Source organism: Juglans microcarpa x Juglans regia, chromosome 7S (genome assembly GCF_004785595.1).
Source record: "Juglans microcarpa x Juglans regia isolate MS1-56 chromosome 7S, Jm3101_v1.0, whole genome shotgun sequence".
NCBI classification, from domain to species: domain Eukaryota; kingdom Viridiplantae; phylum Streptophyta; class Magnoliopsida; order Fagales; family Juglandaceae; genus Juglans; species Juglans microcarpa x Juglans regia.
In genome coordinates, this window is record NC_054607.1 from 8,700,429 (window position 1) to 8,772,517 (window position 72,089).

At 35.1% G+C, this 72,089-nt stretch overlaps 5 protein-coding genes, 1 long non-coding RNA gene and 3 pseudogenes across 6 annotated transcripts in view; all 9 read right to left on the reverse strand.

Annotated features, from left to right (window-relative positions):
- Positions 1 to 2,469: 2,469 nt before the first annotated feature.
- LOC121240780 lies at positions 2,470 to 5,743 on the reverse strand (annotated as a pseudogene).
- A 7,910-nt stretch (positions 5,744 to 13,653) lies between these two features.
- On the reverse strand, positions 13,654 to 22,305 carry LOC121240696 (annotated as a pseudogene).
- Positions 22,306 to 26,926: 4,621 nt separating this feature from the next.
- On the reverse strand, positions 26,927 to 27,955 carry LOC121240697 (disease resistance protein RPV1-like). The gene has a single exon (XM_041138201.1). It carries the CDS (start codon positions 27,877 to 27,879, stop codon positions 26,938 to 26,940), a length of 942 nt encoding a protein of 313 aa, XP_040994135.1. The 5' UTR covers positions 27,880 to 27,955; the 3' UTR covers positions 26,927 to 26,937.
- A 19-nt stretch (positions 27,956 to 27,974) lies between these two features.
- Positions 27,975 to 31,400, reverse strand: LOC121240781 (disease resistance protein RPV1-like). The gene is made up of 3 exons (XM_041138316.1): positions 30,619 to 31,400; positions 28,680 to 29,781; positions 27,975 to 28,322 (listed from the first exon to the last, which is right to left on the reverse strand). The coding sequence occupies exons 1-3, from the start codon at positions 31,125 to 31,127 to the stop codon at positions 27,975 to 27,977; spliced, it is 1,959 nt and encodes a 652-aa protein (XP_040994250.1). The 5' UTR covers positions 31,128 to 31,400.
- Positions 31,401 to 37,670: 6,270 nt separating this feature from the next.
- On the reverse strand, positions 37,671 to 39,786 carry LOC121240782 (disease resistance protein RPV1-like). Its single transcript, XM_041138317.1, has 4 exons — positions 39,592 to 39,786; positions 39,330 to 39,464; positions 38,562 to 39,206; positions 37,671 to 38,429 (listed from the first exon to the last, which is right to left on the reverse strand). The coding sequence occupies exons 1-4, from the start codon at positions 39,784 to 39,786 to the stop codon at positions 37,671 to 37,673; spliced, it is 1,734 nt and encodes a 577-aa protein (XP_040994251.1).
- A 392-nt stretch (positions 39,787 to 40,178) lies between these two features.
- LOC121240783 (disease resistance protein RUN1-like) lies at positions 40,179 to 41,680 on the reverse strand. Its single transcript, XM_041138318.1, has one exon. It carries the CDS (start codon positions 41,211 to 41,213, stop codon positions 40,179 to 40,181), a length of 1,035 nt encoding a protein of 344 aa, XP_040994252.1. The 5' UTR covers positions 41,214 to 41,680.
- Positions 41,548 to 43,164, reverse strand: LOC121240785 (annotated as a pseudogene).
- Positions 43,165 to 46,793: 3,629 nt separating this feature from the next.
- On the reverse strand, positions 46,794 to 50,692 carry LOC121240698 (mitogen-activated protein kinase homolog NTF6-like). Its single transcript, XM_041138202.1, has 6 exons — positions 50,322 to 50,692; positions 49,309 to 49,438; positions 48,892 to 49,029; positions 47,972 to 48,304; positions 47,583 to 47,766; positions 46,794 to 47,482 (listed from the first exon to the last, which is right to left on the reverse strand). Exons 1-6 carry the CDS (start codon positions 50,474 to 50,476, stop codon positions 47,307 to 47,309), a joined length of 1,116 nt encoding a protein of 371 aa, XP_040994136.1. The 5' UTR covers positions 50,477 to 50,692; the 3' UTR covers positions 46,794 to 47,306.
- Positions 50,693 to 70,542: 19,850 nt separating this feature from the next.
- The window catches only part of LOC121240699, a 4,517-nt gene continuing 2,970 nt past the window's right edge, over positions 70,543 to 72,089 (reverse strand). The window contains exon 3 of the long non-coding RNA XR_005935589.1: positions 70,543 to 70,825. This is a non-coding gene — a long non-coding RNA (uncharacterized LOC121240699). The remainder of the gene's footprint in view (positions 70,826 to 72,089) is intronic.

Here is a 72,089-nt window from a genome sequence, read left to right on the forward strand (position 1 = left end):
ACTGACCCGATTGGTTTTATAAATAATCTCAACTCATCTCATATCAACATTCAAGCATCATTTAAAAACAAATTAACACTTTGTAATTTCAAATTTTTAACTTTTTCATCTAATCATTATCTAATCATTACAACTTTCTCAAACTTTCAAACGAAACATAAAAAACAATTCAACTTTTTTAAATCTCAAAAATAAAAATTATATTAAAAAATGATATTCTAACAATATTTTAATTTTATAATATTTTTATTTAACATTTTCTCTCTTCTTTTCCAAAATCTTATAAACCATCTAACTTAAACTATTTCACTACTATTCACAAACTATCTTACTACCATCTACTGGTCTCATGTAATTGCTAAAATTTTATTCTTCTATCTTCTACTTCTCGCCAATCTTAAAATACCTATTTTAGAACGACATTTCATTCTGCGACGTATGGAAAAGGTGCCATAGAATTTAAGTCAGTTTCCATTAAAATGATCAAAGATGGCCAACATTGCAAAAGGGAAGAGCAATGAAAGGGAAACATGTTCTCAGTTACCTTCTTATCCATAAGCACTCATTTCAAATAAATTTGTAAATACCCAATAAAAAATCAGTATTTGTAGAAAGCAAAAAAGAGTTAAGACCACGTGAACGAGAAATTTAGTTTATATACGGTGATAAAAAAAAACACACACACACCCCAAGCAATACCTTATTCTTCTAGGCACCATTGTTCCTTAAGTTGCACCTATATTTGAGAGAGAAATAATACTTTTCATCCGACATTTTTAAGTGATTATCCATTAATACGATAAACGTTCGAAATCACTTAAAATGTGTCACGTCAACAAATTGGACTAGAAATAACAAAATCTAGGAGATAAGAATTACTCTATATTTGTTGAATAGAACTGCACAGATACCTCATCATCTGTCGTGGTATCACGTTAAGGGACTTTACCATCTATAGCAACATGGCCTTCAAACACCACACCATCTATATCAGCATCATCTTCAAAGACCTCATCATGCGTGGCAACATGGCCTTCAAAGACCACACCATTTGTAGCAACATCCCCTTCAAAGATCTCATCCTTTGTACTAATATGATCATTTTCACAGACCTTACTATCAATAGAAAAACCTGATTCAGAGACCTCATCAACTACAAAAGCATCATCCTCAGATACCCTATCAGTAATAGCATCAGAATAGATATATTGGATATCACTTGCATTTTTGTCCATTTTGTTTGGGGCATCAACCAAGACATGAACTCCACACTTCTTCACCTCAGCAAATGCCCCTAAATCAAAGGAAAACTCGATTTCGTCTCCACTTACTAGCTCCATTATCTTGATAGAATTAGCAAGCATCACAAACTTGTTTCTTAAAATAGACCATTGGAATAGAAACAAATTATCTAAATAGCTCACATGCAGGGAACTTGGTGCAGCTGGAAGAATAACCTGTTGGTAGCCTTTGGTTTTATTGTGAACTGCCATCTTGATTCGAGGCCACTCGATACAGTTATCTTCTAACCACCACATATGGGACGTTTCTGTGCATGTATAAACCGCACAAATATATAATATACGAAAATCACCCTCTGAAAGCGAAGGTACATGAAACGATATGGAAGATCCCATTTCCTTATTGCTGAACCAATTTGGAATCTCACTAGTAGGGAAGATAATCAAACGGTTACAAGGAGCATAGTTGGTCCGTGTACACTGTATCAAACAAAAAAGGGTTCAAAGAATTGTTAAGAGAGAGAGAGAGAGAGAGAGAGAGAGAGAGAGAACCTGAAGAACACTCTCGCTAAAATCAGATGACAGATTGTCGCACCCAACCAAATCAACTTGTATGTTAGATTCCAAGTTTAAGCCTTGAATATCAACCAGGTTGCAGCACCCACCAAGGTAAAGTACAGCTAACTCAGAACTCGAGGAAAATGAGATTATTTCCAATGATGAGCAGCCCCAAGCAGATAATGTCTGTATACTTGCAGGGAGTCCCGAAATCAAGTAAAGAGACTTATTTTGTTGTAAGAACAGAGATTTTAATTTAGAAAGGCCATTGATGCTTTCTGGTAGTATACGAAAATTGTTTTCTGATAAATCCAAGCCTTGGAGGCAAGAGAATCCCCCAAGGTCAAGGGGAATCTTATCTTCCGACAAATTACAGTCCCTAAGAGCTAGTTTTCCCAAAGTGCCAAATCCAGAAACAGAAGCTTGTGACAAAGTTCTGGGATTCAAACTTCTTGGTGATAACCATGAAAAGAAACGTGATAGCCAAGATCCTGAGAATTTTTCTTTGCATTCAGATAAGGATAAGCCTTTCCAATTCATCAAAAAAATCAAGGACGACAGGAGTTGCTTAATGGCAGTTCCTCCTATAAAAAGCTCTTTCAAAGCAATCATATTCCCTAAATTCTCTGGTAACTTTTCAAGCTGTAAGCAGCCAGACAAGTTAAGAGTTTTAAGAGATTCTAATTTTGAAATGCTTTTTGGGAGATTCCTAAGGTTCTTGCATCCTTTCAAATTCAACAAAACAAGCCCTTCAAGATATCGTACAGAGTCATGAAGCTCAATCAAGTTTATGCAACCTTCCAGAACTAGTATCTCTAGATGTGGGACTTGTGAGAAGCATGGTGATTTGCAGAGATTTTTGGAATAGCTCAGATTAAGGACTTTCAACTTGTTGAATACCTGGATTATGCATATAACAACTGAGATTTTTGGAATAGCCAAGACTTTTGGTATGCGAACAAAAAGATTTAGTGCTTCCGATTACTAACATCAAAAGAGGAATATAAGGTACAGTAAAATTCGTTACCCTGTTCTCCTTCCAGACTTCTTTAAAATTACTATGCTGCAAGTCAAGCACAACAAGGTTCCCTAGACGAAAGTTTTGTGGTAGAATTTTCAATGGGCAGTTATGCCAACATAGCCATCTTAGCTCTTTGGAAAGAAGCTCAAAGCGTCCTGTGAGATGCACATTATTGATCTGGAGCAACCTCAAATTCTTCATCTTTGCAAATGCATCAGTTTTTAGATGTATGTCCGCAAGTGAGGGTGGATTTAGCATGAGACCCTCCACTACATCAGATCCCTAGCAAAATATGAAGTTAGATTAGCAACATATTCCTCCTCTTTCTTAGGCTAGAACATACTTGAATTGGAGTAGGCCTAGATATTCTGTTCATAACTTAACAGTCAAACACTTGAGAGATTTAGATATGAATAGAAATGTTTAAAACGTGATTGAATCATTTTTAATATTGTAAGATGAGCTTTCAACTAACTCTAGAGATGTTTTGGATTAAATGACATATAGTTAAAATATGTTCACACAATTATACATGAAAGCTGACAAGATAGAACTCTTATGCAATCCAAGAGATCATTTATTTCACGTCTCAATATATATGTGCACATGGATATGCATAAATATAAATGTCTTACCATATGCTCACTGTGTAGTACATTTAATGCGTCCTCGTAAAACCACAACCTACTACGTCTTCCTGGATCTTTACGTGGACTTTTGCGAACAATCTCCCTTCCTATATCTCGAATCAAATCGTGCATCCTCAGCTTACCATGGAGATCTATTATTACAACAGACCTCCGAGCAAGATTACTAATACCAATATCAGGAAAAAAACCACACCCATGGAGAATTTTGGCAACATATTTGGCATCCATCCCTATAAAGAAGCATGCAATATCAAGGAATATGTTCATTGTTGCCTTATCTAATGAATCAAAGCTTACTTGAAGTACTTTTTGAATATCACGGTCAGGCATTTTTTGTAATTCTTCCACTGTGCTTTTCCATTCGATAATGCTTTTTTCCATGAGAAAAGAACCCAAAACTTTAAGAGCTAATGGATGCCCTCTAGTATACTTCACTACACTAATGGACAGCTCATGGTAATCTTCCATTGGATGGGGCATCTTGAAGGCATGCCAACTAAAAACTTCAAGAGAGTCTGTGCAAGTCAATTCTTCCACTTTATATTTTTCATAGTTTCCTAATTGCTTTAGCAAATCTTCATCTTTAGTCGTTGCAATGATTCTACTTCCAAGACCAAACCAGTCAGTGTTTCCAGCTAATGCGTTTAGTTGATCCATGTGATCCACGTCATCAAGAATAACAAGAACTTTTTTCTCAGCAAGGCAATCCTTAATCAAACAGATTCCTCTATCAACATTTTCAAATGGCAAATCTCTGTTTTTCAAGATATCAATAAGAAGGTTTTTTTGTAACTTGACTAAACCATCAGACTGTCTTGACGTTTCTTTAATGTCTCGGAGAAAACTACTTCCTTCAAATCCATCACTTACTTGGTTATAAACAGCTTTTGCTATGACTGTTTTACCTATTCCACTCATCCCATGGATGCTAACAATGCGAATATCATTTTTTTCCAGATGTAGTAAGGCTTTCATCTCCACAACACGAGAATCTAATCCTATCGGGTGTTTGGCCACATTCAAGCGGTTAGGTTGTAATCGATGCAAAATTTCTTTGATGATCTTATCGACGCACTTTGCTTCATACCTGCAGATTACAATTCAAATGGAAAATAAGACAGTAAGTCATTCTAAGCAATTACGTTATCAAAGTTATTGAGAATATAAATTATATTTATTTCTATATAAGTTCTTGTCATACATCACACATGGCAGACCGAGCAAACTCATCACACTTGCTAAGATTTTGCAGTATGTAAAGTTTACAATTGGAGATACAGACACATAGATCGACGCCTATATCTGAGATTCAGCAAACAAGTCCTACACAGTGAACATAAAGAAAAGGGAGAATTAAAGGAAATAGAATCTTAGGGACTTGATGGGGCTTTCTTGTTTTTGTTTGCTTGTTTTTCTTAGGGACATGAAATTGTCGCGTCAAAAACAAGTCTTTTGAAGCACCATTTCAACATTCCTTTTAGCTGTGTTTGTAGGTATGTATGTACGTACGTATACATACATACACAACACGCGCGCACACACACATCTACATATACATATATATATATATATATATATATGCATATATGAGAATATTTCAGAATTCTTGGATTATAAGGTATGTGTCCGTCCAAACAGCACAAGCACGACCAAACTAAGCCCAACATGAAGCATGCTGTAATAATTTGAAATTGTTTTTGTAGATGAAAATTTTGATTAATTTTGAATGCTTATATGATTTAGATTAAAAAAATAGTATAGTACCCGTTGGAAACATTCTCGAGATCCCAGCCGGAACAGTTTGCAGCTTCAGTTAGAGCTGCTCTCCACCTTTTTACCCTCATCATGTCCTTCTGAAACCGCTCTTCATGCCGCGCAAATGATTCGGCAAAAGTTCCAGTCTGGTTTCGAACATCTGTCGGGCTCACATGATAAAATACAGGAAACAAAGTGTGACGTTTCGTATTCTTGCAACGCACAATTTCTGCAAGCTCTTCAAGACACCTCTTAGAAGAAGCATACCCTTGGGAAAAGACAACAATGGAAATCCTTGATCCACGGATCGCATTGAGTAGTTTGGTAGAGATGTTCTCCCCTCTTCGAAGCGTGTCGTCATCTCGGAAGGCATCAATTCCGACTCTCACCAAAGCGGAGTAGAGGTGATCGACGAAACTCTTGCGAGTGTCTTCACCTCTGAAACTCAGGAAGATGTCATAATCCCACTCATGATTTGAACTGTGTTCCACAGATGATGGAAGGGTTGGAGTAACCATGGAAACGGAGGTGTTTCTTGGGATTGAGATTGAATAGAATGGAAAAGAGACAAAACTTGTGAGTTAACAAACGGGATATAGAGAGGTTCTCACTTCTCAGAATCAGAGAAAGAGAGAACGAAGAGCTTAGAAAGAGACAGACGTTGTCTGCAATCTTTTGATTTTTGAAGCCTTCGTGCGTTGACAATTTCCTAGTGGTGCTCAGTCAATTGCAGTGCTGAGCGAGGAGGGCATGTTGCAATATCGATCCTAGCCGTCCATTTCTGGTCAACGAAGTGGCTACCATGAAAGCTTACCTTCCCCGACAGTCACAGCTTCGTTATATAAATTCAAAATAATGCAAATTGCGTTATCATGTGTAGTTTTGGTTTTCTCCCTTTCACACACATCCACACCCATCCAGTGTTTGTCTATACTCCAAAGTTGAGGGATTTTGAAGCCATCTAAATTAAGTGCTTTAGGATGCAGATCGAGGAGATTTTCAAATCCACATGCCGAAGCTTTCTTTTTGTGTGGGTATCCGGAAGGACGTTCAAGCAATCAAAGCGAGGAATTCTGGGCATCAGCTCGTCGCTGCAGCACACCTACGTGCTGTGTTTTTTTTTTTTTTTTTTTTTTTTTAGAAATGTTATATCACATTTTACTGTATATTGCACTCTCTACACATCTCACGTAATTTTTTTTTTTTTTAACTCAACACATTAAGTGTGCCGGGGCTTCTTCACACAGTAGAGTGTGAAGAAGATTTATTCTTTTTATTTACATTCAATCCAATAGAGTGTGCTGCGGCTGCAATGCACAATAGACTGCAATATATATCTTTTATATCTAGTAAGAGAAAATATAAATATCAGCCTACTGTGCATAACAACCGCCGAACACTCAATGTATTGGGTGAAAAAAAAAAAGAAATTTACCTGTGGTGTGCTGCGGCTTCCGGCTGATGCACAGCACAGCTCATCTAGTAATCTACCAGCATTCTTCGAGTGCCGGTACCAAAGAACCTCGTTCTCCGGTCAGATAGAATGGCGGCGGCCATTCTCGGTAACTGAGCATGCATGCAGCAGGTGTGAGAAGAAGATTTTTTTCATGAATTTGTCGGATGGAAAATAATTTAACCACAATATTTTTCAAAACAGTTCGTACATTATGTTTTAAATAAGGGAATATTTTTATATATTTTAGAGCTGTGCTGCACATCAACAGGAAGCCGCAGCACACCACACGGTTTTTTTTTTTTTTTTCACACAATCCATTAAGTGTGCGGCGGCTTCAACAAACAGTAGGCTGCAATATATATTTTCTCTATATTTTATCCTCATCTTATAATATTTTTATAAAATATATTCTAAAAATATCATTATTTGTGAAAACATTAAAAAATTTTAATTAGAATTTTTTTTTATAAAATTAAATAGGTGAAGCTCCCAGCGTGTTTAATCTCTTTTTACACCCACCATTAAAGAACTGACACATAGGCGTTTCAGCATAATCGAGTTTATATCTGCATGCAGATGATTATTTTTTATTTTATGTTATCTCTTCCCCTTCCCCCCCCTTCCCCTCCTCCCACCGGCCACCCCCGTCGCTCTCCTCTCTCTCTAAGCAAATAATCTCTTATTTGAAACCCCCCCTCTCCGCCCCCCCCCTCGGCGGGCAACCTAGATTTGTGGACGCCGAGAGATCAAATCTTCAAGGTCTTCAAGAGATTTGTTGCCATCGTTGAGAGCTATTAGGCATTGTTTGTCTTTCTTCTTCATCTGTAGCTATATGTGTATGGTGCATCATTCTATAGCTTCTGAGAAAATGTGGGAGGGATTTCTGTTTGGCTGCTGAGAAAATGTGGGATCGATTTCTGTTTGAGTGAGTTTAGTCTATAGTTTTTGGGTAGTCCTTTCAAACTTTATTCTTCACTAAACCCCACGGTTTCCTGCAATACCAGACTATAGCATTAATTTTTAAAGAACAGAGTATTATTTCTCCTTCAAGTTTAAGAAGGTGTTTCTCGACTCAAAATTTTTAAAAAATTGCATTTACTCTTATCAGAACCGTGATCTTTTCCATAACAGAAAAGGAAAAGAAAAAAACAATAACAGAAAACTTACTCAATTTGGCGATGTCAGAAAACATGAAACCAGCATAAGGAAAATTGAAGATTATCCTGTCGAACACTTTCAAATTAAGGAGAGGGTTTAGGATCATAGTATGTGCATTAACATCATGCAAAGTAGTGCATCTCCTACATTTTGGTCCATCGGGTGCCACGTTACCATATCACCCGACCGACCTTGATCTCCTATGGTTAGAGATACGGGTGTCACATTAATCACTATATTTTGGTAAGTGATATGGTAAGACAAGTGATAAATAGATTCTTTGAAAAAGTATTTTTAGTATTTCATTGGTTACTTTTGTTAAATCGCCATTTGTTCTAAAATTTTAAGCGGGGAAGAAGTCTATTTTATTATTTATTTTATATCTTGACACTTTCTTTATGTGTGGGCCGAACTCTCCCTGAATGTGTAGGCTCAACTCGTGGAATATTTAATTAAATTAGATATAGTATAGAGTCGGGATTTGAATGCAAGACATCTGCTCTGATATCATTTAAATTAATCATTTATCCCAAAAATTTAAACTGATAAGAATATGTAGATTTTATTATTTATTTTATATCTTAACATTCAAATTTTCCAAATCATTTTCTATGATTTTGGAGGAAAAACAAATGGCTTTATCATGAAACAAAATTTATCCAGTTCAAAACTCACCATGAATTCTCAACCCCCTGTGGGGCCTGCCTTTTACATTCTACAAGGGACACATTTTAACAATGATAGTGCCTATTAAGAAACTTTAGAGTGGTTGAAAAGTAGTACTAGTAAAAACATATGAAGTTTCTGTTGAAGATGTAATGCCCCAATGGAAGGCCCAAACCACATATTCTATACTCCAAAATGATTAATCAGTGATACAATTGGAACCCCATTGAAACCTTATAAAGAGCAAGAATTTCTCATTCTCAAGCAATGTGGGATCCCATACACCACCTACCTTATCCATATCATATGGGGTATCACAATCTACCCCCTTAAATTCTCGACATTCTCGTCGGGCCTATCCATTGTAGGTGGCACGGCTCAAGTCCCACATTTCTGATTGAATAGGCTCTGATACCATTTGTAATGCCCCAATAGAAGGCCCAAACCACATGGTCTATACTCCAAAAAGACTAGTCAGTAATATAATTGGAGCCCCATTAAAACCTTATAAAGAGCAAGAACTTCTCATTCCCAAGCAATGTGGGATCCCATACACCACCTACCTTATCTATATCATATGGGGGTATCATAGAAGAAGTTTGAGCAAATACACTAATGTGAAAAAATAAATGTGACTTCATAGAAAATGAAGTGGCATCTTGTAAAAAATCACATTCTACCAGGAACATATTTTAACAATGATCCTGCCTATTAAGAAACTTTAGAGCGGTTGAAAAGTAATATTTGTACAAACATATGAAGTTTATGTTGAAGAAGTTTGAGGGGAACAGTAATTTCAAAACATAAATGTGACTTTATAGAGAATTGAGCGGCAACTTGTAAAAAATACAACTCTTGACTTGTGACTTTTTAATTAGTAATTATTAGTTTAAAGGACATAATGTTTCACTCGAAGACGAAGAGGCATGCAACCCAATGTATAGGTGCTTTACACCCGAAAGGGATGGCACTAGGGATGGCACTGGCAGGAGTCTCCAAATAGACTCTTTAGTTGTTTTGAAGCAATGTGCCTCTTCAGCCCAACATAAGCCTTGATCTGCCCAGGCATTATGCCTCTTCGACCTACACACAAGCCTTGGTCTGCCCAAGCATTGTGCCTTTTCAGTCGGGCTGTGCAGATAGGCCTTGGGCTTAGGCCCATGGGCAGGGCCTTGTGTCCATTGGTTCGGATTGGGCTATGCGCCCCTTGGGCCTCTAAGCCTATCTCATGCTTGTTCAAAGTGTAGCCATGTAGTGTCGAGCTCATCCCCTTTTCTATGAAATGACACACCCTTACAACTAAGCCAATGCATATCTCCTTGTGGTAGTGATTCACGAAAAAAATAATAATCCACATTCAATAAATCTATATATTTAATATCACAATCTACGATAAATATAATAGTTTCTTCCAAACATGCATCAGGAATCAGGGTATTACAAAGCAATGGAATGGTCCAAGTACTGTACCTATTTAAAAATTGTTTAACTTCTTTCTATTAGTAAAATCGGATTACAATGTACAAGCCACAACCATAAAAGAAATAAGACTCAGAGAACATAGCCTTCTTTTATGCTTACAACCAGTGTTTTAAATTCCGTATCGTACTGGTTGGTACGACCGATATTTACCATGCAAGGGTAGTGACCGGTATAGGAAAGGTATGTGTTCCATACCAGGTCAAATACTGACCGTACCAGTGAGTTTCGGTCAATATCGGCTTATTTTTGGTGTACCGGCCTGTTTCGATGTACCAGTCGAAATTCTTATTTTTTTTTTTTATAATTTTCACTCAAATTCTCACATCTGAATACTATTTTCTTAACTCTTTTAAATCCCCTTCTCTTAGGGGTGTTCATCCGGGTTCCAACCCGGGAAACTGGGTATACCCAGACCGGAACCCGAGATTCAAATCCGGGCCGGAACCCGGACCGGATTGGTCCGGTTCAGACCAGGGCCGAAACCCGGATGGATCCGAATTTTTGAAACTTGGGTTCCGGGTTATACCCGGGTTTTTTTTTTTACACTGAAGGTTCATACCCGAATAACTCTTTTTCAAGTCAAAACCTATATTTTATTAATTTTATTTCAAGAAAAATCTGTTTGAAAGCACAATTCTTTTTATGCAAAAGCCTATATTTATTTAAAAAAATTCAAACCATAATAATTTTTTTATATAAAAGCCTTTATTTTATTAAAAAAAATTCTAAGAAGTCAAATTGGAAAGCATAATATTTGTGTTCTAAATCCTAAATGCATAAATTCATCGATGCATACATCACAATGCAATCCACTACATATTACATTATTCGTTATTTATACATTACATTACAAAATATAAAATTACAATATATGAATTACAAAATCAGTAGCATGTCCATCAATGATTTAATCTCCACACCAAATAGCAAACTTCAAGTAATTGGACTGAAAGAGATCCCGCAAAAAACAAAAAGTTTTGAACAAGGATTATATATATTTTTTTGATAAGTAAACAAGGATTATATATACAAGGATTAAAACAAATTCCACTTACTAAATTAAAGATTAAGATGAGAACAAAATCAGCTTTACTCGATGCTTCTATACAAAGATAAAAACTGCGAGTTAATGACATCATACCCTTAAAATGAAAGCTTAATTATGAGAAATCATTGGAAATTTCTTATTGAAAGCAACAAAACCTGACTGAAGAGCTAATAGAAAAATCTAGGCATTACCTAATTTACCAAATCAGTGAAAAGATCAATCCAAGTCATGTTCATCATGTGATCCAAAATCTCACAAAATAAAATGAAAATGACAAATCTGAAAATGTGGCTACAAATATATTTATTTCTTGTTGTGCTACCACTATGACTTTTAAAACACACACACACACACACACACACACACACACACACACATACATATATATATATATATATATATTACTCCATGCTTAAGAAATTGTTAATAAACTTTATATATCAAAACCAAAAGTCAAAGAAATATGAAGATAATCAAAGTTGAGGGGAAGCACATGAAGTGGTAGGAGATCCAGACTTGATCAGTACTCAGTTCCATTGAATTACAAGCATAAAGGTGTAACTTTGGCCAACTACAACATGTATGTTCAACTATTACCTAGAATCCAAGCATAACATTTTTTTTCTCCAAATACACCCACACTAACAAATATTTTGTAGAGTTTTCATTCAAATATTTTATATCACTATTTTGGAGGTTTACCATTATCTTGAATTCTCATGTTAGACCTTATGAAGCCCATTAAAAAACAGACAAGTTTAGAAACTTTCAAACAACCATATCCAATGGTCATCTTTATTCAAAACTATATATGTTTTACACTGGACAGAAGTCATACTTCTGAAACATACTCAACATATTTCTGAAGCCAACCCACCTTTCAATGGCCTTAAAACTTCTTGGATTCGATACCCACGGCTCTAGCATTTTGCCTCTAAACAGATTTGTTATTTATTTTTCTTTTTATGTACATGGCAACAAACCCAATCTTCAAGTGCGTAGAAAATTTTATTTATTTTTCCTTTGTTCAACTAAACAGATCTAACCCATAAAAATACTCCTCAAACATTCAAACCTTCTCATCAAAACAAACCCAAAATCAACAAACAGAGAACAAAAGATACAGGGAGAAGAAAACATACCCACGGATGAAGACGACGGCACGAGGATCTAACCCATAAAAATACTCCTCAAACATTCAAACATTCTCATCAAAACAAACTCAAAATCAACAAACAAAGAACAAAAACGTAAACCCGCAAAAACTTCAAAAAAAAAATCCATGTTTAACAAAAGAGAGCAGATCTAGAAAAATAACGGCATATACTCTATACTCACATAAGATTTGTCCAAAGGCATTGCTCATAGATCGAGAGACTCAGATAGAGAGAGAGAGTTACCGAAGTGAGAGAGAGAAGAGAGACTTAACGATCGGAAGTCCGGCCAGCGGCGACGACGAGAGAGAGAGAGGCGGTGGCAAAACTTGAAGGAGAAGGCTAGGGTTTCAAACTTTCATAGCTCAGGGGGAGAGAGAGAGAGAGGGGAGAAGTGAGATACGATTCAACTTGATTGGGGGGGGGGGCTTAGTTAGGCCTTTTTTTTTTTTTTTTTTTTTTTTTAGTATAACCGGGTACCGGATTTTAGTTCGAATTTTATACCGTAACCAGCCCGGGTCGGGCCGGTTACGAGTGATGCAGGTTCCGACCCGGATTGTAGGCCGGAACCCGTAACCGGAACCCTGTTATCCGGGTTCCGGACCTGGTCGGAAAAAAATCCGGCCCGGATGAACAGTCTTACCTTATCTCGAGGACTAAAAATCAAATCCTTACTCCCCTTTTCGTGATGAAGATGAACAATTATTTTTTGAAGTAGTTAGATTGAGAACTTAGAAGTATTATTGAGTTTTATAAATATGTGTTTTAACTTTTTAAGACTTGCATTGATGTTATTTTGAAATATAATTTATATATATATAATTTATTTATTATATATAGACTATCCTGAAACGATATCGATACTGAAATATTTCATTCCAGTATCTTAGCCGAAACGCAGAAATGGCCACCGAAACGATATTCAAAACTTTCCTTACAACCCCACAGTGACTACTGATTTCCGAAAAGACTGAATCTAGGAACATCCCAATACACCATCTCAAGACATGGAGATCGTTGTATAGACTTCTATTATACATACCAATCTTAAGTGGCTGCAGCCAATCCACCATCTCAAGACATAGAGGGAGAAGCTATCTCCCTAAATGCTTTGCTTATACTTAAGTTTATTAAGACCTCGTTTGTTTTTGCATATGAGATAAGATAATATGAGATGAGTTGAGATTAAAGTTAAAAGTTAAATAAAATTTTGTTAGAATATAGTTTTTTAATATTATTTTTGTTTTGAGATTTGAAAAAATTGAATTGTTTATTTTATTTTATGTGGAAATTTGAAAAAGTTGTAATGATTTGATAAGATGGGATGAAATGTGTTGAGAGTAGTTGTGAATACAAACGATAAACTTAATACCGGTCACTACCTCGAAAGTGATAATGACCGATATTTACCAAGGATAGTTATTGGGCTTACTCCAGCAAGTCATCTGGATTGAAGTTCAGAGACTATAGCTCCTTTATATCTTCCTCATCCAAGGATGTCTGCTCAAAACTAAAGTTGAAAGGAGAAGGGTAAGTGGGCTCCTCATTTATCTCATGAAGACTGGACAAGTATGGGTGATTCAGTGCTTCCTCAACTTCACAATTACTACCAAAGGGAAAAGTTTATAACCCCATCAATAAAGTGATTGAGAAGAGTGAAATTGGATTTTATTCAATTAATGTTTGGGGGGATACCAATTATGCGTTTGCATGGACAAAAAATTAGCATTTTCTCTACAAGATCAATTGTCAGTGGGGACACATTCGGAAACTTCTTTGTAAACGGTTGCTTTAGAAAAAGAGGGAGCTGCTTCACATACTTTCGAGCATTATCACTTAAGAATTCAAAATTTGAATCATCCAGTGAACTTAATGGTTTGTTTCAGTAATAATTAAAAAATATATAAAAATAACCATAAGATTGATAGTTTACCCACTAACGATATGCAACTTGTCCTGACATCATTTTCAATTATGCCCAAAGTATATAACTGTAATCTATTTATACATTCTTTTTATTAGCATTGGATGTTAGAGAACAAAGTCTCAACTAAAACCGAGGGTGCACAAGACAGCCTGTTTATACATAACTGCAACCAACTCAAGAATATCACATCAAATGAATCTAAAGATGGACAAAGAGTTAAAGGAAAAGTCCAAGTACCTCAATTATAAGCTCCAGCTGTTGAACATAGTCTTTGTTATGTGCTTCCTTCAATTCACCCACATAACCTCACACACAAACCCACAATCAAGAACAACAACAAGAACACAGAACAAGAAAATGAGATGGAAACCCAATAATCCGCTTCTTGATTCTTGGAAGAGACTTTCGAGGAACCTCTAGAATGAATTTCGATAACTAAGAGCTGAACAAGAGTCCTTACAATGAATTCAGACTTTATAGTACTAAGCTACAACTAAAAATGCAGTCGTTTTATTACACAAAACACCCACAACATAACATTAAACTCTTTGTGCACATCAGCTTCTTTCAACTCAAAACGCACCGCTTCACTAATTTCCAAACTGCCTCGTTTTGAGTTTCATTACGTTAATACCGTTGATTGCCATAAAGCGCATCGCTTCATTTACTCTTCAGAACACATCGTTTTATTCACTTCACCAAGACAATACTCAACTTCTCTTCAACCCTTTACATTCCTTCCCCCTTTAAGGTCCTTGACCCCAAGGCCTTAAAAACTTTCCCTCCTCTAAAGGATCTTGCCCACAAGGTGTGGATACAAGTCACACAACTTCCATAGCAGCACCCAGGTACTGTCTTCAACAGCTGCCCCTAACCACTTCACCAACACATCAATTGCAGCATGAATCCTTACCTTTTTCATTCTTCTTACTAGAATCACTTTAGGTTCAGGTTGAACTTGTCCCTGTGAGTGGAGAGTCAATGTAGGCAGTGGTATGACATTTTGGCACAACTTATTCTTCAAAGATGACACATGAAATACATGATACCTTTTTTAAGAGGGAGACAAATTCAACTTATAAGCAACAATCCCACTTTTTTCAAGGGTTTCAAAATGTCCAAAAAACTTTAGAGCAAGTTTCAAATTGTGGCGCATGAAAACCGTGTTTTGTCTATATGGCTGGAGTCTAAGAAACACCTATTCCCTAACTTGAAATTCCCTCTCAATTCCTTTTCTATCAGCAAATAGTTCTGTCCTTTGCTAAGACCTTTGCAAATTTTCCCTCAGCATCACCTACAATTGTTCCCTTGACCCGAGTTGTTGATCCGCTACAGGATTAGCAAATGTACCTGCAACATAAGAAGCTAACTTGGGAGGAAGATAGCCATAAAGGGCCTCAAAAGGAGAGACTCTAATTGAATAATAACAAGTGGTATTATAACACTATTCTGCCAATGGAATCTACACACTCCATTCTTTAGGCTTGTCACTAGTGTAGCACCTCAAATAACCCTCCACAGTTTTATTCAATGCCTCAATTTGCCCATCTGATTGTGGGTGATAGGCAGAATTAAAGTTTAGTGAAGTCCCTTGTAGCTTAAACAACTCTCTCCAAAACTTCTTGAAAAAATGGGGTCCCTATCCGATACAATGAATTTGAGAATTTCATCTAATTTAAAAACCTTAGAGAAAAAGACTTGTGCTATCTTACTTGCTGTATAGGGATGTGCAAGAAGGAAAAAAATGTCCAAATTTAGTGAATATATCAACTGCTGTAAGGATCACAGTAAATCCACTCGAAGGAGGCAACCCTTTAATAAAATCCATGGAAATGACTAACCAGGGTGAATAGGGAATTAGCAATGGCTGCAAGAATCCAACTAAATGAACAATTTCATGTTTACAAGTCTGGCACACCTCACATTCTTTGACTAATGCATTTTTTGTGCATTCATTCCCAAAAGAAATCAATTTTGGCTTTGTGCAATATTTTGGGAGAGCCCACATGCCCAGTTTGTGGACTATGATGAATGAGATGCAACACCTTTGTCTTGAATGGTGAGTTTGGAACCACTACAAGCTTTCATTTTCTCAATAACAAACCATGTTGTAAGGTAAAGTGCTTAGGACCCTCCAGACCCTGCTGTAACTTCTCATAAATGGCACTAATTGTAGGACTTAGTTGATAACTTTGCTTCAACTCTTCGATCCAAATAGGAGTTGGGAAAGTGATTAAGGCTAAAAGTAGCTGGCTCTTCTTCATACTTCCTTGAAATGGCATCTGTCACTTTATTTTCCTTCTCTCTTTTATAGTCAATGGTGAAATCGTAGCCCATTAATTTGGTTAACCACTTCTTTTGAGCTTCTGTGCCAACTCTCTACTGATCAGTCTTCACTTTAAAAACTCTACCCAACAGATAAGGCCTCTATTTACTTATAGCAGAAACAATAGCCAATAACTCTTTTTCATAAGTCGACAACAACAGTGCCTTACACTTCAAAGCTTTATTGTAAAAAGCAATAAGTTGGCTCTTCAACTTTGAGAAAATCTTTGCCCAAAATAATTCATCAAGTAGCTCATCAATAACAGATATGAGAAACTCGTCCTTGATGGTTACTTGCACAATAGTCTACACACATTCTCCATTATCTATCATATTTTTTAACAAGAAGCACTGGTGAAGAAAAAGTGCTTTAGCTGGGCCTGACCACTCCATATTTCAACAAATCTATAACAATATTCTCTATTTCAGTCTTCTGGTAGTGAGTGTATCTGTAAGGCCTCATTTATACTGGGCCAGTTCCCTCCTTAAGTGGAATTTGATGATCAAAGATCTGGTTGGAAGTAACCCCACAGGTCCTACAAAAACCTCCTTGAATTTCTCCAACAAATCAGCCACTTCCCTTACCTGATTTCTAGGTTCCTCTCCTTGCTCCCCACCCACCAACTGTAAAAAGCAACATTGTTATCTTACCAAAGAAGACTCAAACTACCCTATCCATTCTGGATCTTGAACCCAGTAGACATCAATCCATGCAAGGTGACTTTGGAATGCCCAACTACAAAACTCATTGACATCGCGTTGAAATCCCAATTAATAGGACCCTGTGGTTTTAACCGCCGAACTCCCAAGACAATATCACAGCCTCCCAAGGTCAGAACATGAAAAGGAGTTATGAACCTTGAACCATGAATTTTTATAAATTCTTCACAGCTGCCCTTGCTAAACAATCTGTCACCATTATCCCACTCTCACTTGTAACTTTGAGTCATCTTGAACCTGTAACTTTGCTACTTGTACCACTAACGAATCTAGGAAGTTATGTTTACTCCCTAAATCCACTAAGATTTCAACTACACAACTCCATATCCTTCCAAGTAATTTCATTGCATTATTATTAGAACAGCCTGAGATTGCATGGATGGATATTTCTAGCCCCTTCTTCCTCTGCTACTGACTCTTCCTTCCTAACAACAACTTCTTTCATGAATTCCTCAACCTCTGAACCCTCATTAACAGGTTCTTCTACTTATAATAGTATACTTTTGGGTTCTTACACACATGTGCAGGATTCCATTTTTCATCACAATGGTAGCATATACCCTTCTTTAATTTTTCATCCATTTGTAAAGAAAAAACTTTCTTGACTAGTATGAGAGGTTTCTGCACCCTACTCACTTCAACAGTTGAGTCATTGTGTACTACACTACCCATCCATTTCCTCTTAGCAGCTAGTAGGTACTTTGCTTAGATCTTTGCCAATCCAAATACAACATTGATATTAATAGGATTGAGCATTCAAATTAGTAATTGAATCTCATCCTTTAAACCACACAAAAAGTAGCTCAATTTATGCCTCTCAGACAATCCCTTTAGCCTATTAGACAAGGCCTCAAACTAAGCTTTATACACAGCTATAGATGATGACTGCTTGAGGCATATCAAAGCCTCCATTGGGTCATCATAAGCCGTTCGCCGAAACCTATCTTGTAATGCCTTTACAAATGAATCATAGCCATTAAAAACACCACAATCAATGGCATCTTGATACCATATGAGAGCCTCACCCTCCATATGATAGGATGGCATTAGAAGGTTTTGACTCAAGGGAGTTTGATGATAATATCAGAGTATTGATTAGCTTTAAAAATCCATGTATCTGAATTATTCCCATCAAAATGGGGAAAATCTAATCTCACTCAACGCAATACAGATACCCCTTTTTCATTCATACTGAATCTATTATCATGAAACCCCCCCCCCCCCAAGTGAAACCACTTGATGATTTTCTACCATGTTTTTTAATCATATCAGTGAGAATATCTAACCTTTAAGTAATACCATGTATATTATTGTGATGTTCATCCAATTGCCTTTGTAGAACTTCCTGATTCTTTTGACTCCCTTCTCGATGCAAGTTCAACATAGCGAAACATGTACCTTCTGCCATTGTAGGATCGACAGCTCTGATGCCAATTGTTACGTGCTTACTTCAATTCACCCACTAAACCTCACCCACAAATCTACAATCGAGTACAACAACAAGAACACGAACAAGAAAATGAGATGGAAATCCAAGAATCCACTTCTTGACTTTTGGAAGAGGCTTTAGAGGAACCTCCAACCTCTAGAATGAATTTTGATTACTAAGATTTTGAACAAGAGTCCTTACACTGAATTCAGGCTTTATAGTACTAAGCTACAAGTAAAAATGCAGTCGTTTTATTACACAAAACACCCACAACGTAACATAAAACTCTTCCTGCACATCAGTTTCTTTTAACTCAAAACGTGCCGCTTCACTAATCCCGAAACACCCCATTTTGAGTTTCATTCAGTTAATACTGTTGCTTGCCATAAAACACATGGCTTCACTTACTCTTCAGAACACACTGTTTATTCACTTCACCACGACAATACTCAGCTTCTCTTTAACCCCTTACATTTACAGGAAATAGTGGCCCTCTTCTGATTATCTTCAAAAAAATACATCCAACTAATCAAATATCAATGGCTCGGCTACTGTGTATTCTTTTCAGTTAAGTAGCAATTCTGGGACTTGGTACCATCGAGTTACAACATATTATGTCATGATATCTGTCTCTGAGGTAGTTCTTGTAATACCAAAGTCACAAATCACGAGGTCACAGTTCGTATTGAGAAGTAGGTTGCTTGGCATCAAATCTTGATGCAAAACGTTTGCAGAATGTACGTACTTCAATACCCTCAACAGTTGATACAGAAAATGCTACAAAAGCATTTAAAGAATATGCTTTTTAATCCATATAATTAGCATCAATAGTTGAACAATTTTACTGGATCTAACAAGTTTCCACAATGCATTTGAGTTAGCTTTTCTAGGCCTCACCCCCTCTCCCTTCAATCATGATATGTGGGTAGGTGAGAAAAAGATAGAGACAAAGACATAGAGAGTTTAACAGATAAATGAATTAATGATTCTTCATCATCTTTTACGACATATTTTTCCTCACCAATCTTGACGTGTGGGTGTGGGAGGGAGGCAGAGAGAGAGAGAGAGAGAGAGAGAGATAAATTAATTACTCGTTCCTCATCCTTTTTCATAACAACATTTTCCTCATCACTCCAGTGAAATTGTAAATTAATTATTTGAAGACTTAGCCCCCTGTTTGGATAGTGAGATGAGATGAAATATTTTAGATAAAAGTTAAAAGTTGAATAAAATATTGTTAGAATATTATTTTTAAAATGTTGAATTGAGATTTGAAAATGTTGAATTATTTTGTGTAAGAATTTGAGAAAGTTGTAATGATGAGATGAGATGAGATGGTTTCTCAATCCAAAATGCAACTATTTAGATACTGGTCTCAATTCTTTTAGCACAGTCACGAAAATTACAGGTCAATGGATAATATTATCTTTTAAAGGGATAAGCAAATGCATGATATGTTCCAACTAGTTGACAATAACATCAACATTGGTCAAGCTCTCCAGACTTATACCTATAGGTATCAATAGGAAATTAGGAATAACATATACTCAACTAGAATAGCAAACAAAAGAAAAGCAAGAAACCTAAATGAAAAGCAAATTCTCATCCTTTGTGCCCCCGTGAGTTTACGACAAATAAAGAGTTAGCTTGCTTAATATACAAGTCTCTTCTGAAAATATGTTTCCATATGTTTTTTTTTTTAAAAACTCCAAAATATTATTAAAAACTCTCACTTATAGTGGAGGAAAACCCCAATGCTAGGCAAACCAAGAAAATCCAACCAAAGCAAACCTCAAATATGTAGGGGCAAATCATCGGAGCCCACATATGTACAATTTTTCCCCTCCTCACCTTGCCTTGTTAGAAAATTTGCAACCTTATTACCTTCTCTAATTTGGTGCGATATCTTGTAATTAGGACCATGAAGAGCCATAAGCAATTCCTCCCAAAAATTTCATAAATACCAAACCGAACAATACTTAGTAAGAAGCCACAATAGAACCAAGCCCAATCACTCTCAATCTCAACTTGAGTAATTCACATCTCCTTACAAAGTTTCAACCCACAAGTAAGGGCCCTTAGCTCCGCCTCATTATTAGTACCAAAGCCAAACTTGGAAGAGAAAGCCACTACCACTCTCCCAAAATCATTCCTAATTACACCCGCACCACCACTGTTCCCAGAATTACCTCGGCAAGAGCCATCAAAATTCAGTTTCGCCTAGCCCTTCTTCGGTCTCTTCCAGGAAATTAGACGTAGACTTCTTACCACTGGGTTAATAACAGGCAAATCTAATGCAGCCAACAACTCCTCATCCGCATGATTTAATCTCTGAACTTTGGCAATCGAATCCGAGACTTGTCTTAGCCAAAACCGAATCAACAACCATATCAAATCTACAGACTCATCTTTCCCCTCCATAGGTGCTCTACATCGGTGTAACCACAATCTCCACGTGATCAAGCAAGGCAGCAAACCAATAAGCTGCCCAAATTGTGATGAATGCCTGGCACAGCAATGCCAATGCTAAACTTTTGGCCACCAAAGATTTACGTTTATGCAATTGAAGCCCAACACTTGCGTAGCCCTCCTCCAAACAATATGAGCAACCTCTCTCGAACATAGGACATGATCTAAAGTCTCCACCTTTTTTCTAACACGACAGTTACATGCAGAGGCAAAAGAAATGCCCAGTTTTTGAATAGCATTATCCATTGGCAGACAACCAAACCGCGCCTTCCACATGGATAAAGAAATTTTTCTTAGTAGAAACTTATGCCAAATCCAGCTCATCCCATCCACTCTTGGACTCTTAACATGGATCAACTCCCAAGTTGAAGCCATAGAACAACTACCATCCCGTGTAGGCTTCCAAATCACCATATATGCCCCCTCTTGGCCACTAATAACCTCTAAGACCACCTCCCTAGCCCGAGAAGATCCAACCAACTTCTCAAGTTTAGTGACGTCCCAATGGGTTTCTATCCAGCAATTACGCACCAAAATTTGTGGAGTAGAAACATCCACACCTAAATCAATACCCACACCACTGGCAAATGTCCCATCTGTTTCCATATATTAGCACACATAATGCATAAAAAGCAAGCCCTTGAGCATGATTAAATACTAAGAAGAACCATTAGTTCGCAATATGCAAAAGGGAACTACTTACCTGACAGTGATCATCTATCAAAGTCGGGCTAGATCGTATAATCTGATTGAGGTAAGTATCCATTAACTCATATACAATATACACATCATTAAACTTTTCTTCTCTAGTGGCCTTATGATTTCCTTAATATTGATAGTTTTCACAATGAAACAATGCAGTGGGTTTGTTCTTACTTGCAGCAAAAGAAAGTATATGGGGGGTTGCAAATATCCTCTGCGGCACTCCATTCAGCCAACTTTGCAATTACAAATCATAACATTGTGTTGTACACCAAATTAAACCCATGTGAAATAAATATAACAAAATAGCCTTGAGATATATTGTTGTAACATGCTATGATTGGTACTGTAAACTTTGCGTGAAGAAGTGACAGTAGACGATATATATGTGACCAAAAAAACAAAAAACTCATGTGACTACATCCTCATAGTCCATGTGGCAAAGGAGATTGATCTCTCGAAGTGTCCTTTTGGCATCAATCACGCAACCAAATGCATTTCCAATTTTCTTGGTTGCAAGCTCTTCTTTGGTCTCATAATTCATTGCACAACTGCAAACCCCTAATTATAACAAGTAAAATTCAGAGATAGTAAGAAACATTACCAATGGTTTATAAACATCTAACTGATCACTGAAATGTGTACAAGCATGAAATAAGTAAGCTTCTAATATTTTAGCAAAATACTCAAAATCACACCATATCATTGTCACTGGAATCACGTTGAAAAGGATTTAAAAGTACCTTTCATGCATAACCTCGTGAACAATGAGTAGAATGTTCCAATGGAACATATCTAATATATGTGATATTAATATGGAACAATATGCATAACCTTGGACTTTTGTTGAGGGCTGGCTCAAGAGCTATATCAATATGGGATATAGTGATCAAGAAGATAGAACGTAGATTGGCAAGATGGAAGCGGTTGTACTTGTCGAAAGGTGGAAGAATTACCTTAATCAAGAGCACTTTTCTAACTTACCCACATATTTGTTGTCTCTTTTCCCAATTCCAGCTAGTGTGGTAGCCCAGATTGGAAAATTTCACTGTGATTTCTTATGGAGTGGTGTGGGAGATGAATTCAAATTTCATCTAATCAGTTGGGAAAAGGTATGCACTCCAATCTCCTCTACTGGATTGAGAATTAGAAATATGAGAATTTTCAATCGGGTCTTACTTGAGAAATGGTTGTGGAGATATAATTATGGAACCGGAGGCCCTATGGAAGTTGGTAGTTGATTGCAAATATGGTAGTTTGTAGAAGGGCTGGTGTACTAGAGAGTTGAGTGGGGCATATGGAGTGGGAGTTTGGAAGCACATTAGACGAGGGTGGGGGGTTTTTATTCGCCATACCAAACTGACGTTGGAAGCGGGCTCTAAAATTAAATTTTGGAGTGACATATGGTGTGGAAATAATGCCCTAAATGACTCATTTTCTTCAGTTTTTTGGATTACATGTGCTTAAGAAGCTTTAGTAGCGGATCCCCATTGTGTTATCAGGAGATCAAGTCCAATGGAACATCACTTTCAGTAGGCGGCACAAGATTGAGAAGTTGGCAGCTTTGAGGACTTTTTTAGCCTATTGTATTCTGCGAAGCTGAGTAGCAACGAGTTGATATGTTGTGGTGGGTACCGACAGGTAAGTGTACATTCTCGATTCGATCCTTCTACAAGTCCCTCACACACTTGCCAAAGAATCAGTTTCCATGGCGAAGGATTTGGCAAAATAAGGCACCTCCCAAGGCGACAGTTTTTACTTGGACAGTGTCCCTGTGTAAGATTTTGACAACAAATAACCTGAGGAAGCGAATGGTTATTATACTAGATTGGTGCTACATGTATAAGAAATCCAGCGAGATAGTGGATCACCTCTTACTACATTTTGAAATTGCTAGAGCACTGTGGAATGGAGTGTTTGGCTGAGTAGAATTAGTTTGTGCAATGCCTACCACAATGGTTGAGTTTTTGGCCAGCTGGACACATCTAGGAGGTATTCCATAAATTAAAGTTGTATAGAAGATGATACATATTTGTATTATGTGGTGCATGTCACAGGAGCGAAACCACCAGACGTTTGATGGCAAGGAGGGTTCATTAGCGGAACTTAGATCTTTATTTTTTAGAACTATATCCCTATGGGTTATAGCTGTAGACTTTAATGGATTTGATTTTCATGACTTACTTATTTCTATTGCTATGACCTAAATATATCTTATCTCTTGTATATCATCTTGTGTACTTGGATCATGTCTATCATCATTAATATTAGGGGTGATATCCGCATAGTACGGGGCGGGGGTACCCTCCCTCGCACCCCGACCTGCACCATGCGGTGGTTGGGGGTTTTTCCCCCGCCCCCCGCCTAGCCCACCATATTGTGTTTAAAAAAAATTTGGTCTAAAAATATTTTTTTAGACACGAATTATAATATAATTTAAATAATAAATTAAAATTATAAATATAAAAAAAACTTAAACTCATTAGAGTTAGATTTTGGATTGATTTGGTCTCCTGGAACAACCTTTATATAGAAGGTCAAGGCAATACAATAGTCATCCTTAAGGAATGTGGGACTTAGTAGCTCTTATATAGAGGTTGGCCTATGAGGTCAAGGCAATCCAATGACTTGAATATAATTTTAAGTCTTTAATAAATTGTATATATCTATATACAATATATTTATTTATATATATAAATAAAATATATATATATATGTGGAGCGGGGGAGAGGGGCGGGGTGGGGCGGGGCCCCGCATCCAGCCCCGCTAGGCCCTCTCTATGTAGGGTGGGGGACCACGCTTCCACATGGGCAGAGCGGGGTAACCCGCCCCCGCATGGGCAGAGTGAAGTAGCCTGCCCGCCCATGTGGGGGCGGGGCGGAAGCGGGGCCGGCCCGCCCCCACTGTCCACCCCTAATTGATACAATCGTTTACTTATTAAAATATATATATATATATATATATGATTCTACCAACATTCATGGTTTTTATTTACAAACGTATTGAAATTGAAATAATTTAGTGCAATTCAACTAGAGGGAAAACGAAGGGAAGACGATTGAGCTTTAAAACTGACATTTATCATCGTCCAATTAAATACGATCACGTCGATCTTTTATGACAACAAACATCAACGGAAACTCTGCTCAAAAATGAAAGGGAACTATAAATAACAGGCAGATTTTGTTTTAATCTCAACTTTATCTATTTAATAGGTAGCATAGAAAAGTCTTTTTCTTTAAAAAAAATAAAAAAACAACCCCACTCTTGACCAAACCAGTTATTTGTTGTTCACACAAATTATTCCTTAACTTGATTACCATCCAAATTCCATCATAAATAATACAGAAGGCTCCCATAATACAACTTGGAAGCCAAATTTCTTAAAATCTAATACAAATACTTAAGCGTAGTTTGGATAGTGAATTAAAATAAAAATTAAAAGTTAAATAAAATATTATTATAATATTATTTTTTAATATTATTATTGGTTTGGATAATTTTTCATATTTATTATATTTTATTTAAAAATTTGAAAAAGTTATAATGATGTGATGAGATGAGATAAAACACTTCTTATATTAAAACAGGGCTAGAGAGAATTTTGGTTTTAAAGTGTGAGTGATTTAGGTGTATTAAACATAAGGTTAGTAGATTTCTATGTCTCCATCGTAGACGTGGACTATTTAATTCAGACGTGGACTGTTTAAAGCGAATCACTTAAATATTGAGTAATGCTAGATATAAGTCTCAAATAGACAAGTTTCATACAAGTTTTTTGTAAAAAAAATGGATCCCACTAATAAAGAATCTTTTTTTTATACTTTTTTAAGGTGGAGTTCACTTTTTACAATGGCTAACATGTGGCTTGTCTATTTGGGGCTTGTACAAATCAATTCTCCTTAAATATTAGAATCTCTATGTAATTGCTAAAATGTATTCTTCTATCTTCTACTTCTCGCCAATCATAAAATATCTAGTTTAGAAAGACTTGTTACATTCTGCAACTCAAGGAAAAAAGTGCCTTAGAACCTAAGCCAGTTCCCACTACAGATCATCGATGTCCTCCATTGAATACAATGAGTACATGTTGTGAAGTAAATGAATAGACAAGATCAATTACAATGAATACAAAAGTTAATCTTCATTTATTTTTTAACATGGCACGCCTAATAAAGCTTAATTATATTACACTATAAAAACAAAACAAAAAGCATTATTCTATTTATTTGAGAGGATTGTAAATATGTCACATCAATAGGTATGACTAAAAATGGCAAAATCTAGGATAAGAACTAGCATTACTCTCTTTATTTGAGAGGATTGTAACCTCGACTTGCTGATGGGATCACTTACATTTGTCGTATAGAACCTCGATACCTCATCATCTGTGGTGGTATTACGTTAAGGGACCTTACCATCTATAGCAACATGGCCTTCAAAGACCCCACCATCTATAGCAGCATCAGCTTCAAAGACCTCATTGTGCGTAGCAACATGGCCTTCAAAGACCACACCATCTGTACTAATATCATTTTCACAAACCATACTACCAATAGAAAAACCTGATTTAGAGACCTCATCAACTACAAAAGCAACATCTTCAGATACCGTATCAGTAACAGATTCAGAACAGATATATTGGATATCACTTGCATTTTTGTCGATTATGTTGGGGGCATCAACCAAGACATGAACTCCACACTTCTTCACCTCAACAAATTTCCCTAAATCAAAGGAAAACTTGATTTCGTCTCCCCTTGCTAGCTCCATTATTTTGAAAGAATTACCAAGGATCACAAACTTGTTTCTTAAAATAGACCATCGGAATAGAAACAAATTATCTGAATAGTTCACAGGCAGGAGACTTGGTGCAGCAGGAAGAATAACCTGTTGGTAGCCATTGGTTTTATTGTGAACTGCCATCTTGATTCGAGGCCACTTACAGTTATCTTCTAACCACCACATATGGGACCTTTCTGTCAATGTATAAACAGCACAAATATATAATATACGAAAATCACCCTCTAAAAGCGAAGGTACATGAAACGATATAGAAGATCCCATTTCCTGATTGCTGAACCAATTGGGAATCTCACTAGTAGGGAAGATAATCAAACGGTTACAAGGAGCGTAGTTGGTCCGCGTACACTGTATCAAACAAACAAAAAAGGTTCAGAGAATTGTTGAGAGAGAGAGAGAGAGATAGAGAGAACGATAGAGAGTGAGAGAGAGAGAGAGAGAGAGAACCTGAAGAACACTCTCACTAAAATCAGACGACAGATTGTCGCACCCAACCAAATCAACTTTTATGTTAGATTCCAAGTTTAAGCCTTGAATATCAACCAGGTTGTAGCATTCACGAAGGTAAAGTACAGCTAACTCAGAACTCGAGGAAAATGAGAGTGTTTCCAATGATGAGCAGCCCGATGCAGATAATGTCTCTATTTTTGCAGGGAGTCCCGAAATCGAGTAAAGAGACTTGTTCTGTTGTAAGTGCAGAGATTGTAATTTAGAAAGGCCACTGATGCTATCTGGTAGGATACGAAAATTGTTTTCTGATAAATCCAAGCCTTGGAGGGAAGAGAATCCCCCAAGATCAAGGGGAATCTTATCTTCCGACAAATTACAGTCCCTAAGAGCTAGTTTTCCCAAAGTGCCAAATCCAGAAACAGAAGCTCGTAGCAAAGTTCTACGATTCAAACTTCTTGGTGATAACTGTGATGAGAAACGTGATAGCCAAGATCCTGAGAACTTTTCTTCGCATTCAGATAAGGATAAGCCTTTCCAATTCATCAAAAAAATCAAGGACGATGGGAGTTGCTTAATGGCAGTTCCTCCTATAAACAGCTCTTTTAAAGCAATCATATTCCCCAAATTCTCTGGTAACTTTTCAAGCTGTAAGCAGCCAGACAAGTTAAGAGTTTTAAGAGATTCTAATTTAGAAATGCCTTTTGGGAGATTCCTAAGGTTCTTGCATCCTTTCAAATTCAACAAAACAAGCCCTTCAAGATATCTTACAGAGTCATGAAGCTCAATCAAGTTTATGCATCCTTCCAGAACTAGTATCTCTAGATGTGGGACTTGTGAGAAGCATGGTGATTTGCAGAGATTCATGGAAAAGCTGAGATTAAGGACTTTCAACTTGTTGAATACCTGGATTATGTATATAACAACTGAGATTTTTGGAATAGCCAAGACTTAGGTGTGTGTTAACAAAAAGGTTTAGTGCTTCCGATTACTAACATCAAAAGAGGAATATAAGGTACAGAAAAATTCGTTACCCTGTTCTCCTTCCAGACTTCTTTAAAATTACTATGCTGCAAGTCAAGCACAACAAGGTTCTCTAGATGAAAGTTTTGCGGTAGAATTTTCAATGGGCAGTTATGCCAACATAGCCATCTTAGCTCTTTGGAAAGAAGCTCAAAGCTTCCTGTGAGATGCACATTATTGATCTGGAGCAACCTCAAATTCTTCATCTTTGCAAATGCATCGGTTTTCAGATGTATGTCTGCAAGTGAGGGTGGATTTAGCACGAGACCCTCCACTACTTCAGATCCCTAGCAAAGTATGAAGTTAGATTAGCAACATATTCCTCCTCTTTCTAAGGCAAGAACATACTTGAATTGGAGTAGGCCTAGATATTCTCTTCATAACTTAACAGTCAAACACTTGAGAGATTTAGATATCAAAAGAAATGTTTAAAACGAAATTGAATAATTTTTAATATTGTAAGATGAGCTTTCAACTAACTCTAGAGAAATTTTGGATTAAATGACATATAGTTAAAATATGTTCACACAATGATGCATGGAAGCTGACAAGATAGAACTCTCATGCAAGCCAAGAGATAATTTATATATATCAAGTCTCTATATATATGTGCACATGGTTATGCATAAAAATAAATGTCTTACCATATATTCACTGTGTAGTACATTTAACACGTCCTCGTAAAACCACAACCTACTACGTCTTCCTGGATCTATAGGTGAACTTTGGCAAACAATCTCCCTTCCTATATCTCGAATCAAATCATGCATCCTCAGCTTACCATGGAGATCTATTATTACAACAGACCTCTGAACAAGATTATTAATACGAATATCCGGAGAAAAACCACAACCATGGAGAATTTTGGCAACATATTCTATATCCATCCCTATAAAGAAGCATGCAATATCAAGGAATATGTCCATTGTTTCCTCATCTAATGAATCAATGCTTACTTGAAGTACTTTCTGAATATTATGGTCAGGCATTTTTTGTAATTTTTCCACTGTGCTTTTCCATTCAATAATGCTTCTTCCCATGAGAAAAGAACCCAAAACTTTAAGAGCTAATGGATGCCCTCCAGTATACTTCACTACACTAATGGACAGCTCATGATAATCTTCCATTGGATGGGGCATTTTGAAGGCATGCCAGCTAAAAAGTTCAAGAGAGTCTGTGCAAGTCAATTCTTCCACTTTATATTTTTCATAGTTTCCTAATTGCATTAGCAAATCTTTATCTTTAGTCGTTGCAATGATTCTACTCCCAGCACCAAACCAGCTAGTGTTTCCGGCTAATGCCTCTAGTTGATCCACGTGATCAATGTCATCAAGAACAAGAAGAACTTTTTTCCTAGCAAGGAGTTTCTTAATCCAATAGATTCCTGCATCAACATTTTCAAATGGCCAATCTTTGTTTTTCGTGATATCACTAAGAAGATTTTTTTGTAACTTGACTAAACCATTAAACGGATTTGAAGTTTCTTTAATGTCTTTGAGAAAACTACTTCCTTCAAATCCATCACTTACTTGGTTATAAACAGCATTTGCTAAGACTGTTTTACCTATTCCACTCATCCCATGGATGCTAACAATGCGAACATCATTATTTTCCAGATGTAATAAGGCTTTCATCTCCACAACACGAAAATCTATTCCTATCGGGTGTTTGGCCGCATTCAAGTGATTAGGGTGTAATTGATGCATAATTTTTTTACTGATCATATCGATGAACTTTCCTTCATACCTGCAGATTAAAATTCAAATGGAAAAGAAGACAGTAAGTCATTCTAAGCAATTAAGTTATCAAAGTTATTGAGAATATAAATTATATTTATTTCTGTATAAGTTCTTGTCATACATCACACATGGCAGACGGACCAAACTCATCACTCTTGCTAAGATTTTGCAGCATGTAAAGTTTACAATTGGAGATACAGACACATAGATCGACGCCTATATCTGTGATTCAGCAAACAAGTCCTACCTAGTGAACATAAAGAAAAGGGAGAATTAAAGGAAATAGAGTCTCAGGGACTTGATGGGGCTTTCTTGTTTTTGTTTGCTTGTTGTTAAGATGAAGAACAAAAAATTTCATTAAGATGGTAAAAAATAAAGGGGGTAGATATATGTCTTTGGTTGAATGGTCTCTCCATTATGAAATTGTTGTCAAACAAGTCTTTTGAAGAACCATTTCAACATTCCTTTTAGCTCGTGCACTCATAATTGATAAAAAAGTGTGTGCATGTATATAAATATGTGTATGTATGTATGTATATATGTATGTACATACACATATATACGTGCACATACATACATACACAACACACGCGCGCACACATATATACATATATATATATATATATATATATATATATACACACACACACACACACATATGCATATATAAGAATATTTCAGAATTCTTGGATTATAAGGTATGTGTCCGTCCAAAGAGCACAAACACGACCAAACTAAGCCCAACATGAAGCATGCTGTAATAATTTGAAATTGTTTTTGTAGATGAAAATATAGATTAATTTTGAATGCTTATATGATTTAGATTAAAAAAATAGTATAATACCCGTTGGAAACACTCTCGAGATCCCAGCCGGAACAGTTTGCAGCTTCAGTTAGAGCTGCTCTCCACCTTTTTACCCTCATCATGTCCTCCCGAAACCGCTCTTCATGCCGCGCAAATGATTCGGCAAAAGTTCCAGTCTGGTTTCGAACATCTGAAGGGCTCACATGATAAAATACAGGAAAAAGAGTAAGGCTCTTCGTATTCTTGCAATGCACAATTTCTGCAAGCTCTTCAAGACACCACTTAGAAGAAGCATAGCCTTGGGAAAGGACAACAATGGAAATCCTTGATCCACGGATCGCATTGAGTAGTTCGGTAGAGATGTTTTCCCCTCTTCGAAGCGCGTCGTCATCTCGGAAGGTTTTAATTCCGGCTCTCACCAAAGCGGAGTAGAGGTGATCGACGAGACTCTTGCGAGTGTCTTCACCTCTGAAACTCAGGAAGATGTCATAAGCCCACTGATCAATAGAACTGCGTTCCAAAGATGATGGATTGGTTGGAGTAACCATGGAAACGAAGGTGTTTCTTGGGATTGAGATTGATTGGACTGGAAAAGAGACAAAACTTGTGAGTTAACAAACGGGATATAGAGAGGTTCTTACTTCTCAGAATCAGAAAAAGAGAGAACGAAGAGCTTAGAGAGAGAGAGAGAGGTTGTCTGCAATCTTTTTATTTTTGAAGCCTTCGTGCGTTGACAATTTTCTAGTGGTGCTCAGTCAATTGCAATGCTGAGCGAGGAGGGCATGTTGCATCGATCCAAGCCGTCCATTTTTCGTCAACGAAGTGGCTACCATGGCAGCTTACCTTCCCCGACAGACACAGCTCGTTACATAAATTCAAAATAATGCAAATTGCGTTATCCTTTGTAATTCTGTTTTTCTCGGTTTCACACACATTCACACCCGTCCAGTGTTTGTCTATACTCCAAAGTGAATGGATTTTGAAGCCATCTAAATTACGTGCTTTAGGATGCAGATCGAGGAGATTTTCTAATCCACATTCCAAAGCTCTCTTTTTGGGTGGGTATCCAGAAGGAAGTTCAAGCAATCAAAAGCATATCTACCAGCATTCTTTTTGTGCCAGTACGTGCGAACCTCGTTCTCCATCCATATGGAGGGCATTTTAGTAGAATAATGACGTTCTTATTATAACTAGTTTACAAAAATCTCAATACATTTAAGAAAAATGATATTTGCTATTTTAGAGTGAAGTGTCAAGCATTTTTTTTAATAAATTTGGGATTTATATAAAAAAAAAAAAATTATTTTTTAATAATAGACCATTTTTTTTTTTAAGATACATCTTAAGATTGTATCTTGTGCAGCATACATTTAAATTAAGATTTGAAAAGAATTTATAGAAAATTTCATAAATATTTTAGTGACAAACAGATTTCATAAAAGTAAAGTTATACATTGATATGATTTGATATGATACGTTAAATTATAAAATTATATTTAAATAGATCTAATGTATTATATAAAGTTGCATTAATTTATAAATTTAATTTTATAAAATATGTTTATGAATATAACACTTCTAAAAAATATATGGAACCCTATCATCTTCCCTCGTCAATGGTCAAGGATTTCTTAATGTTGTTATCTATCTTAAAGTACACATCCATTTACATGGTCTTAATAATAAAATTACGTTTACAATATAACATTTTCAAAGAAAAATCTTCTAGAAAAATAATAAATAAATAGGAATGTCACTTCACCAATATACTATAAGATATTAGCAATGCTACACAACCTCCCAACCTCCACACATCACGTTTTTAAAAACTTTTAATAATTTTTTTAAAATTTTTTTTTGAATTTATTCTTTTTAAAATAATTTAATTTTTTTATTCATTATTCATATATTAAAATTTGATGAAAGAAAAAAATATTAAAGATTAAAAAATATATAATGTGTGGAGGTTGGGAAGGTTGTGTAGATTTTTTCATAAGATATACCCTTATCTATTTACTTAAAAATAAATACATTTATTACACATGAGGACAATAAATTACCAATGTCAACTTTATCCATTTGATTAAAAAAAATGCTAATGGACTTAAACATCTAATCATAATGGTATGGTATGCATGATGGTTTAATGGATAGAGGATCTACATTCTCAACTAATGAGAAGGGGTATATAGGCCATCAAATCTTGAGATGCATATTTGGCGTGCACATGTATCTAACAATAATAATTCAGTACAAGCATTCACATATTAAAAAAATAATAATAATTTGTGCAAATATACTACAAGCTACATCTTATCCATTCACATAAAAATAAATACATATATTACATATGAGGACAACAAATTATCAATGTCAACTTTATCCATTTTATTAAAAAATATACTAATAGATTCAAACATCTAATCATAATGGTATGCATAATGGTTCGACAGATAAAATATCTACATTCTCAAGTAAGGAGAAGGGATATACAGGCCATCAAATCTTGGGACGTATATTCGACATGTACATGCATCTAACAATAACAATTCAATATAAACATCCACATATTTTTTAAAAAATAAAATAATTTGTACAAATGTCAAAACACAAAATTTCGTCGTCCTAATGTGCATGTGTCCATATCGTGGGAAAAAAAGGCACAGGAGGTGCAAGGGTGGATCACATTCAGCAAGTCCAAGAGTGGGTATATGTACTTATGTAGCTTATAAAAACAAAAGGAAGTGGGGTCGTCGACTTCTGGCTCTGGCTACAGCATCCGCTTCAAGTTAGAGGTGTCAAATCGTGTTAACGGATCGTATTCTTGTCGTGTCAAGATATGTATATTACACTTAATGGGTCAACATGAACACGACCCGTTAAGGATTTCGTATCAAAATTCCAAATCCACAACACGGTAAGATAATGGATTGACACGATACGATCCGTTATGACCTGTTAATGAATATGAAATAAATTCACACGACGCGACACGACACGATCCTTTCCGTTTCAACCCGATTACATCCCAAATATAATAAACAAAACATACAATGTAAATATATTAATGTTATAATTCCAAATATAATAAAAAATTAAAAACACAAATCTAAAGAAGTTTAGAACTTCAAGAAGGAAGTGGAGCGTCCTCCTTGCCCTTTAGGTCTAAGGGTATAAAGGTAAATATAATTTTCTTAACGGGTCATAACGGGTTGACCCGTTAGTGACTCCTTAAGCAATCGTGTCTTAAGGGGCAATCCGTTTTGACCCGAACCCGTTAAGGTTAAACTCTAACCCGCTTTTATTGTATCATGTTCGTATTGAATTAACGAGTCGTGTCACATATTATCACCCTTACTTCAAGCTCTGTCTCACAATGGTAGTTTGCCCTCTTGTTGGGCCATAGGTTTAGCAAGAGCCACAAAATGAGTAGAGAAACCAAAGCCTGAGAAGTTCTCATAGCTACTCGAGAGAGAAGGGGGAAGGTTTTTTTTTTTTTTTTTTTTGGGCAAGATAAACATTATATTAAAACTAAAATATAGTACAAATCCTGACAGAAAGGGCTCCAACAAATACCCCAAACTCCCAAGGAGTGTGGCGTAGTGGTCAGATAGGACTTTAGGGCAAGTCCTATTACTCGAACATTCTCGATTTGAGTAGCCATTACGTACATTTAATTTGTCATTACTCTCAGAGTTATAGATTAAAAGAGTTTAATTTGTCATTCAATTATTTGAGGTGCACTTATTATAAATTTTGGCCACTATATTTTAAGATGAGTAATGATACACACAATATTTTTCATAATACATAATATAAAATAAGGGTAGTTTTATAAAATTATATTACTTTTATATGTTATTTTATAATAATATCTCTCGTTTTAAAATATAATTATGAAATATGTTGTAAAAAATATTACATATTCATCATTTTTCTTCTGTCGAGTTTTTAGTATCTTTAAAGCAAAGGGAGTCATCCCATTTATCAAATCTATGTGAATGCAAGTGGCACCACTGTATTGTTTTGCTTACAGGTGTGAGTCATTCCTTGATTATTTCCATGGTAAAGTTCTCTTCATGGTTTGAGGATTACGTTTACCTAATCATTGAAGTTCACATCTTTTGGTTTGATATCTTTCACACAAATCTCCCCCAATTAGTTTTCCATGATTTTGGAGGGAAAACAAATGGCTTCCTCATGAAACAGCATTTTTCCGGTTCAAAACTCTCACCATGAATTCTCAACCTCCTATTGGACCTAGCTTTTAGATTCTAGATGGAAACAATGATACTGGAACACACCACACCTCTTTTAATTTATTTTTTCTTTTTTTTCATAACAAGTATGTTGTCAATAGATTATGAATAGAACAATTCAATTAATTGTGCAGGAATAAAATAAGAAAACTTTATGATGTGTGGTGTGAAATGCTGAGTAGCATATCTCAAAGTTTCTTTAGATCGGTTGGAAAGTAGTATTTGTAAAAACATATGAAGTTTCTTCGCCTCAGGGATTCAGGGTATTACAAAGCAATTGAATGGTCTCAAGTACTGTACCTATTTTAAAATTGTTTAACTCCTTTCTATTAGTAAAATTGGATTACAACGTACAAGCCACATCCATAAAAGAAATAAGGCTCAGAGAACATAGCCTTCTTTTATGCATACCAACCTTCAGTGACTACTGGATTCCCGAAAAGACTGAATCCGGCAACTTCCCAATACACCATCTCATGACATGGAGATGGTTGTACTTCTTCCATGCATACCAATTTTAAGTGGTTATTGCCAATTCACCGACTTGGAAAGAGGGAAGAAGGGAATGCAAAGAAACTGCCAATCCATCATCTCAAGATATGGAGGGAGAAGCTCTCCCTAAATGCTCTGCTTAGACTGAAGTTTATTACATGCAATATATATATTCTCAATCCAAACCAAAATCTCAATCTTTTAATTTGAACTTTGGCGAACCAAACTAGGGGAAAAAGGATAGGTATTGGCGAGCTTACTCCTGCAAGTCATCTGGATTGAAGTTCAAAGACTCCCTCCATATGAGCTCCTTTATATCTTCCTCGTCCAAAGATGTCTGCAAAACTAAAGTTGAAAGCAGAAGGGCAAGTGGGCTCCTCATTTATCTCATGAAGATTGGACAGGTATGGGTGATTTAGTGCTTCCTCAACTTCACATTTACCACAAAATGGAAAAGTTTATATCCTCATCAGCAAAGCAATAAAGAAGAATTAAATTGGATTTTATTGAAGTAGTGTTAGGGGGAATACCAGTTATGCGTTTGTATGGATCAAAGACTAGCATTTGCTCTGCAAGATCTACTGCCAGTGGGGACACATTCGGAAACTTCTTTGTAAACGGTTGCTTTGGAAAATGAGGGAGCTGCTTCACATACATTTGAGCATTATCACTTCTTAAAAATCCAAGATCTGAATCATCCGGTGAACCTAATAGCTGTTTTGGCAATGGTTAAAAAATAGGAAAATTTTATATACCACATTATTGTTGAGGAATAATCCCACATTGACTGTGGACAAAGTCTTGGGCATGTTTATAAGCAATGAGCAATCCTCTCTTGTACAACCGGTTTTATGAGATGAGTTAGGCCCATGAATTTCTTCAATTACCATCCCCTTTTTATTCTACTATGTAAGATGTGACACATTTATCACCATTTGATAATCTTTTATTGTATGATTCTTTATCATTCAATAGTGATAAATGTGTTACATTTTACATAGTGACATGAAAGTATGATAGAAATATGATGTATACCATTACTCTAAAAAACATATAAAGATAACCATATAAAAAATATATACAAAACCCCGACTCTTGATCTAATTTGATTACCATCCAAATTCTATAACAAATAATACAAAGGCTTCCATAATACAAAATGGAAGGTAAATTTCTCAAAATACAAGTACTTACAGAGAATTTTGGCGTTAAAGTGTGAGTGATTTAGGTGTATTAAACTTATGGTTAGTAGATTTCTCTATCTCCACCCTAGACATGGACAGTTCTAATCGGGCCACTTAAGACTCTGTTTGGTTTCACAAATTATCTTAACTCATCTCATATCAACATTCAAGCATCATTCAAATACAAATTAACACTTTGTAATTTTAAATTTTTAACTTTTTCATCTAATAATTACCTAATCATTACAATTTTCTCAAACTTACAAACAAAATACAAAAAATAATTCAACTTTTTTAAATCCAAAAAAAATAATAATTATGTTAAAAAATTATATTTTAAAAATATTTTAATTTTGTAATAGTTTTATAACATTTTCTCTCTCCTTTTCCAAAATCTTATAAAGCATCTAACTCAAACTATTTCACTACTATTCACAAACCATCTCACTACTATCTACTACTCTCATGTAATTGCTAAAATTTATTCTTCTATCTTATACTTCTCGCCAATCTTAAAATACCTATTTTAGAACGACATATTCCATTCTGCAACGTATGGAAAAGGTGCCTTAAAATGATCATAGATCGCCAACATTGCAGAAGGGAAGAGCAATAAAAGGGCAACATGTTCAATGGGGAAATTGTTTGTTACCTTCTTACCCGTAAGCACTCATTTCAAATAAATTTGTAAATTAGCATTAATCGAGGACTTGGGAAAAAGAAATAATAATTATTTGATTCTCTCAGCATATGATTTTGTAAATCCCCAAAAATCAGTATTTGTAGAAAGGAAAAAAAGCTAAGACCACCTGAACGAGAAATTTAGTTTATATGCAGTGATAATACATATTGTAAAGTAAATGAATGCAAGATCAATTACAATGAATATATTACACTATACAAGGAGAAAAAAAAAAAAACCACCAAGCAATACCTTATTCTTCTAGGCACCATTGTCCCCTAAGTTGCACGAATACTTGAGAGAGAAATAATGCTTTTCATCCGAGATTTTTTTACTCCTAGATATACCGGCTGGTGTGTTATAATTTAAGTGATTGATACAATAATATGATAAACATTCGAAATCACTTAAAATGTGTCACGTCAACTAGTTTGACTAGAAATAACAAAATCTAGGATAAGAACCAGCATTACTCTATTTGAGAGAATTGTAACCTGGACTAGTGATGTGATCACTTAGATTTGTCGAATAGAACTGCACAGATACCTCATCATCTGTGGTGGTATCACGTTGAGGGACTTTACCACCTGTAGCAACATGGCCTTCAAAGACCACACCATTTGTAGCAACATCCCTTTCAAAGATCTCATCCTTTGTACTAATATGATCAACTTCACTGACCTTACTATCAATAGAAAAACCTGATTCAGAGACCTCATCAACTACAAAAGCATCATCCTCAGATACCCTATCAGCAACAGCATCAGAACAGATATATTGGATATCACTTGCATTTTTGTCCATTATGTTTGGGGCATCAACCAAGACATGAACTCCACACTTCTTCACCTCAGCAAATGCCCCTAAATCAAAGGAAAACTCGATTTCGTCTCCACTTACTAGCTCCATTATCTTGAAAGAGTTACCAAGCATCACAAACTTGTTTCTTAAAATAGACCACCGGAATAGAAACAAATTATCTGAATAGCTCCAACGCAAGGGACTTGGTGCAGCTGGAAGAATAACCTGTTGGTAACCTTTGGTTTTATTGTGAACTGCCATCTTGATTCGAGGCCATTCGATACAGTTATCTTCTAACCACGGCATATGAAATGTTTCTATGCATGTATAAACAGCACAAATATATAATATACGAAAATCACCCTTTGAAAGCAAAGGTACATGAAACGATATGGAAGATCCCATTTCCTGATTGCTGAACCAATTTGGAATCTCACAAGTAGGGAAGAAAATCAAACGGTTACAAGGAGTATAATTGGTCCGTGTACACTGTATCAAACAAAGAAAGGGTTTAGAGAATTGTTGAGAGAGAGAGAGAGAGAGAGAGAGAGAGAGAGAGAGAACCTGAAGAACACTCTCGCTAAAATCAGATGACAAATTGTTGCACCCAACCAAATCAACTTGTATGTTAGATTCTAAGTTTAAGCCTTGAATATCAACCAGGTTGCGACAGTCACCGAGGGAAAGTACAACTAACTCAGAACTCGAGGAAAATGAGAGTGTTTCCAATGATGAGCAGCCCATTGCAAATAGGGTCTCCATATTTGCAGGGAGTCCTGAAATCGAGTAAAGAGATTTGCATTGAGCTAAATACAGATTTTGTAATTTAGAAAGGCCACTGATGCTATCGGGTAGGATACGAAAATTGTTTTCTGATAAATCCAAGTCTTTGAGGGAAGAGAATGCCCCAAGATCAAGGGGAATCTTATCTTCAGACAAATTGCAATCCCCAAGAATTAGTTTTCCCAAAGTGCCAAATCCACAAACAGAAGCTCGTAGCAAAGTTATGGGATTCAAACTTCTTGGTGATATCCACGATAAGAAACGTGATAGCCAAGATTCTGAGAATTCTTTGTATTCAGATAAGGATAAGCCTTTCCAATTTATCAAAAAACTCAAGGACGATGGGAGTTGCTTAATGGCAGTTCCTCCTATAAATACCTCTTTCAAAGCCATCATATTCCCCAAATTCTCTGGTAACTTTTCAATCTGTATACAGCCAGACAAGTTAAGAGTTTCAAGAGATTCTAATTTAGAAATGCTTTTTGGGAGATTCCTTAGGTTCTTGCATCCTTTTAAATTCAACAAAACAAGCCCTTCAAGATATCTTACAGAGTCATGAAGCTCAAACAAGTTAATGCAACCTTCCAGAACTAGCATCTCTAGATGTGGGACTTGTGAGAAGCATGGTGATTTGTAGAGATTTTTGGAATAGCTGAGATTAAGGACTTTCAACTTGTTGAATACCTGGATTATGCATATAACAACTGAGATTTTTGGAATAGCCAAGACTTTTGGTATGCGAACAAAAAGATTTAGTGCTTCCGATTACTAACACCAAAAGAGGAATATAAGGTACAGTAAAATTCGTTACCCTGTTCTCCTTCCACACTTCTTTAAAATTACTATGCTGCAAGTCAAGCACAACAAGGTTCTCTAGATGAAAGTTTTGCGGTAGAATTTTCAATTGGCAGTTATGCCAACATAGCCATCTTAGCTCTTTGGAAAGAAGCTCAAAGCGTCCCGTGAGATGACAATTGTTGATCTGGAGCAACCTCAAATTCTTCATCTTTGCAAATGCATCGGTTTTTAGATGTATGTCCGCAAGTGAGGGTGGATTTAGCACGAGACCCTCCACTACTTCAGATCCCTGGCAAAATATGAAGTTAGATTAGCAACATATTCCTCCTCTTTCTAAGGCTAGAACATACTCAAATTGGAGTGGGCCTAGATTTTCTGTTCTTAACTTAACAAACAAAGACTTGAGAGATTTAGATATGAATAGAATTGCTTAAAACGTGATTGAATACTTCTTAATATTGTCAGATGAGCTTTCAACTAACTGATCTATAGAAGTTTTGGATTGAATTACATATGGTTAAAATATGTTCACACAATGATGCATGAAAGTCGACAAGATAGAACTCTTATGCAAGCCAAGAGATCATTTATATCATGCCTCTATATATATGTGCACATGGTTATGCATAAATGTAAATCTCTTACCTTATGTTCACTGTTTAGTACATTTAACACATCCTCATGAAACCACAACCTACTACGTCTTCCTAGATCTTTACATGAACTTTCGCGAACAATTTCCCTTCCAATATCTCGAATCAAATCATGCATCCTCAGCTTATTATGGCAATCTATTATCACAACAGACCTTCGAGCAAGATTACTAATACCAATATCAGGAAAAAAACCACAACCATGGAGAATTTTGGCAACATATTCTGCGTCCATCCCTATAAAGAAGCATGCAATATCAAGGAATATGTCCATTGTTGTCTCATCTAAAGAATCAAAGCTTACTCGAAGTATTTTTCGAATGTGAGGGTCAGGCATTTTTTGTAATTTTTCCACTGTGCTTTTCCATTCGGTAATGCTTCTTCCCAAGAGAAAAGAACCCAAAACTTCAAGAGCTAATGGATGCCCTCCAGTATACTTCACTACACTAATCGAAAGCTCATGGTAATCTTCCATTGCATGGGGCATCTTGAAGGCATGCCAGCTAAAAAGTTCAAGAGAGTCTGTACAAGCCAATTCTTCCACTTTATATTTTTCATAGTTTCCTAATTGCTTTAGCAAATGTTCATCTTTAGTTGTTGCAATGATTCTACTTCCAGCACCGAACCAGTCAGTGTTTCCAGCTAATGCATGTAGTTGATCCACGTCATCCACGTCATCAAGAACAATAAGAACTTTTTTCCTAGCTAGGAGTTTCTTAATCCAATAGATTCCTCTATCAACATTTTCGAATGGCCAATCTCTGTTTTTCAAGATATCAATAAGAAGAATTTTTTGTAACTTGACTAAACCATCAGACTGTCTTGAGGTTTCTTTAATGTCTTGGAGAAAAGTACTTCCTTCAAATCCATCACTTACTTCGTTATAAACAGCTTTTGCTATGACTGTTTTACCTATTCCACTCATCCCATGGATGCTAACAATGCGAACATCATTTTTTTCCAGATGTAATAAGGCTTTCATCTCCACAACACGAAAATCTATTCCTATCAGGTGTTTGGCCACATTCAAGTGATTAGGGTGTAATTGATGCAAAATTTCTTTGATGATCTTATCGATGAACTTTGCTTCATACCTGCATATTACAATTCGAATGGGAAATAAGACAATAAATCATTCTAAGCAATTAAGTTATCAAAGTTATTGAGAATATAAATTATTTTTATTTCTGTACAGGTTCTTGCCATACATCACAAATTGCAGACCGACCAAACTCATCACACTTGCTAAGATTTTGTAGCATGTAAAGTTTACAATTGGAGATACAGACACATAGATCGACGCCTATATTTGTGATTCAGCAAACAAGTCCTACCCTGTGAACATAAAGAAAAGGGAGAATTAAAGGAAATAGAATCTTAGGGACTTGATATGGCTTTCTTGTTTTTGTTTGCTTGTTGTTAAGATGAACAATAAATTTCTTTAAGATGGTAAACAATAAAGGGGGTGGGTAGATATATGTCTTTGGTTGAATGGTGTCTCCATTATGAAATTGTTGTGTCAAAAACAAGTCTTTTGTAGCACCATTTCAACATTCCTTTTAGCTCGTGCCCTCATTATTGAAAAAAAAAGTGTGCATGTATATAAATATGTATATGCATGTATGTATGTATTTATGTATATACATATATATATATACGTGCACATACATACATACACAACACACGCGCGCGCACATATATACATATATATATATATATATATATATACACACACACATATATATATAATATACATGCATATATAAGAATATTTATCAGAATTCTTGGATTATAAGGTATGTGTCCGTCCAAACAGCACAAACACGACCAAACTAAGCCCAACATGAAGCATGCTGTAATAATTTGAAATTGTTTTTGTAGATGAAAATATAGATTAATTTTGAATGCTTTTATGATTTAGATTAAAAAAATAGTACAATACCCGTTGGAAACACTCTCGAGATCCCAGCCGGAACAGTTTGCAGCTTCAGTTAGAGCTGCCCTCCACCTTTCTACCCTCGTCATGTCCTCCTGAAACCGCTCTTCATGCCGCGCAAATGATTCGGCAAAAGTTCCAGTCTGGTTTCGAACTTCTGTAGGACTCACATGATAAAATACAGGGAAAAGAGTATGGCTTTTCGTGTTCTTGCAATGCACAATTTCTGCAAGCTCGTCAAGACACATTTAGAAGAAGCATAGCCTTGGGAAAAGACAACAATGGAAATCCTTGATCCACGGATCGCATTGAGTAGTTCGGTAGAGATGTTTTCCCCTCTTCGAAGCGCGTCGTCATCTCGGAATGTATCAATTCCGACTTTCACCAAAGCGGAGTAGAGGTGATCGACGAAACTCTTGCGAGTGTCTTCACCACTGAAACTCAGGAAGATGTCATAATCCCACTGATCATCAGAACTGCGTTCCAAAGATGATGGAAGGGTTGGAGTAACCATGGAAACGAAGGTGTTTCTTGGGATTGAGATTGATTGGACTGGAAAAGAGACAAAACTTGTGAGTTAACAAACGGGATATAGGGAGGTTCTCACTTCTCAGAATCAGAGAAAGAGAGAACGAAGAGCTTAGAGAGAGAGAGAGAGAGAGAGAGAGAGATTGTCTGCAATCTTTTGATTTTTTAAGCCTTCGTGCGTTGACAATTTCCTAGTGGTGCTCAGTCAATTGCAATGCTGAGCGAGGAGGGCATGTTGTATCGATCCTAGCCGTCCATTTTTCGTCAACGAAGTGGCTGCCATGGCAGCTTACCTTCCCCGACAGACACAGCTCGTTATATAAATTCAAAATAATGCAAATTGCGTTATCCTTTGTAATTCTGTTTTTCTCGGTTTCACACACATTCACACCCGTCCAGTGTTTGTCTATACTCCAAAGTGAATGGATTTTGAAGCCATCTAAATTACGTGCTTTAGGATGCATATCGAGGAGATTTTGAAGCAATCTAAATTATTTTTTAATATTATTATTTAGTATTTAAAAAAGTTAAATTTTTTTTTATATTTTATGTAAAAATTTATAAAAATTATAATAATAATAAAGAATGAAATGAAATGAAGTAAAAGTATTTCTCAATTCAAATTGAGCCGATAAAGAGATTTCATAAAAAGTTACACTTTGATATAATATATTAAATTGTAAAATTACATTTAAATAGATCTAACGTATTATATAAAATCATATTAATTTATAAATTTATTTTTATAAAATCTTAATATGACATATCTAAAAAATAAATATGGAATCTTATCATCTTCCCTCGTCAATGGTCAAGGATTCGTTAACGTAGTTATCTATCTTTGATTAGCTGACCAAGTATGTTCATTTTTTTTCCATTGACTCGTCGCTATTCTACAGAAGATCGATGTGGTTTACGTTGAAGTGAAAATTACTCTTCAGGCCTGGATTAGAGTGGAGTACTTTTTCAAAGAGCGTCTTAATGACCGCTAGTTTTTTTTTTTTCTAATATTTTTTAAATATATTAAATATTTTTAAAAAAAATTAAAAAAATATACTAATACATTTAAAATCACTTGCTTAATCATTAAATTAAAAAATATATATCAAACAGTATATTTGAGCGATTCAACTTGCAGGGCATTTTTCAAAACCATACCTATCATTTTATTTAATTAATATAATTTTTTAAAATTTTTAAATAAAATACAATAAAATAATTTAATCTTTTCCTGACAAGTACTTTTAAATTGGTACCTTCGTTAAGACTCTGTCAATTTCCTGACAAAATACTCAAACGTGGCCGTTGACTGAATATTAATTTTTTTTTATACTTGATCGTCAATATTTATTTTTTTATTGTTTTTTTTAAATGCATAATCAGCATGCCACATCAACATAAACAGCCAAGTGATTTTAAAAATAGTAAAAAATCTTAAACATAAATTAAAGCTGTTGTTAATTCTCCCTTAACAATAATTTGATAAGGAGCAGGTAGGGGTGTAAAAAAAATTTAAAAATCGGTAAGTTTGGTCCGGTACTCATTTCTATTTAGATTACTAATTCAAATCAAATCGGATCATACGTATATATATTATTTTTAATTTTTATATTATATATAAAATATTTTTAGATAAATTTTTATATTATATATAATTCTTAATGTTATATTATATATATTATATGCTAAATTATTAATTAATATAACATGAAATTTTAGAATCTTATTATAACATTTAATTATTATATAACATAAATTAATCTTATATTTTTTAATATAAGATATGAATTTTGATATAACATGACTTTTAATTTTAAGACATAAAATTAATATGACATAAAATGTGGGATAGAAGTCAATCACTTGTTAAAGTTTTGTTGGAGTAGGATTTTATTTATCCTTAAAATCGGACCAGATAGGATCGAAAGTGAAAAAATCAGAAGTTTCGATTTCAATAAATAACTTATTCTTAAATTTCTAAAATCGGTATATAACAATTTAATTATAAAAATGTCCAAAATCGAACCGACCCAAAGTGGAAACTCCATAAACTTGTAAGAGGTAATTCAAATTACACAAACGCTTAAAAAACTATTGTTAGAGCTACGGATGCCACATTAATCACTATATTTTGGCAAGTGTTAAACTGATGGGAAGATAAGTGGTAAATAGATAAAAATTTTAGTATTTCATCATTCCATTGTAATATAAATTGAATAATTAAATTTTTTGAACTTTTTAAAATAAATGATCATTTAAACTGATAAAAATAGATAAATTTTTAATTAAAAATTACTAAATATACAAAAAAAAAAAAATCTTGCAAAAGTTAATTCATAAATTAGCTTGTATTAATGTGATAAGTCAAATCTTTTTTATAACAAAAATTGTTTTACAATCAATTTTCTTAAATCCTATTTCTAAACCAAGTATTTCTCTTTTTTTTTTTAATTATTTAATTTAAATTCTACCTGTCCACAACCAAAACATAGTGCTAATATTTGGCTTTGGTAGAGTTTTGGTATTACACAAGCTATCCACACCCATCTCCTCATTGAATAATTTACACAAGCTCCTCAAGGCACCACTTGGAAGAAGTATGGCTTTGAGAAAAAGTCATTGCTTTGCGAATCGAATTGAGTAGTTTGGTAGATATGTTGGGCCACAGGTTTAGCAGAAGCTACAAATGAGTAAAGAAACCAAAGCCAGAGGTTCCCAGAGCTACAGGAGAGAGAGAGAGAGAGAGAGAGAGAGAGAGAGAGAGAGGTGGGGAGGGTTTTTTTTTTTTTTTTTTTTTTTTTTTTTTTATGGGCAAGATAAACATTATATTGAAACTGAAATATAATACAAACCCAGAGAGAGGGGGGACTCCAACAAATACCCCAAACAAGATAATACATAGCAATAAAATAAAAACAAAGTGAGAAATGGATACAAGAAGCTGATCCATGTTTTCTGGCTTGGTGCCAAGAAATAGTCACCACTCAGGGTGAGGTGATTTTTTGTCATTGGGTTGTTGTTGAGTAGTAAAATCTCTATTGAGGTAAATGCTGTGGAACACCAAACCAAAGTTTTCGGGGATGAGAACAAAGATGGCGAAGGAGCTAGGCGACAACGTGGTTTGCGCCGACAGTGGTGGCACGTGAGGACACGAGTTAGTCAAAAAATAGATATGACCGAATGGGAAGGTGGAGTGTGAATCGAAAACCTCTTAGGATGACACGTGTTATAGTGTTCCAATTATCATAGCAAATCATGTCATTTGTGAATTTACTATTGTAAGATCTATTTGTAGATAAATCATGTCTATATTTTTTTATTAGCATCAAGTGTGCGAGAACAACGTCCCAACTAATCTCGAGAATGCATAGATTTTTGCCAAGAAACTTCCTGCAAGTACAATTCAGATAATTCAAAGAGAAAAATCCCTTAAATGGCCTACAGAGGTTGTTCCAGTGGATCATTTTCCTTTACGATTACTGATATGACATACTTCAATACCAACAATGCGTTTGATACGTAAACAACCAGACTTGCAAATTCAAACGGATTTTTCTTTCCATAGCTACTAGCGCCTATTTCTATTAGAGTTTGTAGCATCTTTAAAACAAACGAAGCCATCCCATTTATCAAATCTATGTGCATGCAGGTGGCACCACTGTATTTTTTTGCTTACAGGTATGAGTCATTCACTGATTATTTCCATGGTAAAGCTCTCTTCATGGTTTGAGAACTGCGTTTACCTATTCATTGAAGTTCACAAATTTTGGTTTCATATCTTTCACACAAATCTCCCCCAATTAGTTTTCTATGATTTTGGAGGGAAAACAAATGGCTTCCTCATGAAACAATTCTCAACCCGTCTATTGGGCCTAGCTTTTACATTCTAGAGGGAGATAATTCAACAATGATACTGCAACACACCACACCACACCTCTTTTAATTTTTTTTACAAGTATGTTGTGTATGAATGATGAATAGAACAATTCAATTAGTTGTACATGAATAAAATAAGAAAAATCTTTAAAAAAAATTAAAATATGTATGATATGTGGTGTGAGATATTGAGTAGCATCACCCAAAGTTTCTTTAGAGCGGTTGGAAAGTAGTATCTGTAAAAACAAATGAAGTTTCTTCCAGACAGGCATCAGGGATTCAGGGTATTACAAAGCAATTGAATGGTTTCAAGTCCTGTACCTATCTTCAAATTGTTTAACTCCTATTAGTAAAATTGGATTACAATGTACAAGCCACAGCCATAAAAGAAATAAGGCTCAGAGAACATAACTTTCTTTTATCCATACCAACCTTCAGTGACTACTGGATTCCAGCAACTTCCCAATACACCATCTCATGACATGGAGATGGTTGTACTTCTTCCATGCATACCAATCTTAAATGGTTACTGCCAATTCACCGACTTGGAAAGGGGGAAGAAGGGAATGCAAACAAACTGCCAATCCACCATCTCAAGATATGGAGGGAGAAGCTCTCCCTAAATGCTCTGCTTAGACTGAAGTTTATTACATGTAATATATGTATTCTCACTCCAAAACAAAATCTCAATCTATTAATTTGAACTACGGGGAAAAAGGATAGGTAATGGCGAGCTTACTCCAGCAAGTCATCTGGATTGAAGTTCAGAGACTCCCTCCATATGAGCTCCTTTATATCTTCCTCGTCCAAGGATGTCTGCTCAAAACTAAAGTTGAAAGGAGAAGGGCAAGGGGGCTCCTCATTTATCTCATGAAGACTGGACATGAATGGGTGATTTAGTGCTTCCTCAACTTCACATTTACCACACAAAGGAAAAGTTTATATCCTCGTCAGCAAAGCGACAAAGAAGAATTAAATTGGATTTTATTGAAGTAGTGTTTGGGGGAATACCAGTTATGCGTTTGCATGGATCAAAGACTAGCATTTTCTCTGCAAGATCTATTGCCAGAGGGGACACATTCGGAAACTTATTTGTAAACGGTTGCTTTGGAAAATGAGGGAGCTGCTTCACATACTTTCGAGCATTATCACTTCTTAAAAATCCAAGATCTGAATCATCTGGTGAACCTAATAGCTGTTTCGGCGATGATTAAAAAATATATAAACACAACCATAAGATTGATAATTCACAAACGATATGCAACTTGTCCTGACATCACTTGAAATTATGCTCAAAGTATATAACTGCAACAAATTTATACATAACTGCAACCTATTTAAGAATATCACATCTATTGGATCTAAAGATGGACAAAGAGTTCAAGGGAAAGTCCAAGTACCTCAGTTATAAGCCCTAACTGCTGAACATAGTCTTTACCAGGAAATAGTGGCTCCCTTCTGATTATCTCCAGAAAAATACAGCCAACTGACCAAATATCAATGGCGGCTGTGTATTCTGAACAGTTAAGTAGCAATTCAGGGGCTCGGTACCATCGAGTTACAACATATTCTGTCATGAAATCTGTCTCTGAGGTAGTTCTTGCGAGCCCAAAGTCACAAATCTTGAGGTCACAGTTCGCATTGAGAAGCAGGTTGCTTGGCTTCAAATCTCGGTGCAAAACGTTTGCAGAATGTATGTACTTCAATCCCCTCAGCAGTTGATACAGAAAATACTGCAAAAGAATTTAAAGAAGCTGCTTTTTAATCCATATCATTGGCATCTCTATTTAAACCAGTTTTACTGGATCTAACAAGTTTCCCCAATGCAATTGAGGTAGTTTTTCCAGGCCTCCCCCCCCCCTTCCCCCCCCCCCCCCCCCCCCCCCTTCCCTCCTTCAATTGTGATATGTGGGTCGGTGAAGAAGAGATAAAGAGACAGAGAGAGTTTATCAGATTTATGAATTAATCATTAATGCCTCAAGATGCATTTTTTTCCTAATCACAACTAGTTGACAATAACATCAACATTGGTCACTTCAGACCTATACCTCTTGGTATCAATATAAAATTAGGAATAGCAAACACTCAACTAGAATAGCAAACAAAAGAAAAGTCAGAAACCTAAATGAAAAGCAAATTCTCATCCTTTGTGCCCGTGAGTTTACCACAAATACAGAGTCAGCTTGCTTAATATACAAGACTCTTCTTAAAATATGTTTCCACATATTAGAATACATAATGCATAAAAAACAAGCCCTAGAGCATGATTAGATACTTCGAAGAACCACTAGTCCACAATATGCAAAAGGGAACTGCTTACCTGACAGTGATCATCTGTCAAAGCCTGGCTAGATCGTATAATCTGATTGAGATCAGTATCCATTAATTCATATACAATATACACATCATTAAACTTTTCCTTCTCTGGTGGCCTTATGATGTCCTTAATCTTGATAATCTGCACAATGAAACAATGCAGAGGGTTAGTTCTTACTCAGAGCAAAAAAAGTAAATGAGGGTTTGCACATATCCTCTGCGGCACTCCATTTTGCAGACTTTGCAATTACATATCATAACATTGTGTTGTGCACAAAATTAAACTCATGTGAAATAAATATAACAAAATAGCTGTGAGAAACATTGTTGTAACACGCTATGATTGGTACTGTAAACTTTATATGAAGAAGTGACAGCAGACAATATGTGACCATAAACAACAAAAAATTCATGTGACTACATTCTCATGGTCCATGTGGCAAAGGAGTTTGATCTCTCGAAGTGTCCTTTTGGCATCAATCCTGTTGTCGAATGCATTTCCAATTTTCTTGATTGCAACCTCTTCTTTGGTCTCAGAATTTATGGCACAGCTGCAATAAGAAAATGGCAACCACCCCCAATTATAACAAGTACAATTCAGAGATGGTAAGAAACATTACCAATGGTTACAAACATCTAACTGATCGCTGAAAGGTGCACAAGCATGAAATAAGTACACTTCTCATATTAGCTAAATACTCAGAATCACACCATATCATTGTCACTGGAATCACGCTGAAGAGGATTTGAATGTACAATTTATGTATACCCTCATGAACAGCAAGTAGAATGATCCACTGGAACAACATCCAGATATATTATATGTGATTCTACCAACATTCATGGATATTCATTACAATGGTATTGAAATTGAAATAATTTAGTGCAATTCAACAAGGGGGGAAACGAAGGGAAGAAGCCAGTGTTGAGCTTTAAAACTGACATTTATCATCGTCCAATTAAATACAATCAAGTTGATCTCTTCCAACAACCCAACAACATACATCAACGAAAACTCTGCTCAGAAATGCAAGGGAACTATAAATAACAGACAGATTTTGTTTTACTCTTAAATTTATCTTTTTAATTGGTAGCATGAAAAGTAAACACCCACTCTTGACCTAACTAACTTATAAAAAACTCTTGACCTAACTAGTTAATTCTTGTTCACTTAAATTCATCCTTAATTTGATTACCATCCAAACAAAGAACAAGGAGCTAAAGGATTGAAATTATACTTTGTTCCCCATTCCTCTATTTTCGTTTCATTTTGTTTTTTTGTTTTCACATAAAAGACGTAAGTAAGAAGCTCAAGAAAACACAACAAAAAATAAAAGTTATATCCAGAATCAAAACAGATATCCATCCCCACCAGCAAAGCGATAGAGATTCTTCTACACGAGGAAAAGCCCGAAAAGGAGAGCGGAATACTACCAAACGATGCCGTATGCGCCGCGACCGACGGGATGTATAGGAGGGACGTATTTGGCGGAGACCTCAAAGAGGTTTCCCAGAATGTTGTACTGCAAGTATCTGCCTCCGTACGTTGGAACCCCTTTGGCTTCAGTCTCCATAGATTCATTCTCCATCTTTCTCTCTGGTTGAAGAAATGAAAAAGGGAAAGCTTTGTCGCACTCTTTCACTGTCTGCCTCACAAAAACACTGACACGCAGAGGAATGAGAGTATAAAGCTTTCAAAGAGAAGGGGTGGAAGAAAAGTAAGCAGTGGGGGGGGAAAGGTGGGAGGGGAAATTTGCGAGTAGGGACACAGCAGTGGGCCATTTGGCAATTGCCTTTGAATTTCAAATTTGAATGTCAATTCTCGCCTAGAGTAATAATATGCGTTCAAATTCCACGCAGAGTGGATTTTGGCCAAAAAGTTATTGGGACTCGGTAGAAACGTTCAAAGCATGTGCTTCGAATCCCAAGTCCCAACCAAAAATTCAAGGTCAATATTTCTACAAATGGGTTTTCCACAAAGTTTTCCACCTAGACACTAGAAAGTACGAGAAATATTAGGATGGATTTGATGCTGAGGTATTTTTAGATGATTTAAGTTTATCTATGAATAATAATGTTTTATAAATTTTATTGAGATATATTTGAATATATGAAATATGTTGATATAGATTTAACTTTTCTTACGATAAGTTGAAAAAAATAATAGGTCACATCAATAATCGGTTTGAAATGAGTTGAAATCACTTTAACAATCAAACGTAGCCTTAGACTCTCTTAAAATTTTTATTTATTTTTTTATTGTGGATCTGACTTTCTTTTCAAAAGAATGTGCAAAACTTGCATATACTAGTACTATATTTAGCATTACTCTTGTAACTAGGCTCATGTTTGTATATTTTTTTAATGGGCTACAACGTCTATTTCATGACTAATGATTCAGCTATAACATTTTTATAATTGTTTTACACTCAGTATAACACTTTATCAAAAACATAAATTCCAACTAGGGTCAAACATATAATATATACCTTAGATTCTATTTAGCAATTCCAACTTTGAATTTTAGGATTCCACAAGGTGACCATAAATATCATTCAATAAACTTAATTTCGACTTTAAGGTTTCAAAATGAATTTCTTGTATTTCAACAACAACATGTGAGATAACTAGTCTTTATTTTCATTAAGGGTAAATAGATTAGAAGCTTTGTCTCCAAGGACAAAACTGTCTAACCATTACTTTTTATGTCTTGTCTCAATCGCATCACAAACTCACTTAATCATATAAGCCATATTTAGACTCTAACGAAATCTCAACCTCTAACTCTCATGAGCAACCGGAAACACCAAATAGTATGAGCATCTTAATTCAAAATATAGATTATTTGGTACCCTTCACCTCATTGACTGTCTATAGGTTTTTGAACAAAAACTCTTAGAAATTGTTTTTCTTAAAATGAGTCTCACAAGACAAAGTCTGATGTACTTTTCACAAATCCATGTCCATTACGTCATAGTGTGGAAAACCATTCATTAGACGACAACTAATAATCTATAACAACCAAGTTTTCATCTCTTTTAGGAAGACAGTATTCTAGGATTGTCAAAAGTGTTAAAAAATCCATTTCATACAATAAGTAGTTAATAATAACGACTAGGTATATTGGGTATCTATGAATTGATGGCTAGTTTAGACCGCAAGAAAATATTACCAACAACATTCATATGTTTTTTCTACCAAAATAGTACAACCATTAATCATGCACTTAAAGTATTTCGCTCCTTAAACATCACAAAATTAACCATCTAATTGTCCTACGAGAATCAACTATTTGACTCATTTCAGAAAAGTTCCAACAAATGTGCAATAAATGGTTATCTAAAGGCAACTCAATTAATGTCAAGCGATTGATTTATACTTCTATTAACTCCACTTTTACTTTATTAATTAGATTAACAATCTCAGGTTGGACAATATAAGTGAAGTGAATCTAAAATTCTATGTTAAGATTCCTACTATGTGAGTTCAATGCCTTTAGCGAAGTACATATTACAAATATTCTTGTCTATCTATATGACGAGATAATATTGTTATAATACTACCATGCAAATTATGAGGGCATTATATTCTAGTAATTCTGGGAATCACTATTACTAGTGGTACACCCTTATTTAAAGGTATACTTCTACTAATTAGTAAATTATTTTCGTTATTTTCGATATTTTTTATAAAAAAAAATTTGAAAATATTAATATTAAGGTAGGGTTCTGTCCAAAAAATACGTATTAATAAAAGAACCACAATACCCCCACCCTCACCAAAAATATAAGTAATTTTCTTGACTAAACAAAAAATATTCAAACTTAAATCTTCAATATTTCCATCTTAATTGAATTCACATTCGAACAAAATAATCATACAATCACTCAACTTTACTAAAATATGAATAAACTTGATCTAATGACGATACGTTAGGATTAAGTCTGCAACCCCATATTATATCAACCCAATTATGATGTAACAACTGTTTTGCACCATAATTTATTTATAACTCCATTCTCAGTAAGTCATAACACTGCGAAATAATTACTCTCATCATATGGCTCATACAATTGCGATTCAGAAAATATGTTATATGAAAAATATATTTTCTTTCTGATTAAAAATTAAAAAAAAAAAAGCTTTGAAATCGCATTTATATGATGTGACAATTTTTCTTATGTCATGTCCTTAGTATACATGTATAGAAACTTTGACATAGAAAATATTTATATTGCATTTTCTCATTGACCCAACTAAATAAATGAAAGGGGTCAAATTAGCAAGAAAACTTTCAATTTCTCAAGCTTCACACTCATCATTGTATGCCTCCATGGCACATTTTAGTATATAATCTCTCCACTCGAGAATGAATATCACTGAGTCAATATATGACCATCCAACATCTAAAGCTCTAGGAATTCTTACTAACACATTGTATTCAATGAGTGTTAAATCAATTTAGGTATAAACTTCGCTAATATCTCATTCAAAGTGCTAAAAAGAAACATTGTCTTGCGCAATAAATGCAGTCTGTGATGTCTTAGCAGCTAAGTAGTTGTATATCTTTATTTCTCACTTATTCAATTTTTTATTATTCTTTCATCCACTATAGGAGAGAGAGAAAAACAAACTTTGCGAGAAATTATCTTAGCCTAATACCTATTTTGCATCAATACAACCATGAGCAATATTTTTTTAGGCTCAATTAAGTTATACATAAGTGTTCAAACTTTGAAACAGTTTACCATACAAACTTCCAAGATGCTTGGTATTACATTACTTTCACAGGGTGCTCAAAAGATCATATATATGCAGGGAACTAGTTGTTCTCGCGAGAAAGAAATAAAAACTTGAGCAAGATTACCAATACTAATACCACAAAGAGGTGCAATGAAAAAACTTTTAAATCAATATGCCAGTCAAGAATGTCCTCAACACTTTTGCATATTAAGATTTTAATGTCTTTACTAACTAGATATACTGGCAAGTTTTTTAGAGTACGTGCTTATCTGTGAGTCAATCTAAGTTGCTTCGAAATTATAATGCTCAATCTCAAATATGGGAGCAATAAATCTTTGTGTTTCAAAAAAGTGCACAACTTACATTTTGGCCCACAAAATTCTTAGAGGAAAAATAGTGGTTTAGCTCTATATAATAGTTGATCCTTTTAACTTCTATGAAAATTATAGTGTATGCATCCTACACACACTTACAATTTCACTTAGAACTTTCAAAGGTTTTTACAATAATGATGGTCTAAGGCTATCTGACACTTATAGGAATCGTCATTTGTTTACAACTATTGCTCACGGAGGAACTTATGTGCCAATTAAGTCGCATACCAAATCTCTAGGCTTTCTTGTCAACTATCTCAAGGATACTATCCTACACTCATTTTATTGCACACACATCTAAAAACATTGCCACGTCAATCTAAGTTAGAATAAAAATAATTAACACACGTTGCAAGATCAAAAAATTCGCTAAATTTCCTAATTATTTCTTGCACCACAATACTTAATTATTATTTTCTAACTTAATTTTTGCTCAAATTTATACCGTAAAAGATTAATTATAAATCAAATTCAACCATACTCCCATTAGGATAAGCAATCTACCAAGAAAGTCACATGTAAAAAGAATTTCTTCTTAGATCAAGGAAATTCATTTGGGCTATCATAAGCATGGACAGTACAAACTCAGGCTACTTAATCATCTATTTTATCACATTCAAAAAATTTGAAGACAAATTTAATTCACCTATCAAATAGGAGTGAAAAAATACACTCATACAACAAAATGCAATGGCATTTAGCCCAATAATATTCCATTATTCACAAAAATAATAACAATATAGTCAACTTAGACAATAAATAAAATGCCTAAAATAACAATAATTACATGTTCAATATAATGGAATATTCAATAAACATGCCGAAAAATACTTCAAAAAAAATATTCATGTGGCAATTGCATACTAAAAAAATAAAACAAAAAAAGTTCAGCAACTACATTAATTGTAAACTCTAGCCCAATGGCTGACATTACCGTAATACATGAGATCTTGGGTCCAAGACGCCATCTAAGTCTTTTGCAAAATATATATATATATATATATATATATATATATATATATATAGAGCTTCTTTTTTGTGCCTAGTGCCTACAGCACCACTCGGCTTAACCTCATTCAGTGAGCCCCGCCCTCTTGGAAGCCCAACTGCGGAGTAGGCTTTTGCTTGGTTGGCTCACAACCCAGTTCACCTAGAAGCTTGTTTCTTTAAAAATGGGTTGGGTTTTGTTTTGTATTTTTTTTTTTTTTTTAATCTGGGTAGAGCCTAAAATCTGTGTTGAGAACAAACGAAAATCATTTGAGTCCAAGCCCTTTTTTTTCAACCCACAACCCGAACTCATTTAACACAAACAAACGCACTGTTATCTTCCACCTTCCTACAGTTATTGCTTATGTAATGAAAGAAAAAGCAAATTGACGTAACTGCTACCATAACCCAAGCTTCTGCACCACTCTTCAAGGAAGCCAAACATGTTGGAGAACCTAGCAGCACACAACAAATCATGCAGTGCTAAACTACATGGAGCAAAACCCTCAACACTACCACAGTGCGCAATGCTCTATGCACAGCAAAGGACATCGCCCCCGTAGAGGTGTGCGTTGCACCATATGGTGCGCGCAACTCTATGCAAAGCAGAGTGCAGGGCACCATATCCTTAGCTTTGTGTGTGGCACTGGCACATGGTGCCGCAACACCTCAGGTGCATGCCACTTTTTCAACAACAAACGCTGCCTCCTGTGGCAGTGTGATACTTGCAGCACCATCACCGGTTGTAACACGACAGCATTAATGGCGATGCCATCGCTCCTATCTGCCCTTCATAAAATCTTCATGTGCCCCTACCATGCACATGGCACTACATGCGGTGCTTGTTGCAACACCACCACACCCTCTAGGGTGACCGTTGCACAGTGCGCAACACCCTCGCTGTACCGAGGGCCCCTTAGGGTCGCAGCACTAGTGAGCAATGCTTTACCTTCTGTGGCACTATAGAGTTGCACGTAATAGAGCTTGCCGTAGTGTATAGATCCTTTTAGTACACGTTTGCGACATCGCTTGGAGGTGCATGATTGTAGCACCCTTGGATACATTCTGCATCGATGTGGGTGCAATCAACCCTCTGGTGCATGCTACATCAAGTTGTCAAGCACTGTTAAGTGCGCGACTCATCAAGGTGGTCATTATGCCACATGTGGTAGCCATACCAAGGCGCAACACCTCAAAGGGTTATGCACTCCTCTTTGCGTGGGTGGCTACAACCTTTGGCAGTGCAATGATCCTTTGATTGTATTTACGATGCTTGATAGTTACCAGGCAGCTAACGTTACAAGAACCATCTCTTGTGGTGATTGGGTTAGAACTGTATTGTATCATGCATTCGAGAAGGGAAACAAAAATCCAGCATACACAAAGCATCTCAAAAGTTTTGGTAAAAATAATACACCAAAATTTAAATCGTAAACAACCAGTTTATGGTCTGGTACCAATGCTAGAAACTCTAGATCAAAGTACAATAGGAGCAATATTACCTTGAGCGACAAATCTCAAATCGAGTGCAGTTTTCCTATGGACTTCTACAATCATTATTGTTCATCTGAGATCTCCCTTATCGACGGTGAAGTGCGCTACATGGTAATACTAAAGCAATATTAAAAAATCTCACAACTTAAATGATGAAACTAGACAGATGCATATTTATGTTGAAATCTAATGCCCAGACCAGTGTATTTTACCAAAAAGGGTGAGGGGCTATATAAATAGCCCCTTTAAATATAACCCTCGACTAGCCTTAAAGGCCAACCCCTTTCCCGAGCCAAGGAAAAGGGAAGGGGCGTCCACTACGGCATCCCCTTTACTACAAAAGTAAAAAACACAACAACTTCAATCATTAACAAACATTACAATCTAGGAGAAAACATCAAAATGATTGGGTTGAAACACATAATTCAAGGTTTTAAAAATAGGTAAAGCACCTAGAAAGCTATCAAGAATTGAATGCAATGGTACTAGGGTAGGAGAAATGGATCCGTTGTGTTGTCTGTCAGGACGATGACTAGAAGGTAAAGAAATCTGAGCATCTGAATTCTCTAAGAATCTAAATTTGAGAGGGTGGAAGGGCGACAACCCAAGAGGAACTAATGAGGTCCTTGTGCTTGAGAAATAGCCTAAAAATTGCATGTTTATAGGCCAAAATCTCAAAAATAAAACACACGAGAAAAAGAAAGAAGGGGGTCCTCTCCTCTCTAAAGGGTGAGGTGGTTTCTTTGCGACAACAAAGGTGGTCTCTTAGACTTATAATCTGAAGAGGAAAGGATGGAGGAAGAGCTATCAAAACTCTGTGAATGATTCAGTCTCACTAATCAAGAGAACATGAATTTGTTCTACCAATTGAACCCTTACATGAATCACAAACAAAAGGGAGACTCTATCTCCTAGCTCTGATTGTTATTGAAAAAGTAATGACTAGAGAAGCTTTCTAGACGACTATGTCAAAAGTATGGGAGCCAAATGGGTGGATTAAATTCAAAGAAGTTCAAGAAAATCATTTTCTTCTAGAATTTCAAAAAGAAAATAATAAGAAAATGATGAAAATGGGGAGACAGCGGTCCTTTGACAAATATCTTGTGTGCCTTCAAGAATTTGATGGCAGCACCCCTCCAAAGGAAATCTCTTTCTTTAAAGAATTATTTTGGGTTCAATTTCATAATATGTCTCTGGCAGGAATGACAAAGGAATTTGGTTAACAAGTTGGCTCGGTGCTAGGCAAGGTTGTAATCGTGGATGCTGATGGAAAGGGTTTTGGCTGGGAAAATGTTTTACTAGGAAGAGTGGAAATGGATATCACTTAACCGTTAGTCAGGGGCAGACTATTAAAGATTGGTGATAAGAAATTGTGGATTCCTTTCAAATATGAACATCTACCAAATGTTTGCTTTCAATGTGGAGTCATTAAGCATATACAAAAGAGCTATTCAAAATTAACTAAAGGTACTCATTTAATAGAGGCCATACAGTCCCAGTATGGTCCTTGGTTACGAGCAACGCCTGTTAATTGCAGTGGATATGAATCTAGACAATATGGTGGAGCATCAGTATTGAATCCATAGTAAGATCGATGGCAGAGGAGCTCCAGTGAGTGGAATCAAAGTAGAGATAGGAAAGGCAATAAGGCGTCCTAGGTACAATCAATGGAGCATATAAGGAAAGCCCAGTAATAAGGAGAATTGTGAATTTTCAAACGATCTTGAGATATTAAGGGAGAGACAAATAACATACCTACAAGGAAAGAACTGTTGTTACAATCTTCATTACATGTTGTGGTTTCTCAAAAAGACCACAGTCCTTATAAGGAAAGTAAGCCAAGACCAGTTCCAAAAGTTTTAAAGGAGGGAATGTTGGTGGCTAAGGAGACCAATGAAAATATGGATACTAAGGATTCTAAGGTATCCCTTCCAGCTCGAAAATCATATATGCTCCTTGAAAGCTTTGTAAGTAATTTCTCTTAGTCAACACAAAGTTTCCTCTATGAATAAAAAAGTTTCTAGTTGGAAGAGAATAGCAAGAGGAAGCTCTTTATCTAAACACACTGAAGTCATTAAAACAACAAATCTGTCTGGTATTAATAACTCAGGGAAAAGGGAGAACAGGGTTTCTGCTGATATTAATTTAACTAATTACCCAGTTAAAGAAACCAAAACAATGTTATTGCTTCAAGGGAGTTTAAACTAAGAAGCATTGGTCGTGGCTACTATGCAGCCCCCCCAGCAACTATGAGTTGCATGAGCGAATTGCTGGAGGCTTGGAAATCCTTGAACAATTCGAGAACTTCACCATTTGGTGAAGACTAAGAGCCCAAACTTTGTTTTTCTAATTGAAACGAAGTGCAACAGAAACCAGGTGAAGAAAGTGAGGAGTCAATTAGGATTTGAGCAAAGTTTTGCTATGAACAACAGAGGTTTAAGTGGAGGAATAACTTTCTTATGGAAGAGTCAAATGTCTGTTTGTTTGGACTCCTTTACACACAACCATATTTCTCTTAAAGTTTCTCAACTAGAAGCTAGGAAGAATTGAATGTTAACTGGTTTTTATGGAACCCTTTCACTTCTAGAAGGAGAGAAAGTTGAAGTTTACTTAAAGCTTTGAAACTTGAAAATGAGGTAGCATGATTGTGTATGGGTGACTTTAATGAGATTCTTCACTTTGATGTGAAATATGGAGCTGTTGTTAGGCCTTATAGTCAAGTCGAAAGCTTTCAAGAAACTGTTCAAGAATGTGGGTTGAGTGATCTTGGCTGTCAATGGGCAAAAAATATACTTGGAGCAACAATAAAAAAGGTAGATTTTTTATAAAAGAAAGACTCAATGGGGCCTTTGAAACCTTAGCTTGGAATATGCTTTTTGAGTTCACCTATGTTAGAACTCTAGCTGCTCAAACTTCAAATCATTTTCCTCTGCTCATCTCCATGGAAAACAGACTGGAAGATGGAAGGAAAAAAAAAAGGGAAAATATTCATATATGAAGCTGGCTTGGCAAAAAGAAAGGATTATCACAACCTTGTAGATGCAGAATGGAACAACCAAACTAGCTCAATTAGCAAGATGATCACTATCACTAAAGGGTTGCAAAGATGTCAAAACTCTTTTCAGGAATTGGAGCAAAGAATCTTTGAATCACCATAAGGGCTCCATTACTGCAAATCTCAATCAGATATCACAACTTCAAAGGCTTAACAAAGCTGATTACACTAGGAGAATTGAAGAAACACAGAAGGAGGTGGTTATAATGTTTGAGGAAGAAAATCTCAGATGGAAACAAAGAGTTATATAGAAATGGCTAAAAGATGGAGATAGAAATACAAAGTTCTTTCATATGTGTGGCGCCAAAGAAGGAAGACTAATACCATTCACAAAGTTGTAGGTGGAGATGGACCTATTACAACTTCACCCTAGGAGATAAGTGCTCTTTTTAATCAGTTTTTTCTTAACTTATTCACATCCTCTCAACCAAAAGGTATTGCAGATTTTTGAGTTCAACAACTCCAAAAGTGGCTAAAGAAATGAATTCTAACTTGATTAAAGAATACAAAACACTCGAAGTGAAAGAGGCCATATTCCAAATGATTTTATTAAGCTCACCTGGACCAAATGGATTCCTTAAAGCTTTTACCAAGACCATTGGAGTATTGTTGGGCAGGATGTTTGTGAGGCTGTTCTTAACTTTCTAAATTCAAATGGTGGGATTGATAACATAATGAGACTCATATTGCTTTAATCCCTGAGGTAAAGGCTCCCAAAAAAGTTTCTGAGTTCACAGTTTATGCAATGTTCTTTACAATATAATTCCTAAAATTTTGGCCAATAAACTGAAAGTTATCTTGCTTGATGTTATATCTCCCACACAAAGTGCTTTTGTTGCTGTAGCTTTGATACTGGACAATGCGGTGGTTGTTTATGAAGCCATGCGTACCATAAACAATAAATTTTCAAGGAATTGAGGGTTTATGGCTTTGAATCTTGACATGAACATGTCAGATTACAAAGTAGAGTGGGAGTTCTTAAGAGTAGTGATGACCAAGATATGATTTAATGGAAGACTGACTGATCTTGTTATGAAATGCATTGAATCAGTCTTTAACTCAGTTCTTACAAATGGCTCTCCCCAGTGTGTTTTCAAGCCAACAAGAGGTATAAGGCAAGGTGATCCTCTATCACCCAACCTTTTCATTCTGTGCACTTAAACTTTGAGCATCCTCCTCAATAATGCAGAAATCTTAAGGTCAATTACAAGCATACCATTGACTTGAGGTAGTATCTGTATTAACCACCTCAATTTTGCAAATGATAGTTTGCTATTCTACAAGGCAAACTCACTAGAGTGGAGCAGTCTAATTGGTTTCTTGGATACAATGAATGAAAAGGCATCTAGTCAAAGGCTTAAAAAAGACAAAACATTAATTCACTTCAGCAACAACACTAGTAAAGAATCAAGAGATATCATCCTGAGCATAGCAGGAATCATATCGACCTTATCTTATGAAAAATAGCTTGGTTTACCATCCATCATTGGAAGATCTCAATCACAGGCCTATAAGAGCATCTTGGACAACGTAAAAAGCATAATCAGCAACTGGAAAATGAAATTACTTTCCTAGGTAGACAAGGAAGTTATGCTCAAATCAATGATTCAAGCCCTACCGACTAACAACATGGGAGTCTTCAAGCTTCCAAGATGACTTCTCAAAAAAATCAACAGAGTGATGAAAAACTACTGGTGGTAGGGGTGGGCTCCAACTCCGATGGAGTCAAAGGTCAAAACCCTCTCCGACTCTAACTCTGATTGGAGTCGGAGTTCAACTCCGATTGGAGTTGCCAGAGTCGGAGTTGGGACATCGAATTCGCAGAGAGAAATTGCCCACAGGAAAAAAAAAGAAAAAAAAATCAATCGAAATGCAAATCTGAATTTCTTGTTGCAAAAATAACCATAGAAGCAAAAACCAATCCAAATCTGATTGCCAAAATCACCCACAGCAAGAAATTATATGCACAAATCAAGCTACAAAGAAACTGAGAAAGAGTGGCTGAATCTTGAAGAACATGCAAGGGACCGACAACGAGGAAGAACATGCGCATGACGTCCTTGTAGCAGCAAAACACTTGGAATAAAATCTAAATCTTGGCGGAGAAAGGACGAGTCACGACGGAGAAGACGAAGAAGTTGAAGCCTAAAGAGATGACGAAGAAGATGAAGCGTTCGAAACTAGCCAAGAGGAAAAGGGATGACGGAAAAGACAAAGAAGATTAAGAGCATGGAATTTGACTTAGTTCGATCAAAGAACGTGGAGGTGATGATGGAGTGCTGGAATGAGTGGAGGCACTGGAGAGGGAAGAGAGAAGAGAGGAAATGCGTAGGTTAGGATTTTATTCTTTGAAAGAGATGAATATATACCCTATTAAAAATGGCGTCGTTCAAGGTTTTCTTAAAAAAAATTGTAAAACATGAAACTGGGGCATGAGCGACTCGAACGCAGGTTCTCATGTTGACAAAATATTTTCTCAACCATTAGGCCACTGGGCTACCTTATATGTATTACAATATATAATATATAAGGTATAAATAGTCGGAGTTCGGAGCCAACATGGCCTACGAACTCCAACTCCAACTAAAAGGATTCAGAGTTACTCCAACTCTGACTCCAATTTTCGAAACCTCCAGAAGGTTGTCGGAGCTCAAGCCAAGTTGGAGTGGCTGGAGTTTCCCCCCCCCCCCCCCCCTAACTGGTGGGGACACGATGAGAATGCAAGGAAGACTCACTAGGTATCATGGAGCCAATGGGAAAGGCAAAGTCAGCTAGAGTGTTAAGTTTTGGAGACTTAGAAAGTTTCAACCTGGAAATGTTTGCCAAGCAATGATGGAGATTGATTCAAAGACCGGATTCTCTAGCATTACAAGTAATCACATTGAAGTATTTCCCTCGAAACTCTTTCTTTTAAGCAAAACTAGGTTCTAGGCCTTTTTTTATTTGGAGGAGTATTCTTGCAGCAAGGCATAATTGAAAAAGGCACAATATGGAGGATTGGAAATGGAGAACAAGTAAGGATTTGAACAATAAATGAATCCCCTAGCCCACTAATTCCAGAGTGCAAAGTGCTATTATAACTTCTATGAAGATGATATAGTTGCAGCTCTCATTGACTCGAACACAAAAAAGTGGAATGTCATACTAATAGAAGAGGTGTTCTCTAATGTTGAACCTACTAATATTAAGAAAATCCATGTTAGCCTTTGTAATAGTCCAGAAACGTTGATATGGAAGCGCACTACCAATGGTTAATTCTCTGTTAAAAGTAGTTACCATTTACAAAAAGAACTCATCGGGATCAAGGATAGCCTTCTAGAACTAGTAATCAGAAGGAAATCTGGACAAGAATATTGCAGCTGAAAGTCCCAAATATTGTAAGAGTGTTTCTGTTGAGAGCCTGCCTATAAGCATTTCCCACCAACCTGGGCCTATTCAAGAAGAAAACAGTTGAATCTCCAAACTGTCCAATCTGTTTAAAGGAGGAAGAATCAGTTACACATGTTCTATGAGAATGTACTTCAACAAAAGATTTTTGGAGTCTATGTTCAAAGCAACTTCAAAAGAGCAGAATTACAAAAGACAATTTTTTGGAAACTTTTGAAACCATTTATGAGTTGTTTGAGAAAGAGCAATTGGAAGAAATTGTGATGTAGCAATCAAAACAGCTATTGCTAGCCTTTAAGGAAGTGCACATTGTTAATGACAGTAATACAAGAGCTTCAGGCAATCTGACTTTGTAACACCCTGCTCCCCATGGTTAAGAAATACATCATTTTTAAAAAAAAAATCACTGGAGCCGGAGTACTACTACTAAACTTGACTTAAAAATATTTTTTTTTTCAAGGGAAGTACCAAGTACAAAGATTCCTTATAATAAATACAATCATTTTGTATTAAAATATTGAAATCATAAATGAGAGTGCGCGAAAACGTTTACTAAATTTCTCAAAATCTTTGCCATAAAATTCATAACTTAAAATCTCTGTACATGATCTAGGTCACTGTCACACCTCACTAGATTAAGTCTCGTCCTGCAGTTTTACCTTCATAAATATTCTGACTTGGGGTAGTTTCAAAACATAAAACAACTAAAATGAGTCGTTGACTCATTAAGAAACACATCATAATGTAAACATACTTAACATAAGATTTTTCATAAAACATTTTATGTTGAGAACTTAAAATCATGATTGTTCATACATGTACTATGACATGCATGACTTATCTTGGCTTATCTGACTTATATTACTTATCATACTGGTTCACACACTGAACCATCTGTGCAAAGTTGTGCACATGCCCTACATTCGCAGCCGCAAGGGGAGCCGCTAATAGTATTCTAGCATACTATGGTGGACCACGTTTAGGTCCGTAACTTGCACATCCACCCATAAATCGCATTGGTACCATGCATCTAAATGCCTATCTGATTAACTTGTCTGATCTTATCTTACAATTGATCATAAGAAAACTTACGTGTCTTTTGCAACGTGAGATGCATAATGCATACATAATTATAATATGCAGAATGGAACATGATGAATGAAGTGCTTGTAAATATCATGACATGCGTGGGGCGTAAACACTGGTTTCCAAATAACTGGCTTTAATAATAATATATAAATGTATATATATAACTAACGTATGTTAATCCTAATTTATGATCGAGCTACTTAGCTTGTAATATTACTTTCTAAAATTTTGACACAAAATCTATCACGGTGCAATGGAGGGATGATGATTGTTTACGGTTTTTTTTTTCAAATAATACACGGAATGGAGATATTTATAGAGAGATTTGAGAAAGGGTGCCAACGAGTTCAAGTTGAATTTAAAAACATAATTTAGCAGTTCATTCAATATAGGATTTGCAGTGATTGAGACTGCGTAGGGTATTTCAATCAGTGATGATTTTAAATTGAAATAAATTTCTAATGGCTGATTTTTAAATTCTAAAATAAGTCTAACTTGTTCAATAAATAATAAATGAGATTTAACCAACTTAGTTATTAAGCCTAATTAAAACTCCTAATCAATTTCAATAATTTATCACTCGTAGGCTTATCCAATATGATCCATTAAATATAATTAGGCCCAATAAAAATTATTAATATTTCAACCTTAGAATTATTAGGTCAAGTCATTACAAACTCTCCTCCTTGTAAAAATTACGTCCTCAAAATTTGCTAGACCTCAAATAACTTACATACTTATTCGCCACATGCTTTTCATGTCTCTTTACTCCTCAATCATTCAGTCGAACCTAATATTAATAAAATCCTGATCGTCTCATATTTTGGTCTGATGTCTCACTAATCCTTTAAGCGCACAAGTTAGCACGCTATGTGTCAACCATCATACACTCCAAATTCAATTCAAGCCTAAACAAATATCAACCTTACCAATAGAATTTACTTAAAAGCCTAATAATAAATTCACTCAACAATCATCTTAACTCCACATACAATAATAACTAATGATCTCCACATAAATAAAACACTCCACATGAAATAATAATAATAAATTATCCACCTAAAATAATAACCTGAATAAATCGTAACCTAAGATTCTCCAAAGTTTGGGTCCTAAATCTTACAACTCGTACTTGGTGATAGAATCGCGTTACCTGTAGAGCATAAGAGTACCACCAATCATCATGAAATACCATACTCCATATATAAATCTATGTCATAACTTCAAAACCATCTAAATTTATTCCTTATTTCTGCAAATAAAACTCTACAAAATATAAAACTATTTCCTCATGAACAAGATGCACCATCAATCTTAAAAAACATAAAAACAAAATCATAACCTCACCTTTACAACCTTCCTTACCTTATGCGCTAAAACCCTTTCACATTGTTAGTGCATTTTGACATACGTGTATCTAAAATGTATCATTCTTAATTTTCATTAACACAACAAATAGTAAAAGTTAAAAATACTTATTGCAAAGCAAGACATGCCTTGAGGAGACCATATGCTAGATTTTTTTTTTTTTTCACTTTCTGTTTCAAAATTCATTTTTCCTTATGAAAGTTTATTTTTTTTTTTTTTTTGCAAAAAGTTTTCTTATCTTTTGTTTTGAATAGTCTACATAATCTTTCAACATGTCTTTGATACCAACTGTAACACCCCGCTCCCCACGATTAAGAAATACATCATTTTTTAAAAAAAAAAATCACTGGAGCCGGAGTACTACTACTGAACTTAACTTAAAAATATATTTTTTTCTAAGGGAAGTGCCAAGTACAAAGATTCCTTATAATAAATAGAGTCATTTTGTATTAAAATATTGAAATCATAAATGAGAGTGCGTGAAAGTATTTATTAAAATTTCTCAAAATCTTTGCCATAAAAATCATAACTTAAAATCTCTGTACATGATCTAGGCCACTGTTACACCTCACTAGATTAAGTCTCATCCTGCAGCTTTACCTTCATAAATATTCTGCCTTAGGGTGGTTTTAAAACATAAAACAACTAAAATAAGTCGTTGACTCATTAAGAAACATATCATAATATAAACATAATTAACATAGGATTTTTCATAAAATATTTCATGTTGAGAACTTAAAATCATAATTGTTCATACGTATGCTATGTGACATGCATGACCTATTTTAGCTCATCTTACTGATCATACTAGCCCATACACTTAACTTTATATATAAGGTTGTGCACCTGTCCCACATTTCACGGTCGTAAGGGAAGCCGCTAATAGTATTCTAACATACTATGGTACGCTTAGGTCTATGACTTACACATCCACTCATAAATCGATTGGTACCATGCATCTGAATGAACATCTGATTAACTGGTCTGATTTTATCTTACAGTTGATCATAAGAAAGCTTACATATTTTATATAACGCGAGATGCATGGGATACATAATACATACGTAATTATAATATACAGAATGAACATGATGAATGATGTGCTTGCAAATATCATAACAAGTGTGGTACGTAAATGCTGGCTTCCAAAGAATTGGTTTTAATAATAATATATAAATATATATATAAATAGCTAACATATGCTAATCCTAATTTATGATCAAACTACTTACCTTGTAGGGTGGCTTTCTAAAATTTTCGACGCAAAATCTATCACGGTGCAGTGGAGGGACGACGGTGGTTTATGGTTTTTTTTCAAATAACACGGGGAAGAGAGATATTTATAGAGAGATCTAGGAGAGGGTGCCGACGAGTTTGGGTTCAAATTGGACTTGGTCGCGATCATCTAAAAAGAGAGTTTGAATTTAAAAATATAATCTAGTAGTTCATTCAATATAGGATTGGCAGTAACTGAGATTACGTAGGGGACTTCAATTAGTGATGATATTAAATTGAAATATATGTCTAATTTTCGATCTTTAAATTCTAAAATAAGTTTAACTCGTTCAATAAATAATAAATAGGATTTAACCTAGTTATTGAGCCTAATTAAAACTCTTAATCAATCTCAATAATTTATTACTGGTGGACTTATTCAATATGGCCTATTAAATATAATTAGGCCCAATAAAAATTATTAATGTTTTGACTTTTGAGTTTTTGGGCTGGGTCGTTACAGGCTTGCATATAGGAGAAGGTTTGTAAGATCAATTGAGATGCAATAGTTGATAAATCTCAATGCAAAGTTGGAATCAGGATAATTGCTAGAGACTATGAGGGAAGATTTCTGGCCACAAAGAGAATGCAAAAAATATCTTTTTCCTAATCCACTCTTGGCTAAATATTTTGGCGCTCTTCAAGCAATAATCTATAGTGAAATCAGATTAAGGAATATATATTATCTTAGAAGGTGATGCTCTTCAAGTTGTTCAAAGCATTACAAAGACAGAGGTCCCTTGGAATAAATAGCACAGGAATGATCATCACTGGTATTAAACAAAAACTGTTACATTTTTATCATTGACCATTCCAATATGTGAGAAGGGAGGCTAATGTTGTGGCTCATGTTTTAGCAAAGAATGCCTTAGGAATTTCTGATGATGCCATTGACATGGAGGATAGTCTTTCTTGTATTGTTTCCTTCCTTTAGTGGAGGTTAACAATAAAACATATTTGCACTAGTGTGCAACCTCATTGCTAGAAGTGGAGGAATTAAGAGCCTTTTGGTGGAGAGAAAATGATAGTGGAAAAGGCGCAATAGGCTTATGCATGACTTGAAAAGTTTGTCTTACATCTTGTCATAAAATGGATGAATAATATTGCTTTGACTAAAAAAATAAGCACATTTTTTTTTTTTTTATCAATCTTTCAATATTGTCCATTTTTTTTTTAAGATGATGTATTTAGTAAACATTTAACAGGATGTAAGCAAAAATATATTTGAATTGACAAAGTTTCTTAGATATATTTTATTGGAGGTCGAAGAAGTGGTCAGATCCATGATATTATGTTCAGAAAAATAAGTTTTTAAGAGTGTATATATATATATATATATATATATATATATATTGGATTTTGTGAAAATGATTTAGAATTTTATTTTTATTTTTTTAATCACGAAGATCGATTTGTAAATGATTGTGCAAAAATTATTCTTTAGAGATGAGAAGGTATTTTGATAGGTCAAAATTTTCAGCTGCCAAACATGGCAGCCCAATCCATTGAAGGAATTGGGCTAAATCAATTTAGCATGATTTGGGTAAAAAGAATTTACTAATCCTTAATTAAAGGCCATCCAATCCCTCGTATCCAACGTAATTCCCATATTAAGATACGTACGTTTTCAAGCTATCTTAAAAATCCCCAACACATCCTAAGGTTTCTTTTTTTGCAACAATCATATAGAATTCCAGGTTTTCTTTCTTTATGAGAGAAATATTTTTATGCATCTCTTTTCACCTGATCTTCTCTCCAGCATTGAGACAATATTTGGGTTGGGCTTGACCTTTTTTTTTTTTTTTTTGAGGAATTGGGCTAAATAGTTGCAAAGGTGAATTTAGCTTGGCTTGGACTATAATGAATTGAGAAATACTCTAATTACAAAATGATTATATAAAAATAATCTTAGGAATTGATGTGTTTTTCAGATTGTAAAGTTACTTTTATTGTAAAGCAGATCCAACGGATCACATGAAATCACATTAGTTTGTAAGATTATTTTTGTGTAATTCCTTTGTGACTGTAGCGCTTCTCTTATTCTATATTTTATTATTCTCAATTATATCGATTAATGTTGTATATTTTAAATAGTTTTATAAATCAATCACTTAAATAAATAAATAAATAAATAATCACTTAAAATGTGACACACCAGTCCATATAATTGTGTTGATTGATAATTTTGCCTTATTACTATGAGCGGTGCTACTCTGCCGCCCGAGTAGAACCGCTCGATGTTACCGTTAGTTGTAAAACTAATTTTTTTTTCATTTTTCTATTCATATTTTTTTAATCTATTTAAATATTTTTAAAAAATAAAAAAATACATTAATATATTTAAAATTACTTTCTTCATCATTCGGTAAAAAAAAAAAAAAAAAAACACTAAGCGGTCAAACCGAGCGGTATACTTCGGGCGGCATAGTAGAGTTTTCCTTAAAATTACTATACACTTTCCCACTTGAATTTCTATATAATAATATGAATATATAATAATATGAAGAAGATGATAACTCGCGATGAGGACCATATGATATCCACTCTTTTTCTTGATAGGATAGAAATTTTCTTAGGCCAAAGAAAAAACTAAGATCTGTGGAAAATTATCGGACATGATCAAATGATGAAGCGTTTAAGATCATTTTGTTTTCCCTCTCTCTGACTTGAGACTTTCTACATATAGTAATTCGCCACGATATCATTTAAGTCCTCGACGTTTCTTTTACCATTTTTCTCTCAGCATTGACGTCATTTGTGTTAGACCAGAAAACTTTCTTACCAAGAAATGTTTTAGTATATAAAGAGATTTCGTAAAATTATCTGGTTTAATGTGATATGTTAGATTGTAAATTTATTTTTATTATAAAGTATATATAAATATCATATAAAATAACGTCAATTTATAAATTTATTTTTATAGAATCTCTTTATAACTATCATCACTTTTCTTCCCACAATCTTCTTAAAATAATCTCATCAAGATAAGTATGATTATTACCTCCACCACTTGACCTGCCATAGAGAATCATCGTTTATATGACTTTTGCTGATGCATTCAAACCGCTTTATGTAGATTCTAATTAATTAAATCAATAGCATCTGCATGCAGTACTAAAGCCCAAAAGTAAACCAATTTAAGGAAGATCAAAAGCATACTAAAGTTGGAATCTTGATTTATTTACTGACCAAGAATATTAGGAGTACCACTCATGTCTATAACCCTAGAAGTTGTTCAAATATTCCCACGTGGAAAACAAGGTCAACGAATTAAGTTACATTCAATAATGCATTGGGGGATATATCGTATTGAAATGATGGTTATGAGAAACAGCTCATGCGTTTGATTGCAACATTTTTGCTTTAATTCCAAGCAAATGCAATAGTTCACTACTCCATAAGCATTAATGCTTGTATCGATCTTATATATATGAAAATTGAAAAAATATATATATATATATATATATACAATATAATATTAATATATTTTAAAATTATTTAAAATTTTTATTACTTTGATAGCTTTGAATTAAAAACTAAAGATCTCTTAAATAATTGTGTAAAAGTTATGCAATAGTTGTATCCGTGACATTTTTCATGCAAATCACCATTATGGATAATAACAGATAACAACTTTATCTTCCTTAATGTTCATCTCTCTCTCTCTCTCTCTCTCTCTGACATTCTGAATAAGAGAAGAATCCCCAAAATTAGAAAGGAAAAAAAGTGAGATTTTTTGGGTTATACCTTGAGGAAGAAGAAAACCCAACCACTACCATCATATCACAATCTTTGCAGAAAATTATTGGATAATTTAAACTCCAATCAATCATATGAGACATCAGATTGCTATCCATCTACTCCAATAATCAGAATCAAGGAATTATAACAAATGAACAAAGACTGGTATATATAATCTCGTGTGATAGATAATAACATCAAAATACAAAAATCTGTGCTATTGCAAGATAGTTAAACAGGGCCCAGGTTCTTGAGCCTAATTCACAACATTCCCATCTCCAATCCTATCAGTTAGAAAGGGAGGAAAAAAAATGGAAAAAACTGGCAACATTTTCTAAAAAGAACAAACATTATTGTAAGAGTACCCTACAATAGATCCTGAAAAAACAGGTTGTTGCAGAAGTTCTGCTTCTGGGTGCACGCATCTGGGTTTTTGTAATCAGAGCTGAGAAAGCTTCCAGTCTCGGCGTGCTTTCTTTCTCTGTAACCCGGACAGCATAGACTCAATTGCGACTACAATCCCCTTTAACATTTCACGTTTGATCCGACCTCTCTTAGGAGGGAGGCTAATTTGAGGATGTCTGTTGTTGGGTTTGGATTCTTCTGTCGCCATTTTCGTGAAGTGGGTATCCATGATTTTTCGAAGCAATCTTGAGGAAGAGACGGAGAGAATGTGAAGAAACAGAGGAAAGTTAGGGGACAAGAGCAAGGTGAGATAGAAGCAAGAGTGAGGAAGAGTGATTCTTATAGCGCTTTGCTCTCTCTACTGTGGCAACGTCTCCGTCTGTCTATCTCTTCTCCATTACTTGGTCAGCACGGCTTAGTGTTCAAATTTTACATTGTCTCCATCTCCGCTGTCTCCGGCTGTCTTTCTCCCCTCAAGTTGGAACTCTCAGTTCACTGCATGAAGAAACAGAAAGCATTCGCATTGGAATGGTCATTTTTGGTTAACCATGTTTTTACCTACGCTATTTTCATTTTCATCTAAGAGGAATTTTATGCGGAAGCTATTATTAACTTTATACTTTTTTCATAGGATATAAGATGTGTTTTATAAGGTGTGAGGTGTGAAATAGTAAATAGTAATTGATAAGAAATTTTTTCCTTTCATCTACATTGAAATAGGCATTGAATATATAGTCATATTAAACGAGAAATTACCAATAGTAATAAAATAATTTGAGTTAAAATTTTTTATGAGATATTAAAAAATAGACAAAAAAATGAATAAAAATATTATTAAATTAAAATATTATTATAATATAATTTTTTAAATTATTTTTATTTTGAGATTTGAAAAAGTTATTATTTATTTATTTATTTATTGTGTTTTATATGGAAGCTTGAGACAATTATAATGATTAATAATGATTAGATAAAAAAATATAAAAGAAAATTAAAAAGTATTTATATTTTAATAATATTGAATGTTGAGACGATATAAGATAAACTTGTGGATCAACATACTTGCTCAGAAGTGTCTATTAGGAAAATAATATATTATTCTTATTTTCTCACGTCGACTTCAATTCTTGAACATTATTTCCATTTTTTTGAAGATCATGGTAGTTTTGATATATAAATTATTGAAAATTATGAAAAAAAAGAGTATTTATAAATTTTAAAAAAATGAATTGAAAAGTAGATAAAAAATTTTAAAAATAATATTTTATTATTATAGAGCATGAG

What these genes read in the sequence shown, in the direction of transcription:
- LOC121240783 (XM_041138318.1), bottom strand. Translation starts at nt 41,213, where the DNA reads ATGAAAGCCTTATTACATCTGGAAAAAAATGATGTTCGCATTGTTAGC.
- LOC121240781 (XM_041138316.1), bottom strand. Translation starts at nt 31,127, where the DNA reads ATGGTTACTCCAACCAATCCATCATCTTTGGAACGCAGTTCTATTGAT. An exon ending in CTCGAGAGTGTTTCCAACGG is followed by an intron (nt 29,782 to 30,618) that starts GTATTATACTAT and finishes TTTAATCTGCAG; the next exon opens with GTATGAAGGAAAGTTCATCG. An exon ending in TACTACACAGTGAATATATG is followed by an intron (nt 28,323 to 28,679) that starts GTAAGACATTTA and finishes ATACTTTGCTAG; the next exon opens with GGATCTGAAGTAGTGGAGGG.
- LOC121240697 (XM_041138201.1), bottom strand. Translation starts at nt 27,879, where the DNA reads ATGAATCTCTGCAAATCACCATGCTTCTCACAAGTCCCACATCTAGAG.
- LOC121240782 (XM_041138317.1), bottom strand. Translation starts at nt 39,786, where the DNA reads ATGAAGAATTTGAGGTTGCTCCAGATCAACAATTGTCATCTCACGGGA. An exon ending in TGTTTGAGCTTCATGACTCT is followed by an intron (nt 39,207 to 39,329) that starts GTAAGATATCTT and finishes GGCTGTATACAG; the next exon opens with ATTGAAAAGTTACCAGAGAA. An exon ending in TTAGCGAGAGTGTTCTTCAG is followed by an intron (nt 38,430 to 38,561) that starts GTTCTCTCTCTC and finishes CCTACTTGTGAG; the next exon opens with ATTCCAAATTGGTTCAGCAA.
- LOC121240698 (XM_041138202.1), bottom strand. Translation starts at nt 50,476, where the DNA reads ATGGAGAATGAATCTATGGAGACTGAAGCCAAAGGGGTTCCAACGTAC. An exon ending in GCCACATGGACCATGAGAAT is followed by an intron (nt 49,030 to 49,308) that starts GTAGTCACATGA and finishes TTCATTGTGCAG; the next exon opens with ATTATCAAGATTAAGGACAT. An exon ending in TCCATGCAAACGCATAACTG is followed by an intron (nt 47,483 to 47,582) that starts GTATTCCCCCAA and finishes GTAAATGTGAAG; the next exon opens with TTGAGGAAGCACTAAATCAC.